Below are 63,753 nucleotides of genomic sequence, written 5' to 3' on the forward strand. Positions count from 1 at the left end.
TTTTCTGTACAGACAGTAATATGTTTGGAGTCTGTCTTCAAAGAGGATGGAATTAGAATTTGGATCATTAGGAAGATAATGAGAATTGGGAGAGTTCCTGAACCAGGATTTGATCAAAGAACACTAGATTACTGTTCTGAGATAGAGAGCGAGTGAGCTGGCTTCTCCTGTCTGTCATTTGTGGATACATGAGAAGCACTTATATCTAGGCCATAGAGCTTGACTAGTTCCCACACCAAGTCATTGGGTACCTTGAAGTAGGTCTGTGTATGAAATACATGCAGATTAGGTCTGTATCTGAAGTAAATGGAATGTTTGAGATACTAGCTGGCAAAAACAGCAATTAGAGCCGGATGCCTGTGGCTCACACTTGTAATTCTAGGTACTCAGGAGGCTGCGATCTCGGGATCACGGTTCAAACTCAGCTGGAGCAGAAAAGCCCATGAGACTCTAATGTCCACTAAACCACTAGAGAACCAGAAGTGGTGCTATGGGTCAAGTGGTAAAGTACTTGCCTTGAGCTGAAGAGCACAGGGACAGTGCCCAGGACCAGAGTTTAAGCCCCACTACTGACAACAATAATAATAATAGTAATAATAATAATAATAACAATAACAATTATTATTATTATTATTATATCATCATCATTATCATCATCACCAATAAGGACATTATCTGAGGAAAAAGACAGTCTCCTGGAACAGAAAGTCTGTCCTGGTGCGCCGGGATCCTGGGGATGAATGGTCATCCTGATGCCAGTGGAAAACTTCATCCATAAGAGGGATGGTGTCAGATCCTAAAGGGAGTCACTTTGTCCTTGTCCTTTCAAAACTAAGCACAGGTGGGAGGTCAAAAGAAAATAGTTGAAAAGTATGTCTGTTTGATGCCCATATCTGCTTTCCTTCTAACTGGGTAGGAATTTATATGTATTACCTATTAATTTTATGTAAGTTAAGTTTTTGTTTTTAAGGTTATGGTTGTGAAATTGGGGATAGCTTAAAATTATACAGAAGGGCAGACTCTACTCTTTACTCAAGGCTATGTTTGTAGTAAATTTTTGATATGGAAGCAGATTCATATATTCAGCCAGTCTGATAAAGAGGGTAAGGCTGGAGTGTTAGTAAATCAAAAGCCTCTACTCACAAGCCCAAAATAGGATATCTGGTCATTTGGCTCTAATAGAGCTCAAACACAGACGTAAAGCAGTGTTCATATACATTCTAAATATTCTTTCTTGGTATTGTAAACCCCCAATTAATCGGTGCGGGTGTATTGATCTACTGCACCTTATATAGCTTCTGAGGGTTATTATGCTTCAGAATTTTTTGTTTGACTTCCTTTCCATTTTTGGTTAAAGAATGCTCCTAATGTTGTCCCAAACTGACAATTCGACGACAGAACTTCCCATGTCACTCATTGATAAGATAGGACAAGACTTGAACTGTCAATGTCCCTGCTCAGCCTAATGCAGTGACAGAAACAGATCTTCACCAATTAATGTCCTTTAAGATTAAGGGACCAAAGTCATTTGATGGGAGTGAGGCAGATAACCTCGGAAAACTGTGGCAGGGAAAATAATTGACAGTAATTTAAAAAGCTAGTAGCTAATACAGAAGATTTTTACCCATCTACATCTTTTATGATTCAGGGAACAAAGTCATTTCAGAGGAAAATGAAAGATAATCCAGGGAAAATGAGGCATGGGAAATGGTTACCAGACATGATCAAAAAACCCTCAAGCTTAAAAGTAATCCATCCACTTCCCTTAATAATAAGGTTAAAAAGTTATTTTAGGGGAAAATGAAGCAGGAGAAATTGAGGAAACATAGTACATAGAAATACAGAAGCACTATCTTTGCTTCTGTACGTCTGTGTTTGAGCTCTATTAGAGCCAAATCACCAGATATCCTATTTTGGGCTTGTGAGAAGAGGCTTTTGATTTACTAACACTCCAGCCTTACCCTCTTTATCAGACTGGCTGAATATATGAATCTGTTTCCATATCAAAAATTTACTACAAACATAGCCTTGAGTAAAGAGTAGAGTCTGCCCTTCTGTATACTTTTAAGCTATCCCCAATTTCACAACCATAACCGTAAAAACAAAAACTTACTTTACATAAAAATAATAGGTAATACATAATGCATTATTTCCTGTGAGGTGCATATCTTACCCCAAGAATTAATATTTGTCTGGCAGAAAATATATCTTCCTGAGAAAATGCTCCCCCCAAACTTAAGCAACATGACTCCTTTCTTTCTTTTTTTTTCATTTTAATGGCTTCCTTTCTTTTTCTTTTCTTTCTTTTTGGTGAAAATACCACACAGAGGGCTTACAATTACAGAGGTAAGATAATGAGTACATTTTGTATCAAGAATTGTAGCCTCCTGCATTGCTTCCCCTACCCATACCTTCCCATGTCCCACCTCTCCCACGTCCCCACCCCTCCCCTGGCAAAGTTGTAAATTTCATTTTTCTTTTCTTTTTTTTGTGAAATAATGTACAGAGGGTTTACAATTACCTGGGTAAGATAATGAGTACATTTCTTTTCATGCATTGTAGCCTCCTCCTTTGTTTCCCCTCCCCATCCCTTGCCATCTTCCCCCAATCCCCAACCCAACCGTCCTCCTTAGCCATTAAAGTTGTAAAGTTACTTTTTGACATAGCGACATGTGCATCTCATTGTTGCAATGGGTCCACCTGTATCCCTATTTAAATGATTTGTTTTTTCTCTTCCCCTCCACAAATTATACCAACATGAAATACAGTGAAAGCAGGGGTTATACTGTGGGGGAGGGACATACAAAGCTACAAAGAAATAATCTTATAAATATATAAGAAACAATTGCATGAAAGCAAAAACATTTGAATACTTATCTTGGGGTTCATTTCACCTAACATAAAGTTATCTGCCCTTAGTGCTTGTCTCAGACATATACTTTTATTGCACATAAGGGAAACCATGGGACCTATGTTTCTTTGGGCCTGGCTTACTTCACTTAATATAATTTTTACCAAGTCTTTCCATTTCCTAACAAATGGGGCAATATTATTCTTTCTGATGGAGGCATAGAATTCCATTGTGTATGTATACCACATTTTCTTGATCCATTCTTCAACTGAGGGGCATATAGGTTGGTTCCATGTCTTTGCTATGGTAAATAATGCTGCATTAAACATTGGTGTACTGGTAACTTTAGTATGGTAATGTTTGTGGTCATTTAGGTAAATGCCCCAAAGTGTGATTGCTGAGTCATAAGGGAGCTCTTTGTGGAATCTATTGAGGAACCTCCATATTACTTTCCAAGGTGGTTGAACAAGATTACACTCCCACCAACAATGCAGTAATGTTCCCTTCTGTTCACATCCCCTCCAGCATCTGTTGTTATTTGAGTTCTTGATTTTTGCCATTCTAACTGGGGTAAGGTGCTATCTTAATGTTGTTTTGATTTGCATTTCTTTTATGACTAGGGAGGTTGAGCATTTCTTCATGTGTCTATTGGCCATTCTTCTTTCCTCTGCAGAGAAGTTTCTCTTTAAGTCTTTAGCCCACTTATTTATTGGGCAGTTGTTTCTTTGAGGATTTGTTGTTGGGGGATTTAATTTTTTGAGTTCCAGTTATACTTTTTATAGGAGACCTTTGTCGGTTGTGTGGCTAGAGAAGATCCTCTCCCAATCGGTGTGCTTTCTATTGATCATGGGAGCTTTGCCATCCTTTGCCATGCAGAAGCTCTACAATTTCATGCAATCCCATTTGTCCAACCTTTCTTTGATTTGTTGTGTTTCTGGGTCTCTATTAAGAAAATTTCGGTCTGTGCCAAGGAGACCTAGGGTTTCTCCTATTCCATCCTGTAATATTTTCAGAGTGTCTGCTTTGACTCCGAGGTCTTTGATCCATTTGGAGTTGATTTTGGTGCAGTTTGACATATAAGGCTTTGCATTTAGTATTCTTCGAGTAATTTACCTATTTTGCCATCACCATTTACTGAAGAGGCTGTCTTTCTTCCCTTCTATTTTTTTTTTTAGCTCCCTTGTTGAAGAATAGATCGCTATATGTCTATAGGTTCATTTCTTGGTTTTCAATTCTATTCCATTGGTCCTGAGGTCTGTTCTTGTGAACATACCAAGCTGTTTTGATTACTATGGCTTTGTAGTAGAGTTTGAAATTTGGTATTAATATTCCTCCAGCACAGTTTTTTCTGTTAAGGATCGTGTTTGCTATTTGGGGTCTTTTATTGTTCTATATGAATGTTTGGATTGCCTCTTCTATTTCCTTGAAGAATGAGGTTGGGATATTTATAGGTATCACATAATTTGTAGATAGCCTTGGGAAGTATTGATATTTTCTTTTTTGGGGGGAGAAAGGTCCGGTTTTGGGAACTGCACTCTGGGCCTAGGCGCTGTCTCTCAGCTCTTCAGCTCAAGGCTAGTGCTCTACTGCTTGAGCCACAGCGCCACTTCCGGCATTTTTCTTTTTGCTTATGTGATGCTGAGGTATCGAACCCAGGGCCTCATGGATGCAAGGCAAGCGTGCTACGACTGAGCCACCTTCCCAGCCCCAGTATTGCCATTTTCAGATGTTGATCCTTCTAATCCAGGAACACGGGAGGTGTTTCCACTTTCTAAGTTCTGTTTTGATTTCCTTTTTCAGATTTTTAAAGTTTTCATCATAGAGATCCTTCATTTCTTTGGTGAATTCTTAGTTATTTTATTTTTTGTGGGGCTGTTACAAATATATTGCTTTCCTGATTTCAGCCATGCTTTTCTGACTGTTGGCATACAGAAAAACCATTGATTTTTGAGGGTTAATTTTATACCCTGCTACTATCCAATGTTTAAAGTCAGCTCAAATAAATTGGGATTGGAGTCGTTAGATTCTTTTTTTTGTGACAATACTGTACAGATGGGCAAGATAATGAGTACATTTCTTATCTAGCATTGTAGCCTCCTCCTTTGTTTCCCCTTCCCATCCCTTCACCTACCCACTTGCCCATCTAAAAAAATCTCTCCCCCCCCTCGTGGGATTCTTTAAGTAGAAGATAATTTCATCTCCAAAGAGGGAGAGTTTTACTTCATCTTTCCCTATTTGGATCCCTTGTATGTTTGCATCTTGTCTTATTGCTGTAACTAGGCATTCTAATATTCAATTGAAGAGCAGTGGAGAGTGGATATCTTTGTCTCATTCCTGAATTAAGAGAAAATGGCTTTAGTTTTTCACCATTAATTATAATGCTGGCTGTAGGTTTGTCATATATAGCCTTTATTGTAATGAGGAATGTTCCCTGGATTCCTAGATTTTCCAGAGCCTTCATCATAAATGGGTGTTGGGTCTTATCAAATGCTTGTTCTGCATCTATTGAGATAACCATGTGGATCTTATCCTTGCTCTTGTTGAGATTCCCAATGCTCTTCCTCTGTTTTTTCCCTACAGTATAGACTTTCCTGTTTTTCTTGTGCTTTTTAATTTTATTTTTGAGCTGTTCTGGGGCTTGAACTGGGGGCTTGGGGTCTGTCCCTGAATTTTTCTGCTCAATACATTCTAACACTTGAACCACAGCTCTACTTTCTTTCCTGTGTATATTGATTCTTCACATTCGTGGGGACAAAAGTGTTGGTGCAGTTGGGCACCATTGCTCACACCTGTAATCCCAGCTACTGAGGAGGCTGAGCTCTGAGTCTTGCAGTTCAAAGCCAGCCAGGGAAGGAAAGTTTGTGAGACTTTTATCTCCAATAAACCGCTAGAAAACCACATTTGGCTTTGTGGTTCAAATGGTAGAGCCCTTGCCTTGAGCTGAAGAGCGCAGGGACTGTGCCAAAGCCCAGTGTTTGAAACCCACGACTGATTCCCCCCACCTCCCCCAAAAAGTGTTGGTGCTTCGAATCTGCCCTGTTCTCCTGACTCCTCCTTTAAAATATGCTGAGGATTCAGAGGAAGATGGCAGAGGGGAAGCTAGAGGCTAAACCAGCTCTCACATAGAAAGCAGTTTTAGTGTTCCAGTGACAGTCCTTGGCTAGAGAATCACACCAAGTGTGCCATTACAGTACAGAGTTTGGCTAGAGTCGGAAAATCCAGGCCAGGAGACATATCTGAGCACTTGCTTGTAACTGTGGCTGGGGCTGCAGCAGTGGCAAGGGTGGCATTGGCAGTAGCTAACATACCAACAGAAAGTTTGGCCAGAGTGGGAAAATCCAGGCCAGGAGACATGTCTGAGCACTTGCTTGTAACTTTGGCTGGCTCTGCAGCAGAGGCAAGGGTGGCATTGGCAGTAGCTTACATACCAACAGAGAGATTTTGGGACAAAGGCTCCAGATGTGGTGGGTGAGCAGATTCTCTTCACCACCAGTAAGAAGTGACAAGGAACAGATATCTTCATCCTGCAGATCACAGACCAGAGACCGCCCAAGAACCAAGACTCTGGCGTGAGTAGAAGCCTGACATCCTCACTCCTCAGAGAACAGAGGAGGGAAGGCCACCCCTCCCCCACCACCGGAGATCTCCATCTTTGATACTGACAAAGGCCTGGCTGAGCAGCTAGCTTCAACAAAGGCTTTAGAAGGAAACAATTGGAGCCATTAGCAGGTCCCAGGACACTGACCTGACCTGCCAGACTCAGCTCCACCTAAGGGAAAGTCATGCTGCCCAAACAGAGAGAGCTCTGCCCCAGGAAGAGTGATTTTCTTCACTGGGTAAACAGAGCCAGAAGCTGTCCCTCCCTACTGCAGCCTAGACAAACAATTGAAACTCAGTACAAATAAACTCTGAGAATGGCTCCAGGCTGGGCTCTGTGAGTGTCTCAGGAGCTAGCCCATCAGGGAAAAGTGACTGTTGGCTGAAAGGCCTCAACCCTACCCAGAACGTAGCCTCATCACAGCATCTCCAAACTAGAGGAAACAGCCATTTCCCTCTTTTGTGATACTCAAAGTAGATCTCCTTCCCTCTGAACTAGCCTGGGAGGATGATCACAAAATCCTTGGTAAAGCAGAGCATTTTTATGCCTGCTCAAACAAACTGACTTATGAAACCAATCAAGCCACAGGAAAACCGAACACCACAAGCAGACCAGAGACTTCTACATATTTTTTAATTTTAATTTTTATAATTTTTTCTATTAATCTTTTTTCTCATAATTTTTATTTTGTGTGTGTGTGTGTGTGTGTGTGTGTGTGTGTGTGTGTGTGTGTGTGTGTGTGTGCTTTCTTAAAATCTCCTTTAACCTTTTGGTCCTTTTCATGATTCTTTTCATATTTTAACTCTCTTTATTTTTTCTGAGACTTAATTGCTGTTCTGCTCACCCCCAGATATTTACCTGTCATCAATTACTAGACCTTATTCCACATTGTGTACATACTTAATCCAGGAATTTATTGCTCATTTTACAACCTCTTAGGCTTAACTCCTTTAACAGCAGTATTATCTCTTTAACCTATATAATTTTCAAGTAACCAATTTTAAGCATTTTATTTTTTAGTTTTCATGTTTCCTTTCTATCCCTCCCTTCCTTTCATTCTATCATTTTCTTCTCAAATATCATTTCTTTAAACTTAAATAATTTTAAGTGTTTCACTTTTTAAGTTTAAATTTTGTTTTCCCATTTTTTCTTCCTTTTTAAAAATCTCTCTTCTATGATCTGTCCAATCCATTTCTCTATCTGAGATTATGATTTGGTTAAATTCACTCTCTTTTTACCTCTCCACATCCCTCTAATCCTATTTTTCCCCATATTTCTCCCTTAAGCTAATAAATTTCTAGTTTGCTAAATCTTCTGTGCTATTCTTAGCTCATTTACCCATAGTTGTTTGATGGTGAATTGATTGTATCTGTTGATCTAGATTGTATCTGTAGCTTTTTGACTATGCAACTACAGGACTCTGGTTGATGCTTGCCTTAAAATAGTGTTCTAGCACAAAATTGGATTTACTTTCATACCAAATAGGTAGAACAAGCCAGAGAAACACAAGAAGAATGGCAAGTCCGGGTATCTCAACTCCCACACAAGATAATGTGGTGACAGAACAGTTAATATGTAATCCAGAAGAGATTTTCCAAAAAGCTCTACAAACACTACTGGTAAACATGGTGAATGAAAAGACTGAAAACATGCAATGGAATCAGTGTGAGCATGATAGGGAGCAAGAGGAGGCAAACCAAAGATTAACAGGAATCTCGTGAGCATGAGGAAGCTACTCAAAGATTAGTACAGGAATTGCATTAGCAGATTGAGAACAGTCAAACAGAAATACAAGAATTGCCTGAGCAGGCTGAGAACAGTCAAAGAGAAAGTCAGGAATTGCCTGAGTAGGCTGAGAACAGTCAAAGAAAAACACAAGATTTGTGTGAACAAGCTGAGAACAGTCAGGGAATTACAGGAATTGTGTGAATGTGAGGAAGCTATTCAAAGAGTAATACAGAAAGATCTTCACTAGCCATACAATGGACAAGGGTCTCAAACCTAAAATATACCTGAACTTAAAACATTAAAGGCCCCAACAACAAATCCTCAAAGAAACAAGGGCCCAATAAATAAGTGGGCTAGAGTCTTACAGAGAAACTTCTCTGAAGAGGAAAGAAGGATGGCTAATAGACACATGAAGAAATGCTCAACCTCCCTAGCCATAAAATGCAAATCAAAACAACATTAAGTTTCCACCGCACCCTAGTTAGAATGGCTATAATCAAGAACACTAATAACAACAGATACTGGAGGAGATGTGGAGAGAAGGGGACCGTACTGCATTTTTGGTGGGAGTGTAAACTTGTTCAACCACTTTGGAAAGTAGTATGGAGGTTCCTCAAAAGACTCCACATAGAGCTCCCCTATGACCCAGAAATCCCACTTTTGGGTATTTACCCGAATGATCACAAACAAACCCATACTAAAGCTACTGGCACAACAATGTTTATTGCAGCATTATTGACCATAGCTAAGGTATGCTTCCAACCCAGATGCCCCTCAGTAGATGAATGGATCAAGAAAATGTAATATATATATGTATATTATATAGACATATATATATAGACATATATACATATACATATATATGTATGTCTATATTTGTATATATATACATATAGAATTCCATTAGAATGAATGACATTGCCCTGTTTGTTAGGAAATGGAAAAACTTGTAAAAATTATATTAATTGAAGTAAGGGAGGCCCAAAGAAACATAGATCCCATGGTTTCCCTTATTTGCAATGTCTAGTAAATGTCTGAGACAAGCAGAAAAGGTCAGATAAGTTGATGTTAGGTGAAATGAACCCAATCCTCTGCTCCCCCAAGTCCCCTTCTAGAAGTAAATCCCCTTACTTTGGGACATTTCAAAAACCTCCTCCCCATTCTCTCCCACAGTTACCAAATTCTTATTACCCTTAAAGCTTCTCAAATCCCCTTTTTAACCCCAAATGAATATCTCCTCTTTCCTGCTACCTGCTGAGGGCTAAAACACATTATCCTTCAGCTTCTTTCTGCCTCTCTCCTGATTCCCATTCACTCTCCCACAAACCCCCATTTTAGGAATACAAAAACCGTAATGGCTCCTACCGCTTGCTTCAGGACACTGAAAAAATAATCAGAGTCATCCCATCTGTTCTCATTTATCCAAGTTTTTGTCCCACATCTTCTCCAACTCCCCAGTCTTTTCAGTTTTTTGATTTAAACTATACTTTCTTTATTATCCCCTTACACATCACCTCAAGGCCCATCTTTGCCTTCACCTAGGAAAGACCCAAATACTCTCGAGGCTCAGCAAATAACCCAGACAATATGCCTCAAGGATTTAGAGAACTCCACAATTATTTTGACCAAAACCTACAATAGGACTTGTCCAATAACAACCTCTCCCCGAGTTTTCTTCTTCAATATGACCTCCTTCTCTTCAGCCTTTCAGTTGAGACAAATATCAAACAACCTGATCAGTAGTTGTTCAAAAGGTCTATATCCTCAAAGTCCTCCCCTAAGTGCACCATTTTTAGTTAATTATTTGTATGTTTATAGTTTAGACTTAAATTCCCAAAACTAGCAAAATCTTCCATACTGTTACATATATAACACATATTGTTTGTAATAAATATGCAAAGATACAGAATTTGTACTTCAATTTAATTATTCTTCAGTTTGTTCTCATTTCATTCTCCCCTTCAGCATTACAGTGTTAAATCAATCTTTCTAAAGGATTGCTTTGATTTTTGTTATCACCTGATTTTAAAAAGGTAATGATTTTCTACCACCTGAACTTTTCTTTCTTCAGATCTACAGCTTTTCCTCCAGCTTTTTCCTTGCTGTGGTTTGAATGTGTCTTCTCCAATATGACAGTATTAAGAGGTGAGGCCTTTCCAATTTGATTAGGAAATGGAGGGACAAAATGAACAAATGCAGCAGTTGTGGCAAAGGAACTATATAACTTGTGTGTGGGAAAAGAGGGAGAATCTGGGAAAGAGCAAGGAAAGAGGTGACATTGTCCAAAAAGAAATGTATTTTTACCTGACTTATGTAACTGTAACCCCCCCACCGTATATCCCCTTTATAATAACCATACACATTTTTTTTTGGTCGGTCATGGGGCTTGAACTCTGGGCCTGGGCGCTGTCCCTCAGCTCTTCAACTCAAGGCTAGCGCTCTACCACTTGAGCTACAGTGCCACTTCCGGTTTTCTGGTGGTTTATTGGAGATAAGAGTCTCACGGTCTCTCCTGCCGGGGCAGGATTTGAACTGCAATCCTCAGATCTCAGCCTCCTGAGTAGCTAGGATTACAGGCGTGAGCCACCAGTGCCCGGCTTTACCATACACATTTTTTAAGTTGACAAAAAGTAATAAATACCTTTCAAGAATTATTAAAAATGTAAATACCAAACATTCCACTCACCTTCTTAACCCTCTTGCTTCTTGGGGCTACAGAGCCTTGAAAGACTCGGCTCAGTTGTGCCAGATGTTAGTTACACCTAGGGGTCATTATTTCTCATCAGGAATGAGCTATACCTCGCTGCAGAATTCAGGAACTCCTCAATTACCACCTGTCTCTGTCCAACTAAGAGCATCTGGCCCTTCTTGGCCTTCTTTAACTTCTTTTGCCTCTGGATTCCCATTTTTTCCCTTATAGACTTTCCCTTGCACTCTGTCACTAAACGGGTCCTTTTCATTCGGCATGACTGCCAGTAGTGTTCCTAGAGCATTTTGAGAACTATCCTCTAGGTTTTTCATTGACTGCTCTGCTGCCAATTCCAAGTGTGATAGAAGAAGCCATAGTTACACAAGAGAAATGACAAGTGAAGGAGCCTCAACTCCAAACAAGCAGGCAACAGATTCTGATTTCTTCAAGGAGTCTTCTGAATGGTTGAACTGTTCCTTCTCTTGTACTATTTAAAGAACATGATCATATATTGAGTCTGAGCATGATCTAATGTATTTCCTCCTCTTTTGGGATCCTTTCTTTTTGCTATCTATTAATATTGATGCTCTTTAGAGACTGAGGTGACAAGGCTCAGCTCAGACCATCATGCACTAGGTACCTTCATCTTCCCGTGAGGAATAATGACTAATTATCAAGCTATTCTTCCAGTGGTTCATCTTAAGTCACGTTGATGCTCTGGCTCTTTTTGCCAGAAAAAAGTACTCATAGAGATTCTCATGGGAAACTAGTGCTGCTTAATATCCTGTTCTAAATTTCTGAAGTAGGTGAAAGAGAGTGAGAGTGAGAGTGAGAGAGAGACAGAGACAGAGACAGAGACAGAGGTATGGAGGAGGAGAGCAGGGGAGAGAAAGGTATGGAGGGGATGAGGGAGAGAGGGAGAGGTATTTCCTAGGAAAATACACTTAGTAATATTTCAGAACAGTAAATATTTGAACAGAAATACACAACTAGCTCAGAAAATATACTCAAGTAACTGTAATCAAAGCATGGAAACTTTCACCAAAATGAATATTCATATATCAGTGAACCTTGCAATATAATGATATTCAAGCAGTGGTATAGCCTGCATATAGGGCAAAGAAGAATCACAGTAGATTTGTAATCAAAAGGACCATTGATAGCATAAAAGGAAGATTACATTGGAGGAAGCAAAGGATATCCAGGAGGAAATACAAATTTAGATAGTCTAGTTGGAATCTTGCTCTAACTCTAACACAACCCGCAAAAATGAATGAGTTAAAATGGTTATTAACTGCCCAAATTGTATAGGTTTGTCTCAGAACCTCCAAGCATTCTAGACAAAATTTATGTCCATCTTAAGATTTATTTCTTTCAGTTGGTCTCTCCCTAAACCTGTGCAGTGAATTTCTCTCAGGTCTTATCAAGATGATGTAACACTTGGGGGCAAAGATGCAGCTCAGGAGGCCTCCACTGGAGGCCAAGATGGAGAAGACCTCCACGGCCACCATGACCTTCCCCTTGGTGCTGTGGTAGACAGGAAGGAAGGTGAGCCACACACTGCAGACATCAGCATGCTGAAGGTCAGGAACTTGGCCTCATTGAAGGTGTCAGGCAGATTCCTGACCAGAAAAGCCACAGTGAAGCTGCCCAGGGCCAGGGCACCCAGGTAACCCAGGACACAGTAGAAAGCGGTGAGGGAGCCCATGTTGCACAGGATGATGATGTGGCCATGTACAGAGTGTGCATCTATGTCCACAAAAGGAGGAGAGATTCCCAGCCAGAGACCACAGAGAGTCACTTGGATGAGGGTACAGATGGGGATGATGAGGTTAGGAGCCTCGGACAACAGCCACGGTCTCACGTTTCTCCCTGGATCAGTGAGTGTGAAGGCCAGAACCACAGTGATGGTCTTAGCCAGGACCATGGAGACAGCCACGGTGACGACCACCTGGAATGTGGTGTGCTGCAGGATGCAGGTGGCTTTGTTGGGACGGCCAAGGAAGAGCAAGGAGCAGAGGAAGCAGAAGGTGAGGGAGATGAGCAGGATGTAGCTGAGGGCCTGGTTATTGGCCTTGACAACAGGGGTGTCTTGGTGCTTGATAAACACCCCAAGAACAGCAGCTGTTAGTGCAGAGCAGCAGAGAGCCATGCAGATCAGAGCCAGGCCCAAGCGGTCTTCATAAGCAAGGAAGCTCTCAGTTTTCCTGAGGCAGTGGTTTCTCTGGGTGTTGGCAAATTTATGATATGCACACCTGACACACTGCATCATGTATGGTGAGGAGTGAGAATCACTGTTAGTCTGGGTCCCATATTTCTCTTTCCTCACATCCTCCTCTGCTCAAGCTGCTCATTTTCCCTTATTTACCAGTTGACCTGTATTGCTCTCAATACCAACTAGTATAACTCTCTGTATCAAAATATGTTCACCTGAATTCTCTTTCTTTCACATAGTTCTTCTTCTTTCCTTCTTCCCTTTCTCTTTTTTCTGTTTATCTCCCTTCCTTCCTTCCCTCCCTCACTCCCTCAAATCCCCCCTCGTCTCTCTCTCTCTTTCTTGCTTCCTTCCTTCCTTCCTTACTTTCTTCCTTTCTTTCTTTTTTTCTTTCTTTCTTCATTCCTTTCTTGTAGGGAGCCGAGGCGAGACTCCGCCCACTCCCTTGCAGCTTTGAGGTAACCACCCCAGACGGTGCTTGGCAGGACGCCTGGGCTTTGCGCGTGCGTGAGCCAGGTAGAGTCCCCAGCCAATCCCATGACACCTGGTGACGGTGAAAGGCAGGCGACCAACAGTAGAAAGACCCGTGTTCCTATTCCCTATATAAGTGGCCATGTTTCGGGTGCACGCTCTTTCGCGCCCAAGCTCTCCTACAACTAAAAGGCTCTCCAATAAAGCGTGATCTGAGAAGACTCCTGGTGTGGTGGTCGTTTTTTCTCGCTGGTCGAGTAGACGGTCGCTACAAGTGGTACCGAGACCCGGGAACGAACCAGGGACGGGACCCGTGCGAGAGGCCGAACCGGAGCCAGAACTCAACACGCGGAGAGGGGACGTCAGTAAATATCTCCCGGTATGCTGTTCACTGTAGATTTAGATATTTATTGGTTGCTTGCATTGCTTCTTCCTTTGTGGCTTGTCTTTTTGATGGTGTGCACTTGCCTCGAGGAGGGAGGGTTTGATTTAATCCAGGAAGGATGCAAAGTACTAACACGGCATCAGGATAGTCTATCAGAGTCAGCATACAGTAAGGGTGAGGAAAATAGGCCTAAAAGAAAAAGGGAAAAAAGACAAAAGGATCCTAAAGAATTAAAGCAAGAGTGACTGCAGCCCTCACAAAAGGAGAAGGGTCTTAGGGAGGAGTGGGTCTCAAGGAGACCCCCATGCCCTTCTTTAAAAGCAAACCGGGGGAGGGGGGACCAAGATGGCGACGGGGCAGTAGGGAAACGCCACAGCTCTCTCCAACCAAAAAGAGAGTTCGAGTTCCAACGCTTAATCTCCCCAAGAGACCGACAACAACAAAAAGACGAACACTCAGAGAAAAACCAGAGGCGGAGAATAACAAAAAAAGAAAGAGAGGAAAAGAATTTCAAAACAGAGAAAAGCGAAGACCCCTCCCCCAACCTTTACTGGCCGCGCGGCAGTGCGCCAAGCCGCCGGCCAGCCGGCCCGGCGGGGGCTGTGGGAGACCCAGAGAAACAGCAGAGACACAGGGGGCCACTTTCAGAACATCAGGTACTGGTTTGCAGAACAGCAGATCGCCAGGAACAGAGAAACCTACCAGCCGGTAGTCTCCACGAGGATCCCACCCCCACCCCTCACTATCCACCCGAGCAGAGAGGCTCCATCCCGCCAAAGCCGCTCGGCATCAGCAGAGTGACAAAAGGACCTGCGGCAGACCACCCGGCCCGCCTGATCGCGATCGCAACGATCCAGCACTCTCTACCTGAGCAGAGAGGTTCCATCCCACCAAAGCCGCTCGGCGCGACAAAGGGTCCTGTCTGCAGACCACCCGCCCGCCCGATCACGATCGCAACAACCTGGCGGGGTCACTTGGGCCCCAGAGGTACCGAGAAGAAGCTGCCTGAGCGTGGACACTCTTGACCCAACAGCTTCGACAGAGGCAGAGACAGAAAAGAATCACACAGAGCCACCACCGCCCAACCCAGTGCGGATTGCAACAACAACTGACCTACACCACACAGAAACAACCAGCTCCAGGGTGAGTACCCCACAGGGGAAGTGTATCCCTCAAGGGAGACCAGAGCTGGAGGGAATCCCCAGACCCTGACCTAGACTCCCTACCCCAGCACCCGGACCACAGGACCCACTAAAACTGGGAACTGTTTGAAAGCTCCACCAGCCCGTGGAGCACACTCAGCTGGCCAGGCTAGAGCAAGAGCACCCCTGGAAGGGAGCTTAAATGCCCAAGCCAGGAACAGCGCCCCTGGGTCAAGACTACCAACAGTAGAAGAAATTTGAACTGTGTCCCCCAGGCTGTATAACCTAGGTGGTATACACATCAGCACAGGCCTAACAAGTGCGCTCCAGGCTGCATAACCTAGGTGGTATACACATCAGCACAGGCCTAACAAGCGCGCTCCAGGCTGGGGCCGGAACCAGGCCCGGGGATCCGGCGCCTGAACAACACAACCAACTCCTCCCAATTGAAGTAAAAAGCTGAGCATACGCCTCAACAGAGGGGAGAAAACCAGGAAACAACACTCCCCCGGGAAGCACGCCTGTGACAACAAAAGACCTGGAGGCCCAGGACAAGAGAAGCCCAAACCCCACCAAAACTCCACCCATATACCCTAGACTGGGAATTGGGCAACACAGGCTGCCAGCACCTGATAGTAAGCAGGAGCTCAGACTGTTAAGGCGGCTCAGCAATAGAGTGATAGTCTTGGATGTATGAGGCCCTGCATCTGATTCCTCAGCATCACAAAAGCAAAAAGGGTCAGAAGTGGTGCTGTGGCTCAAACGGTAGGGTGCCAGCCTTGAGCTGAAAAGCTGAGGGACAGCACCCAAACCTAGAGTTCAAGCCCACAACCAGCCCAAAACAAATAAACAAAAACACATCAGGAGCCCATAGCAGACTCCAGCATTTGGGAGAGTGCATCCAGAGCATCTGTTCTTCACAAGAGCACCCGTAGGAGCAAACACAAGCAGTCTAGGCTGCTCAACCCTTCCAAAGGCGGGAACTGCCAGCAATCTACAGCAGAGAGCTGAGAATCCTAAGTCAGAATAGCAGCTGGAAATAGGCTCCCAACAGAACCCAGATCAGGCACAGACTCTCTCTACCAATACAGAATCAGCAACCAAGCAAAGACAGACACACCAAAACAAAATTGAAGAGCAGTCTCCTGAACCTCCATGCGAAAATCACAGAGAAAAATCACAAGGTTTACTACCACCCAGGACAGCAAGCTCACCTCAAAAGCCAGCAGCCACACAGGGGAGAGCCCCAGTGGGAGCAAAGCAGGAATGGAAGACAAAGGCTACTTCCAAGGGTTGCTGGAGGCAATGACTCAAGAAATACAGTGAGAAATTGATCAGAAATTGAAAGAGCACAAGGATGAACTATCCAAAGAGATACAGGGTATCAAACAAGAGATGCATGCAAAAATAGAAGCTGCACAAACCTCAGTAAGAAGTGAGATAAACGCCAAATTAGAGGTAATGCATACCTCATTGAGAGGTGAGATCAGTACTCTGAGAACCAACATTGAATCCATAAAGGGATCCATTTCCTCCATGCAAACCACAATAGAAGCCACTGTCAACAGAGTGAATGAAATGGAAGGTCGAGTGTCAGATACAGAAGACAGAATACACCAACTGGACCAAAAAGTGACAGATATGGAAAAATTACTCAAATTAAACCAAAGGGATATTCAAGAGCAAGCAGATAATGCTAAAAAATTTAACCTTCGCATAATTGGAGTGGACGAAGGTGAGGAATTCCAGAGCAAGGGAATGCAACACCTATTTAACAATATAATCAATGAAAATTTTCCCCACCTCAAAAACGACCATCTTAACCACATCACAAAAGCTTATCGAACACCCAACAAGCAAGACCCCAGGAGAAACACTTCTAGACACATTATAGTAAAAATGATAGATCTGAATAATAAGGAAACAATCCTGCATGCAGCAAAAATGAAGAAGGAGCTATACTACAATGGGAAAAAAATAAGAATTACTGCAGATCTCTCCACACAAACAATGAATGCAAGAAAAGCCTGGGAAAGCACCATAGGAGCCCTGAGAGCCAATAACTGCCAACCCAGACTGATCTACCCGGCAAAGCTAGCATTCACATTTGATGGAGAACTGAAAACTTTTAATAGCAAAGAAAAACTAAATGAATACATAAACATTAAGCCAGCATTACAAAGAATTCTAAGAGGGGGGACACAACCTGAAGAAAGCAGCCAGGAACTGGGGCCTGCCCCAAACAGGCGTTACTCAAAGTCTAACTGAGCAAGCACAGGAGGAAAGGAAAAAAGAAAAACTTAGGAAAACGGAATGGCAGGGACAACAATGCATCTCTCTATACTTTCTCTTAATATAAATGGGCTGAATTCGCCAATTAAAAGAAAACGAACTGAGGACTGGATAAGAAAACAAGACCCATCCATCTGTTGCCTTCAGGAAACCCACTTCTCAGCCAAACATACAAACAAACTCAGAGTGAAGGGGTGGAAAAGGATCTACCAATCAAACGCCCCCAGTAAGAAAGCAGGTGTAGCTATCCTGATATCTGACAAAATAAACTTTTCATTAAAATCAGTACAGAAAGACAAGGACGGACACTACATATTAATAAAGGGAACAATCCAAGAGGAGGATATAACCATCATCAACTTATATGCCCCAAATATTGGTGCACCCAGATATGTCAAACAAATGCTCTCAAACTTACAGAATAAAATAGATCCCAATACGATAATACTAAGAGACTTTAACACACCACTCTCACCAAAGGACAGGTCTACCAACCAGAGGATTGGCAAAGAAGCTACCGAATTAAGAGAGGCCATACTGCAAGCGGAATTAACTGACATCTACCGAGTATTACACCCTAAAACAACACAGTACACATTCTTCTCAGCAGCTCACGGAACTTTCTCCAAAATAGACCATATCATAGTTCATGCAAGGAACTTAAGCAAATACAAAGGGATCGACATAATCCCCTGTATCCTATCTGACCACAGTGGAATCAAGCTAGCTCTCAATAACAAAGCATACCGCAGAAATTTCTCCAATACATGGAAATTGAACAGCACACTCCTTAACAATGCCTGGATAACAGAAGAGATCAGAGAAGAAATAAAGCATTTCCTACAACTCAATGAAAATGAAAACACCTCACAAAGAAACTTGTGGGACACAGCAAAAGCAGTCCTGAGGGGCAAATTTATTGCCCTCAGTGCCCACATCAAGAGAATGGAGACAGACCAAGTAAATAATCTCATGTTGCAATTAAAACAGCTAGAAAAACAGGAAAAAATGGGACCTAAAGCTACTAGAAGAAGCCAGATAACCAAATTAAAAGCAGAGATTAACCAATTAGAAAATCAGAAAACCATAACCAAAATAAACCAAACAAAAAGCTGGTACTTTGAAAAAATAAACAAAATTGATGGCCCATTGGCTAGATTAATTAAAAAAAGAAGAGAGGAAACCCATATTAATAGGATTAGGGATGCCACGGGAAACATCACCACACGTACCCAAGATATCCAAACAATTCTAACAGACTACTTTCAAAAGCTATACTCTCTAAAGGAAGAAAATCGGGCAGAAATGGATGCATTTTTAGAGAAATACAAGTTGCCCAAACTGAGCAAAGAAGAAGTTAACCAATTAAATAAGCCAATATCCTATAATGAGATACAGGAAGCTATCAAAAGTCTTCCAACAAAAAAAAGCCCAGGACCAGATGGATTCACAGCAGAATTCTATAAGACCTTTAAACAAGAACTAATACCCATACTCCTCAAGCTCTTCAGAGAAACAGAGAAGGAAGGAGCTATCCCAAACTCATTCTACGAAGCCAATATCACACTCATCCCCAAACCAGGCAAAGACCCAACCAAAAAGGAGAATTACAGGCCAATCTCCTTGATGAACACAGATGCAAAGATCCTTAACAAGATTCTAGCTAACAGAATCCAGAAACACATAAAAAAAATAATTCACTATGACCAGGTAGGCTTCATCCCAGAGACACAGGGATGGTTTAACATACGTAAGTCAATAAATGTAATCCAATATATCAACAGAGCCAAGGTCAAGAATCACATGATTATCGCTACAGATGCAGAAAAGGCCTTTGACAAAATTCAACATTCATTCATGCTAAAAGCTCTGGAGAAAATAGGAATAGAAGGAACATTTCTAAAAACAATAAAAGCCATTTATGACAGACCAATAGCCAATATTATACTTAATGGGGAAAAGCTACAACCAATTCTCCTAAAATCAGGAACAAGGCAAGGATGCCCACTGTCTCCACTCCTCTTCAATATAGTCCTAGAACCCTTAGCCAGGGCAATAAGGCAAGAAAAAGACATTAAAGGGATCCGCATAGGAAAAGAAGAAGTTAAACTATCCCTTTTTGCAGACGACATGATACTATACCTCCACGATCCCAAAAACTCCATCCCCAAACTCTTAGAAATCACAAATCACTTTGGCAAAATAGCAGGATACAAAATAAACCCACAAAAATCAGTTGCCTTCCTATACACTGATAATGTACAGGAAGAGAGGGAAATAAAGGGAGCAACCCCATTCACAATAACCTCCCGAAAAATAAAATATTTAGGAATTAACCTAACCAAAGATGTAAAAGAACTATTTAATGAGAACTATAAAAAGTTAAAGAAAGAAATTGCAGAAGACACTAGGAAATGGAAAGACCTCCCATGCTCCTGGATAGGCCGACTTAATATAGTAAAGATGGTAATACTTCCAAAACTAATATACAAATTCAACGCAATTCCTATTAAAATCCCAATGACGTACATCACTGAAATACAGAAAACAGTCCAAAAATTCATATGGAACAACAAAAGACCTAGAATAGCCAAAACAATTCTAGGGGATAAAGACAATATGGGAGGGCTATCCATGCTGAACTTCAAACTCTACTACAGAGCTATAATAACAAAGACAGCATGGTACTGGCACAAAAACAGACCCGAAGACCAATGGAACAGAATAGAAGATCCAGAAATAAATCCACAGGCCTACAGCCAGCTGATATTCGACAAAGGAGCCAAAGACATACAATGGAAGAAACACAGCCTCTTCAACCGCTGGTGCTGGGAAAACTGGGCAGCCACATGCAGAAAACTAAAAGTGGACCCCAGCCTATCACCATGCACCAACATCAACTCAAAATGGATTAAAGACCTTAACATTAAACCTGAATCTCTGAAACTACTGCAGGACAGAGTAGGAGAGACACTTGAACTAATAGGCACAGGAAGGAACTTCCTGAACAGAGTCCCAGGGTCACAACAAATTGGAGAGAGACTCGACAAATGGGACTACCTTAAAATAAAAAGCTTCTGCACAGATAAAGCTATCGCAACCAAGCTAGAAAGACAACCAACTAATTGGGAAAAAATATTTACCAGCAATATATCAGACAAGGGGTTAACATCCTGTATATACAGGGAACTCAAGAAACTAATCCCTCCCAAACCCAACAAACCAATTACTAAATGGGCAAGGGAACTAAAGAGGGACTTCTCAAATGAAGAAATAAAAATGGCAAAGAAACACATGAGGAAATGTTCATCATCCCTGGTGGTGAAGGAAATGCAAATAAAGACAACCCTGAGATACCACCTTACCCCAGTCAGAATGTCCCACATCCACAAATCAGCCAACGACAAATGCTGGAGGGGATGTGGAGAACGAGGAACGCTATTACACTGCTGGTGGGAATGTACACTCATACAACCACTTTGGAAAGCAGTCTGGAGGGTCCTTAGAAAGCTAAAGATTGACCTCCCTTACGACCCAGTCATACCACTTCTAGGCATCTACCCTGAACAACAGGAACCAATATACAAGGACACATGCACCTCCATGTTTATTGCAGCACTGTTCGCAATAGCTAGGATATGGAAACAACCTAGATGGCCCACCACAGATGAATGGATCCAAAAATTGTGGTATCTATACACAATGGAATATTATGCAGCCATTAGAAATGACAAAATAATGTCATTTGCAGGGAAATGGATGGAGCTAGAAGGAATCATGTTGAGCGAGGTAAGCCAAGAACGAAGAGACAAACAGTACATGGTCTCCCTGATAAGTGGATGATGAATCCAAAATGTTAGGTGATATGACAAAACTAACAGGACTTAAGAAACAAAGAACTCCCACTCATCTGGTTGAACCACTACTAAATATCCCCATGCTGCTGATCACATATATGGTATATAACATATGAGCACCGTTATATATTACAGACTGTGATAGACAATTTGCTCCAGGAAAGTTAGAATGAACTTGTGACTTTAAATGAGCATCATTATTCCACAATACTGTGAATTTCCGGAAATTAAGTAATCACTTAATCACGATCAAAAAAAAAAAAAAAAAGAACCTTGGGGAAGGGAGGGAGGGAGGGGATGGTAGGGGGAAAACAATGGAGGGGGTAACAATGTTCAAGAGGAAGTGGAAGTGTACTCATTACCTCACTCATGTAACTGTAACCCTCTGTATAGTATCTCTACAATAAAAAAAATTTAAAAAAAAAAAAGCAAACCGGTTCTCAGCCCTACATGTGGAAGGGCGGGACCAAGAATATAGTAATCTTGTGAGTGACTCAGAGGAAGAAATGTTAGAGGAGGAGGGAGAGCAGCTCGATCCAGCTGATAGTGAAGAGTTAGAAGAGGCTGCGGCGGAGCACGAGGCAGACAGATATGGGGGGTGGCGCCCCCTAGGGGTGGGAGTACCGCAGCAGCCAGGAAGAGGAAATGGAGCTGCCCCTCACCCGTCGGCCCCCCCGCCGTGCCCGCCAGCAGGGAAGAGTCACTTTATAAAAGAAAACACCTGGTCACGATTAGCAGCCGCTTTCCCAGTCTTTGAGAATCCCATTACTAATGAAAGAAATTTTGAGCCGGTTTCCTACTCCCAGTTAAAAGATTTAGCTGAGGCAGTCAGGACTTATGGGGTGACAGCTAATTATACCACTGCCTTGCTTCGAAGGCTAACTATTAATGCTATGATTCTGTGGGAGCAAAAACTGTTCAATATTTTCCTGAATTAGTGGCTAAACAGGCAATTTTGGTCTGAAAGAAAAAAAAAAAAGAGAAAAAAAAGAGGCAATTTTGGGTATAAAGTATTGCTTGATGCACTTTGCAAAAATTCCAGATAAATTAATTATTCCATACACCCGTGAGCAAGTTGAAATTTTAGCAGCCACAGTGGATATGTGGGCAATTCTTGTTTGCTCATTTCCAAATGTAATTGATAATCATTATCCTAAGCATCCTCTGCTTGCCATAGTTAACAAAAATTTAGTGTATTTTCCTGTTGTCACTTCAAAGGAGCCCTTGGCTGATGCTCTGATCATCTTTACGGATGGATCAAAATCTGGACAAGGTGCCTTTTTTGTTCAAGGACACAAACAGCCGGTAGTCTTTAATTTTCGGCCTAATGCCCCACAGGCTGTTGAATGTTTAATTGTGCTTGAAGTTTTTAAAAGATTTGATCAACCTTTTAACTTATTTTCCGATTCATTATATGTTGTAAATGCTGTTGCTTCTCTTGAAGTTGCTGCTTCAGTTAAGCAGGCCAGTACAATTTCTAATGTTTTCTTACAGATTCAATCCCTTATCTTAAACAGAAAACACTCTTTTTATATTGGACATATTCGTGCCCACTCTATGTTGCCGGGCCCGATGGCAAAGAGTAATGATTTGGTGGACCAGGCAACTCGGGCTATGGCTCTGGTTGCTGCTGATCCTGTAGAATTGGCAAAAGACTTTCATAGATTGTATCATATACCTGCTAATACCCTTAGGAAAAGATATAATTTGTCCAGGCATGTGGCAAGAGATATTGTTAAAGCCTGTAAATCTTGTGTTACCTTTCTTCATCCTCCCCATGTGGGGGTAAACCCCAGGGGGTTGAGACCAAACGCCCTATGGCAAATGGATGTTACTCATCTGACGGAATTTGGTAAGTTGAAATATTTACATGTGTCTGTGGACACCTTTTCTGGTGTCATTCATGCCACACCTCTGGCAGGAGAAAAGGTGTCTCATGTCAGAATACACTGCTTAGAAGCTTGGGCAGCTTGGGGAAAGCCCCTTAGACTTAAGACGGATAATGGCCCTGCTTATACTTCCCATTGTTTTCGCGCCTTTTGCGCACAAATGCAGGTTGCCCACACCACCAGATTGCCCTACAATCCTCAAGGACAAGGTATAGTGGAAAGAGCTAATTGAAGCATAAAAGAAATACTTCAAAAGCAAAAAGGGGGAATTGCTGAGTCCGCGTCCCCCAGGGAAAGACTTTCTCTTGCGCTCTTTACCCTTAATTTTTTAATTCTAAATGACAACGATCAGTCTGCTGCAGATCAGCATATGACAAGAGACTCCATGGATACTAAAGACATGGTTATGTGGAAGGATGTTATTAATAATAAATGGTATGGACCGGATCCGGTAATAACGAGATCCAGGGGAGCTGTTTGTGTTTTTCCACAGAGTCAAGAAGTACCTCACTGGGTGCCAACGAGACTGACCAGGCCGGTGGAGACTGCAGAAGAACCCCATCTTGAAGATGCCATCCACTCATCTCCTGATACAGCTGATCTTCCTGTTGTTAGCAACAGTGCTAATAGCAATCCCTGTGATAGCTAAACCAATGATGCTGTGAGCTGTTACAATTTACTGACTGGATTGCCTCTGCGGTGTCCTTTTCCAAAGAGCGGGTGGGAGTCGGAATGTTTTTAGCCTGCTGCTTGGGAGGATGCGTGGTCTGCCTATGGTTGGTCTGTCGCCTTCGAGCCCAAACCAGAAGGGACAAGGTTGTTATCTTGCAAGCATTAGCCGCTTTGGAGAGTGGATCCTCACCCCAGATTTGGCTGTCGGCCCTAAGAGGCAGTTAAGCCTTACCATTCTGCATAGCCTTAGCACCCCGAGGGATCAGGGGATCCCATTGCACCGGGACAGGTATGCAATTTGCAATTTGGAACAGGGTGCAAGGCAAGTGCACTGCACTTGAGGAGATGGTTCTCATCTCCTCAAGAAGAGCATGCTGGGTTGCAAGTGGGTTGATGCCCAAGATCCCACCTGTGCAAAAAAGGCATCGGACAGGCCTGGTCATCACTGGGGAAGGCGCGCCCCTCAGGCGAAGGCCAGTGCAAGGTCCTAATGTTTTAGACAGAGGCCCAACCTCTACTCTTACCTGTTGCCATAAAACAAAGAAGGGGGAACTGTAGGGAGCCGAGGCGAGACTCCGCCCACTCCCTTGCAGCTTTGAGGTAACCACCCCAGACAGTGCTTGGCGGGACGCCTGGGCTGTGCGCGTGCGCGAGCCAGGTAGAGTCCCCAGCCAATCCCATGACACCTGGTGACGGTGAAAGGCAGGCGACCAACAATAGAAAGATCCGTGTTCCTATTCCCTATATAAGTGGCCATGTTTCGGGTGCACGCTCTCTCGTGCCCAAGCTCTCCTACAACTAAAAGGCTCTCCAATAAAGCGTGATCTGAGAAGACTCCTGGTGTGGTGGTCGTTTTTTCTCGCTGGTCGAGTAGACGGTCGCTACACTTTCTTTCTTTCTTTCTTTCTTTCTTTCTTTCTTTCTTTCTTTCTTTCTTTCTTTCTTTCTTTCTTTCTTTCTTTTTTTCTTTTTCTTTCTTTCTTTCTTTCTTTCTTGCTTGCTTGTTTGCTTGCTTGCTTGCTTGCTTTCTCTGTCTGTCTGTCTGTCATTAATCCAGTGCTTGAACTCTGCCCCTAGGAATTTTTCCTGAGTATTCATTCTCAAAACTACCACTCTACCACTTGAGTCACAGCTCAAATTCCAGATCTTATGGTGCTTAATTGTGGAAAAGATTTTAACTGAGTTTCCTGCTCATCATTGCATCGAAGCTCCATTCTCAAATCTCAATTGCCTGAGTCACTTGGATTATGGGTGTAATATATAATTACCTAGCCATCCTGCTATATTTTGACAGGTCATACCACTCTGGCTCTCTGCTACTCATTCAAGAAATAATGGAAAATATAGAATCAGCCTAAGCACATCAATTTAAAAAGAAGTTTTAATCCTAAACTCAACCTACTACTTACCCCAAACATATACTTCCTGAGCATTTGATCTATGGGAGGAGGAGTTGGGGAGGTTGGAAGGAAGGAATGGTAAGAGAAAAACAAAGGAAGAGGCAACAATACTCAATAAGAAATGTACTCATTTCCTTACCTATGTAAATGTAACCACTCTGTACAGGATTTTAACACTAAAAATATATTAAAAAACAGAACAATGCTCCTCCACTGATATGAGAGGATCTCAGAAAGCTCAGCTTCAGGAGGGAGATGAGACACGAAATGGAGATGGTTAACTACTTCTGAATCAATGATATTTAGTAATTGCTAGTCAACCTAGTGCCAGTGTCAGATATCCAGTGATCGTAACGAAAAAAACACACCAAAAAAGCCCCAAAGCCCATAGTATTATTAGGTGTGCTAAATAGAAAATAACATTTAATTACGAAAGAGTGGCAATGAGCATTCACAAATGAAAGTCTGTGTTACATCCACAATTCCATTTAGATTTGCATGTCAATTCAAATGTCAACAACTAATCCTTGATATTTTCTTTTTATATACTTTCTTTAAATAAAAAAACATGTGACTGAGGAGAGGGGAACAGGGTATTGTAATGGAGGGGCAGTGGGTTGTTTCTTCTAAGGAGAAGTATGGTTAACGGTAGTCATAGAACTTTGGGTGAAGGTGCAGGTTTGTTCCTGCTGTTTTATTGTCTATCACTCCACTGGTTTGGATGGACTGAAAGTTAAGCAGGAGAGATGGGGAATTTCTCTATAAGTCACAGACTCACCTGTCGCATTAGAAACCTCATTCTCTGGGCAAAGAATGCAGTCAAAACAACAGGTAGCATTTCCCTCCAGAGAGACCTTCCTGAATCCAGGACCACAGTTCTCAGTGCAGAGAGACTGAGGAGTCTGGGAACATGCAGATGAAGGGTACTGACTATTCATCCTTTTACCTGACATCCCAGACATTCCAGTACTTTAAGGGAATAGATCATCAAAGCACAAAATCTTTAAATACATACAACCAATGAATTGATTGAGTCTTCTGACAGTTTCATGTAACATGACCTGAAGAATATATGGGGCCTCAACATCCAGCCCCTCATGCTATCAGGAAGTCATGGAGCCTTAAAGAGGTGGATGTTAATTCTAGGAAATTAGGAAATGGGAGTTAATCCTACATCCCATTCTTGTATCAGGTGATGATGTGTTTTCTCTCATGAGAAGAACATCACTTTAAAGAAACTTTAAATCCACACTCTGAAGCACGGCTAAGTGCTTTGAAGGTGCTGCTGTACCCAGGGTTATTCACATCTCTCTTTCTTGACTTCCCAGCTGCCATGAGGTGGGTGAACTTCACTGGCAGATGCTCCTTTCATTACAACCTGTGCCAACACAGATCCAAAAGCAACAATCTACCCAACCATGGTCTGAAATCTCCAGGCAGAAGCAAAGCAAGCCTTTCGGCCTTCTCATTTGATTCCCTCAGGTATTTGGTCACAGTGTTGGAAAGATGATTCACAGGTGGCATTTAGCTTTTATGATATTCAATATGCAAACACAGAACAACATATTGATAATGAAATGTTCCCCTATTCCCTCCATGAATCTCTTAGTAAGAAACTTCCAGAAACAGGAAGTGGTGAAATGTACAAGACTGAACCATAGTTTTATTGAACAAGTTTTTAAAAAAAGGGTAAGCTTATTGCTTATTTATACATAGATTATGACATTATGCTTAGAAACAACCAACTCTGGGGGAGAAATAGGATGTGGTGACACTGTCTACAAGCATTGTGATTGTAACCTGAGTAAGGAAATTGTAAACTCTTTCTACAACTACTTCCTAATAACAATACTTTTTTTTTTTAAAGCAGAGAGTATAAAAAGTAGAAATGACCCACCTTGGTAATTCCTATTGGCCACTCTATCAGATTTTCAAACAAAATCAGTTGTTGACCATATGGCTTAGATGGAGAAAACTCGCCAACTTTCACCTTTTGTCCCAGACCTTCTGGAAAATTCCAAAAGCTCTTAATGTCATACTCTGCCTCCGATTTCCTTTCCTCATTCAAAACCACTTGTTCTCCAACAGGATTGGTAAATTGGATCTTGTTCAAAAAGGGATGCAGCTAAAAGGGACACGTTATAGTATGGTGAAGTGCTTCCCAGTGTTATCACAGAACCCCAGAACAATGGATTACTCTTCATTCCCATCCCCTGATTCACACTCGTCACAGGAATCCAACCAATTATATCAAATGCAGGCCCACAGCAGACTAAAGTGTTACCAAGTTCTAAAACCTGGGTATCCAGGATGGGATGCAGAAACTCAATTTCAAGGGAATGCAACTCCAGCTACATCTAACAAAATAATGAATTATCATATGACAGACCTCAAAGATTCTCAATTACATTCCAATCATTTATTTTATGATTGTGATCAGAGAGTCAGTCTGAAATAAGGGGAATAATAAACTAGGTAGGATAGTAAAATATTTATGACAATTATGAAAGACTACTTTAAGCAAGACTTAGTTCATTGTGGGGTGTGTGTGTGTGTGTGTGTGTGTGTGTGTGTGTGTGTGTGTGTGTTTGTTCGTGTGTCTATCCTGTGACTCAAACTCAGGGCTTAGGCACTCAAATTGAGGTGGTTTTATTTTCTTTTCAAAGTATGTATTCTAACCATTGAGCCACAGCTCCACTTCTGGCTTTTTGATAGTTAATGTAGTCAGGAGTAAACCACAGGTGTGAGCCACTTGTGTCCAGAAAATTTTAGGTTTTCAAGAATTTTCAAATTGATCTGTTATTTTAAAAAGTTACAAGGATTGCAGCCTCCTCCTTTGTTTATCTTTCACATCCCTTCCCAGCCTTCCCCCCCCCCCCAGTCCCAATGCTTGGTAACAAATGTACGCATTTCTTGGTAAGAAATGTACACATGGTAAGAAATGCTTGGTAAGAAATGTACACATTATCCTGCCCATGTAATTGTAACCCCTCTGTACAGTATATTCACAAATAAAATACAATAAATTAAAAAGAAAGGTTACAAGGACAGTTTGGATATATTGAAAAGGGGACGGCTTTTTCCACACATAGTGAGGATGGGGACAGAAGACACAGCACTTCCTTTTCATGGATGCAGCATTCTTCAAGAACATTGACGTCACAGCTCTAAATTCACTCATGTAGAGCATGACAGGCACAATGTTTCTTACATTTTCCAAAATGGAGCCAGATGATCTAGTTCCATCTGCTATGAAAGCTTCTATAGAAAGTCTATATGCCTACAGTAGGTCACCCAAAAGCAAAGCCATTACCTGTGAAGAGAGAAATGCCCTGGGTTGACCATTGTGCCCTGGTGGCTCTTCCATGTGATGAAGAAACATCTGGTGGAGGGCGTGGGCCAAGGCAAACACAGCATTATAGATGTTGTAACTCTCTTCTGACATGGTCATGTCAAAAATGTGCCTCAGCAACCAATGGAGTGTGGCATTGTATGAACAGTGCCCCAAGTCTCTGCAGTCAGACTTAATCAGTAGGCTATAACAGACTGAATCCATGACCTAGGAAGGGAACTATTTCCTAAGACATTTGACAAGGTATCTCTCAGAATAAAATTGGTGAACAGAGAAGTGTTTCTGTGATGATGAGAGAAGATGAGAGATGCATGGAAGGAGTGGATCAGAAAATATCTTTTACCAATGGTGACATCATAATAGGGTGAGTTCATGACCCAGACTTTCCTTGTAATTAAAATGTGCCCAAATTTAACGATAAAGCTTAATAGAAATTTACTGTCCCCATAAATGATAATCACATTGGTTCATGAGTCCATTAGGTGGCGATACTTCCATAGATCATCTGAGTAATCTGTAAAGGCATTGTAAGGGATCATGTTCTGAAAGGCAAAACAGACTCTACTCTTGCCCATCTCTTCTCTCAATTCTGAGAGGAACCACACACCATAGTTGTCTTCAGTGATGAACAGTCCCACCCAAGTCCAGCTGAAATGAAGCATCAAAGAGACCATGGCCAGGGCTAGATATGAGTCTTTAGCTGCCATCTGATAGACAGTCCCAAACTTTCCATGGTCACTCAGGAGAGGATCAAAAGACCCAAAAGTGAACTACAGGGAAAAAATGAACACAACCCCAGGAAGAGGATGGTAATAGGCAAGTCTCAGTCCCGATGTAATCTAAACAACAACTGGCAAGGGGAGGAGCAAAAGTTTGCTTATCCCATTTGCAAAGTCATCTTCCATGTTCCAAGCACTTTGTATACATGTATGGATAAGGCTCAGAGCTTTGGGTCATCCTTTCCTCTCTTAAAACCTCTCCTTTTATTTAGAGCAAAGAAAATGTGTATGTTCCATCCACTTATGGAGTCTATTCCCTGTGAGATTATGCATTTGGAAGGGATCGTGATAACACCTCTTCAGCCTGTCCAGGACAGAGTCCATGTGGACATAGCTTCACATCTGCCCACCTTTCCCAGCCTCACCTGTGGAAGTTTGTAGAGGTCCAGCAGTGTCCCAATTGGAACACATGTGCTTGAGGTTCCTGTGAGTACTGCTAAAACTTTGCTGTCTCTTCTGCAGGTATAATTGGGGCTGTTTTTATTTATCCCAGACAGACAGATGAGAGACTCCTCTAACAGATCAGTACCTGAGTAATGTGCACTATAGATCTCAAACCCCAGAGTCATGTTGGGTAGCAGATGGGGATTCTTGTTGATTTCCTCCACAGCCAGCAGCAGGGTGAGAAGCAATTGGTATTTCTTTAAGTTGATCCTGCACAAAGGTCACAAATTTTGGGTAGTTATATGCTTATCACAAATGATTAACTGCAAATCTCATGACTTTTTTGAATCAAATGCTTATCTCTACCCACAGTAGTATGTGTAGATACTTTCTTCCAACAGGATGGAATTCTAATTTGGAGTCTAAGAATTGAGAGAGCTCCTAAACCGGACTAGATCAGCATACATGAGGTGACTGTTCTTTTGAGATTGTAGAGAGGAAGGGGGGATGAGCAAAGTGGTTTTTCCTCTCTTGCACATATGGCTATGTGAAGAATATTGCTGTCCGTTGCAACACAGGGGCATGCCCAGCTCACATCCCAAGTCATTAAGTACCTTGAATTAGCTGTACACATATGAAAAAACCCTTAGAAATACAATTCAAATTGGGAGCAGAATTGTCCAACTGAGTTTGACCAATATGAGCAGAGAGGGAGTGCTGCTGTCTCAGCAGTAAATAGCAAACAGGCTGCCTTGTCTCTGTGCTTTCTTGCCAGACTTTGCCGATGGTGCACCCGTTTGCAAAGAAGTGAATCTTACCTTGTAAGAAAATTAAAGAAAACAAAGAAATTGAATTCATGTCATGTGGTAGAGGCACACTAAGCTGACTTAGAGAATGCCATCATTCAAGGGAATTCCTCAGAGGCAGTGCAAGATGGCAACTGAGGGAGAGAGAGCCTGAGGATTGCCTCACCCAACAAAGAAGAGAGAAGAGTCATGGGGTTTGGACTGGAGAGTTCTTCTCTAGGGGAACAAAACAACAGAAAAAGATGTGTGAGAAAAGGAAGAAAGAAGCTGCCTCCATGTGTCTCCCATACAACAGCATTAGTAGCTCATTAAGTACAGAAACTCTCCAACATTGCTGGGAGGGAGAGAATTAAAGTTCAATGTTAGCACCATCCCTGTATCCTGCACCAGTGCTTGGGAAGTGGTTATAGTGTCTACTTTTGTGTCCAGACATTTAGATTGTGCCTCTGGAACTCGTTTAGGACAGAGAAGGAAGACACTGCCACACCCTCCCTCCTCCAATCTTGTGAATTACAGCAGTTACAGAATACAACCCCCTAGTGAAGAAGGCATAAGAGTGGGTCAAGGTTTTTCTTAGAACCCTATGTCAGGCATGTCATGGTTGGACCAATAATCCAGAATATACTAGAGGAACTCTTTGGTCATGGCAACCCAGCTTCCATTGGAATCTTTCAGGACGTGTTGGAAGGTCCCTGAGGCAGAACCAAATGCCATTCCATCAGTTTCCATCATGGTTGAAGTAGGGTGACACCTGTCTTCCTGCTTAGCCTTGTGAAGCCACTGTTGCTATGTGACTGTGTTGATATCTGGCTCAGTCCTAGTCTTGTTGCACATTGAAGAATCTCAAGGACCATTGCCCTAGAAAGATAGTGCTCAACATGGGACCAGGCAGAAACTTAGGTTGCTCTAGGAAACTAATGTGCACTGGTCTATAGCACCATAAGCTGGAGTGTGGGCCACATGACAGTTTGGCTTTCTGGATGGGAGATTGAGCCTGAGTGTATGACGGTGTTCACCAAGATGGCCCTGTGGCTTCCTTTGTTTTGTTTTGTTTTGTTTTGTTTTTTGTTTTATTTTGCCAGTTGTAGTGCTTGAACTCTAGGCCATGGATCTGTCCCTGAATTCTTCAGTTCAAGGCTAGCGCTCTACCACTGTGCCACTTCTGGTTTTTCTGATGTTTTATTTGGAAATAAAAGTCTCATGGAATTTCCTGCCTGGGATGGCTTTGAACCCTGGTACTCAAATCTCAGCTTCCTAAGTAGCTATGATTACAGGCATCAGCCACCCGTACTAAGCTGTCTTCTTTACAAACTTTACCAAGCTGCTGTGACACAGCATGGTTCTCCATTCTAATTCCCAGGGGTTGGACAGGGAATTAAGATTGTGATCTTGTCCCAGAGCTTAGTGTGGGACATGTGATAGCACTAGAATTTTGCCATGACCCCATAGCCAGGGCAGCCTCTGGCAGAACTCTATAATCATCTCAGTACTGGGGAGTCATCTCCCACCAGACAGTATGAATTCTAGTCTAGCTACCACTAATTGTGTATGGTTGTGGCCATCTTGGCCCATGAATTCACCTCAACCACATTCAACCTGAGTCAATCTTAGTGCTCACCTAGCACTGTATTGGTCTTGATTGTAGTGGACTTAGGATGTTGTACTCAGGCAGGATAGGCTATGGAAAATGAGGCCTGGTTAATGCATGACAGAAATTCAAAAACTCAAGCTTAAAGCTTGTCCATCTACTTCCCTTAATGTTAAGGGAATGAAGTCATTTAGGAGAAAATGGAGTAGAATAGATAGTAGAAAATGAGGTTTGCTAAGCTCACTGTAAATAGAGAGGTATTCATCCATCTTCATATTTTAAGATGAAGGGATGAAAGTCATTGAGCACAAAAAGAAGCTGGATAAATTATGGGAAAAAATGAGTCCTAGTGAAGACAACTCAGAAACATGTGATTTAGAAACACAGGGCTACTATGTTTACTTCAAACAGAGACGACAGGTTGCATTCCTTCCTGAGAGATGCATTTCTCATCATATGAATTTGCAGTTGTCTTGTTGTGTGTACACCTTCCTCGAAGATGCTCCCCCAAACTTTAGCAATGTCCTACCCCAAATGTAGACAAGAACACACCTTCCTTCCCTCAAGGATAATCATTTGGAAAGAATGGCCAAAACATACAGGAACTTAGAAAGTGTAACACCAGGAGTGATTAGTGCAAAGATGACAAACCTATGTTTGGTTTGTGTAATTTTTCATTCAGACCTTCTGCCTTTACTGTCTGGGTACCCCTTACAGCCCAAGAGCTGTGTGCCTCTCCTCAGTTAGAGTGTGTCTTTGCCTTTCTGTTTCCTGTTTGTCTACCTGCTTGTTTGTTTGCTTCCTTACTCAGTAAAACTCTGCCACATTTTCTTACGGTTGTTATTTGTGTAAATTTTCCTCTTCTGCCATCAAAGTCCAGGATAAAAGTGAAGAGTCCCTACTTTTAGAGGGAAACTTCATTAACCTTCATCTGTTTTGGTGACCCTGCTGGTTTGTCTTCCAGGTATAATAGATTTCTGGTGTCCACCGCTGTGACTAAGGCCTGGTCTAGCACACAAATCTTGCCACTGCTAGGCAGAATCCACTCACAAGGCCATTCCCTGTGGATGAGGCATATGTTCCCCCTGTGCACACAGGAGGAGGCATACTTGGACCCACGACTCATTAGAGTTCTCTCGAAGTTTTTAGAACCACAGAGTATTTGTCACCAAAATTGCCTTTGGTTTTCTCTGGTACTGAAGTGGTTTATCACCTCACAGCTGACTTCCCTCAAGGCTTGTGCTCCTTCTAGTGGTGCAATTGTGGAAGTCACTACAGACTCAGGAACACTGAAGCCTGCCTGGAATTTCTGGAAAGACAGGCAAAAAGCCAGACCACTGGTGTAAATCCGATACATTTCAAAGGCCTGATTGTATCACATGCCAATATGAATGAAGAATTTTCCAGAACAATGAGTTCTCCTAGCATTCATTGTAATCATTTTGGGGAATTTGTCATAGAATCTCAACTCTCATGGATGTTTGCTGAAGTACTTGTGTACAATTTAACTCTCAAGCTTCACAGCTAGAATGTGAGTAATATTAAATATGAATAGGAACTGGTGGCTAAGGCCTGTAATTATAACTACTAAGGAGGCTGATATAGGAGAATTATGTTTTGTAGTCAGTTTGGGCAGGAATGTCTGTGACAGTCTTATGTGCAAGCAACTCAACATAACTGGTGCAGAGCAGTAGGTCAAGCGGTCGAGTGCCAGCCATGAGAGAAAAAATGCTAAGGGACAGCCATCAGTACTTGAGATGACGCCTGAGTATCAGAGTATGTGTGAACATACACACACACACACACACACACACACACACACACACACACACACACACACACACACACACAGTCCAATTAGAGAATGGACAGAGAAGAGGATAGCTCTGACATCTCCCACCTCCCATGAGGTATGTTTCTAATGCTAGGTTTACACATGAGCCCCATCTTTCTCACTCACATCCTCACTAGATTCAGTTGGCTTCAATATCCTACACATACCTCTCATTCAATAAAGTATTCCTCTCCTAAACCAATCCCAAACAGGGTGTTTCCACATAACTTGTCTGAGAAGATTCATCCATGACTTCCCTAGTTTACAGAGAATTCTATAGATCTGAAAGTAGTGAGCTCACCTGGGTCAAATGCATGAATGAAAGTGTGTACAAAACATATGAAAAAGCCAGGCACCTTTGCTCAGGCCTGTCATTCTATTTACTCACGAGGGTGAGATCTGAGAATCAGGGTTCAGAGCCAGCCAAGGCAGGAGAGTACATGAGACTACTATCTCTAATAAACCACCAATAAATTGGAAGTGGCACTGTGGCGCGAGCAGTAGACCACTTGCCTTAAGCTGAATAGCACAGGGGCAGCATTGAAGTCCAGAGTTCAAGACCCATTACTGACAATATATATGAAAAAAACATTCAAATCAAATTTAGGAAGTTATGAGCAGGGAAAAATAAATAAGCCTAGAAAGATGTTGGAGGACGAGGAATGGAAGCAGAGCTTCTGGGAAAGACATTGGACACAGGCCAAGACATGGACATCAGGGCAGACGTTTGCTTACATTAGTTAAGGGGAAAAATCAAACATGTCTTGAATCTCTTATTACTGATCTGACCAGCAGCTCCCCATTCCCAGAGCTTTGCTGACATGAAATAGCCCCAGAAGCAAACACTGCATGTCTATCTTAACAAAGGTTGCTATGAAGGAGGTCCAAACATTGGTCCTGTTTTGAAAAGTGTAAAGTACAGAATTGATTGAAGATTCCCTGGTCTTTGCACTATGGATGGGGACATTGCTCTATAGTGTCTTTGTATGGACTCTTGGTCACCCCAGTGACCCTGATTAACAGTGATGAGTAGAGGAGTCACAGTGATAGTGGGGTGGTCGGACATCTCTGGAAAGGGGAGTGGAATGGAAGACAGACAGAAAACTCTGTACCAGTGGATGAAAGAAAAATATTCATCAGGAAAATCTGAAATGAAGTAGAGCTGTTGTAGTGAGGGCAGTGTAGAAGATGCAGAGCACATCAGTGTTCGTGTCCAAACTTCCTCCACCTCTGACCAACTCAAAGAGAAAATTCACAATTTAAGGAAACCCAAGAAATTACTTACTGAATATTCTGTTGCTTTAGGGTAGGGTCATTCAAGCTTTGAACGAAAAATTCCCAGGAATAGAGGGGGTAAAATCCAGCAATGACCACATCTCCCCTGCTGTGTACCACAGATTTCTCTCTGCAAATCCGTCAGCCGTCTTCAGAGGAGCTGAACAGGTGTGGACACTGGAGGAGAAGCAGTGTCAGAGCCACAGGGAACATTGTTGCTGCTTTGACCTGGAGCTGTGATTCTGGATGCAGACTGTGATTTCTGTGTCAGGTAGGTGTCTAAATGGATCTTCAGTTTTTGTGGCTTCTTGTTACCTGGAAGGCATCCACAATCCTAGAGGAATACACAGCCCATTCTGCCCTCTGGCTCTGCATCTGGGGTCCAGCTTCAAGGTCAAAACAAAAGTTAGAAAACATGTGTACAATCTTCCTCTCCACTTCCTCAGGACCGTGATTTCCTCCAAGACTGTAGATAATGAAACTCCAGTGAAGAAATCCTTTCTCGTTGAGTTGTTCACAAATTTGTTTAAAAGCAAAAAGTTGAACAGAAAACAGCTCACAAAATCTAGTGTCACTAGGGATGATCAGAATGGATGACACCAGAAGATGCCATGTGAAGGTCAAATGGTCATAGAGTGCCATGGCCAGAAAAGGCCCAATGAGAGTTATTGGAGCACTGTCAAACATAAGGATGGACAGCCTCACAATCCATGGCCAAGTGAGCCACAGAACTTTGCTGAAATGAACCATTCAGGTTTCCATATCATTTGCACATGCATAAGTATCCAGAAGTGGTTAATGCATTTATTTACTGCTGGTGGTGTTGCCAACAGTCTCCCTGAATTCAACTATTACAGATCAATACTTCAAGGTCAATGCACATATCGAATTGGATATTTGCACTCTGAACCTTGAACTTCTTCAGTGCTTGCATGTCCTTGACCATCAGACTGTACCTATCAATATATTGTGGTGTTCCACTGTTAGACAGAGATGTTCTACGATCTGTGACTTTCTGGGAACATAACAGGCTTCCCCATTGAGGATCCTGGTAGCTGTGTGTGTATGAATGGGTCTTGCTCTGCTGTGTCCCCATCATGTCAGAGTGCTCTGGGAATTCTTGTTACCACTTGTACAACTGTGTGGTGCCAGCTCTGTCCACCTCTCCCTATCTGTCTTCTCTATTAGTTCCTCATAATAGTGAAACCAAGGTCACCACATAGGGTTCTGTCTGCACAGAGTACACCATGGTGTCTGGTTCGGTGAACTGGCTGCATACATTTATAAGGAAGGGCTTGGCAAATGTAAGTTGTAAAAGTAAGGATGCAAACACTATTTGGTGTTGGTAGCCAGCAAGATCTTACAAGAGCATCAGTGCTGCGGCCCAGCCTGACTTAGGTTCTGAAGTAAAAATCTTTATTGCTTCTATACCCAAGATGACCAGTATGAGCCACCTGTGGCTGGCTCAGAACAGAAACATTTATCCTGTTCTCTTCATCTATTACTCTATTTCTGTTAAATCTGTCCAAGAGAACACGCCCTCCCCACTTCCTCTTCACCTTCCTGAAACCAGTCATCAACTGTCAGTCACCTGACTGATTCAATAAAGGACCCCACACTCCTTGGTGACTTCTTCATCCACCCTGGTCACACCTCCATAGGACAGTGAGAAGTTCCCCAGACTCTGTGGTCATTTCCACATCCGCTGTTGTCCTGGCTCAGCACAAATCTCCTTGTTTCTCTTTCTCTTTTACTCTTTTTCCTTTTCCTCTGTCTTTTCCATGCTTCTCCATCTCCTGCATGTGGGCAGTTTGCCTTTGTTGCCTTAACCATTTGTCAGGTTTCCTTGCTGGTGAAGCTAACAATTTCTACTTCATTTTCATGATATCTACTCTAGTACTCTAAGCCTTCTTCTCCCAACATTTCAAAAAATGAGAGAAAACTTCGGGATCTGTGTTGGGTGTTATTGCATCTCTGTCTGTCTGTCTGTCTGTCTGTCTGTCTGTCTGTCTGTCTGTGTCTGTCTGTCCGTCTGTGTGTATTTTAAATATGTTGTACAGAGGAGTTTCCATTATGTAAGTCAGGTAATGAGTACATTTATGTTTTTATAATGTTACCCAGTTTTTCCATGTCTTCCCCATCCACAAGTTGTATGCTTCATTTTTCACATGGTGTCCAGTATATACCACTGCTGCATTTGTCAGTGTGATTAACTGAACACGATGATCTCCACTTTTTCCCGTATTTCTGACTCAAACATATAATTGCATGCTCAAGACACCATTATGTCTGTATTACTCAATTCACTTTTTCCATTCATGTGTTAATTGGAATGGAGCCTGGTTCTGAAACTAGGCTTCTAAGTACTGTCATGTTAAACACTCATCATATGTAAATATAAACATAACAAACACCAATATTTGTAATGTGTGTAATGGGCATATAATATTATATCTTTTCTCATATTATGTTACCAACGGTGTTATAACATTCCTATTGGCAACATCTTCAATAGCGCCTGCTATTATTAAATTTCTTTTCTTTTCTATATTTTCTCACATTTTTTCTATTTTTTTATTTTAAAACTTTTTTTATTGTGAAAATACCATACAGAGGGGTTACAATTACATGGGTAAGCTACTACATATCTACCTTTCTTTCTTCCTTCCTTCCTTCCTTCCTTCCTTCCTTCCTTCCTTCCTTCCTTCCTTCCTTCCTTCTTTCTTTCCGTCCTTCCTTCCTTCTTTCCTTCTTTCTTTCTATTTTTTTTATTATGAAAATATCATACAGAGGGGTTACAATTACATGGGCAAGATCATGAGTACATTTCTTATCAAGCATTGTTGCCTCCTCCTTTGTTTCCCCTTCCCATCCCTTCCCCTTTCCACCCCACACTTCACTGCCAAAGTTGCAAAGTTCATTTTTCCACATAACCTCTTGTACATCTCATTGTTGCAATGCGTCCACCTGTAACTCTATTTAAGCAAATTGGTTTTTCCTTTAACCTCCACAAATTATACCGACATCAAATACAGTGAAAGCAGGGTTATACCATGGGGGAGGTATATACAAAGTAACGGAGGAATCATCTTATAAATATGTTGGAAACAATCACAAGAAAGAAAAAAAACATTGAATTATTAAATTAAACATTATCTTGGGGTTAATTTCGCCTAACATAAACTTGTCTGACAGTTTCTGTTTGTCTCAGACATGTACTAGTTATTGCAAAGAAGGGAAACCTTGGGACCTATGTCTCTTTGGGCCTGCCTTACTTCACTTAATATAATTTTTCCAAGTCTTTCCATTTTGTAACAAAAGAGGCAATGCCATTCTTTCTGTTGGAGGAATAGAATTCCATTGTGTATGTATACCACAGTTTCTTGATCCATTCATCTACTGAGGGGCATCTGGGTTGTTTCCATATCTTAGCTATGGTACATAATGCTGCAATAATCATAGTTGTGTTGGTAGCTTTAGTATGGTAATGTTTGTGAACATTTGGGTAAATGCTCAAAAGTGGGATTGCTGAGTCATAGAGGACTTCTATATGGAGTCTTATGAGGAACCTCCATACTACTTTCCAAAGTGGTTGAACAAGTTTACACTCTCACCAACAATGCAGTAAACTGCCCTTCTGTCCACATCCCCTCCAGCATCTGTTGTTATTAGAGTTCTTGATTATAGCCATTCTAACTGGGGTGAGGTGGTATCTCAATTTTGTTTTGATTTGCATTTCTTTTATGGCTAGGGAGGTTGAACATGTCTTCATGTGTCTATTGGCCATACTTCTTTTCTGTTCAGAGAAGTTTCTCTTTAAGTTCTTAGCCCACTTATTTATTGGGCAGTTGTTTCTTTGAGGATTTGTTGTTGGGGAATTTAAGTTTTTGAGTTCCAGGTATATTTTAGATATGAGACCTTTGTCCGTTTTATGGCTAGTTATGATCTTCTCCCAATCCTTGTGCTTTCTATTGATCTTTCTAGCTATGTCCTTTGCCATGCAGAAGCTCTGCAATTTCATGCAATCCCATTTGTCCAACCTTTCTTTGATTTGTTGTGTTTCTGGGTCTCCATTAAGCAAATTATGGCCTGTGCCAAGGAAACTTAAGGATTATCTTATTCCATCCTGTTATGTTTTCAGAGTGTCTGCTTTGACTCCGAGGTCTTTGATCCATTTGGAGTTGATTCTGGTGCAGGGTGATATATGAGGATCTAGCTTTAGTTGTCTACAAGGAGTTAACCAATTTTGCCAGCGCCATTTACTGAAGAGACTGTCTTTCTTCCCTTATATTTTTAGCTCCCTTATTGAAGATTAGATGGCTATGTGTCTGTTGGTTCATTTTTGGGTTTTCAGTTCTATTCCATTGGTCCTGAGGTCTGTTCTTGTGCCAGTTGCCAGTACCAAGTTGTTGGAGTAGAGTTTGAAATTTGATATTGATATTCCTCCAGCACTATTCTTTCTGTTGAGGATCGTTTTTGCTATTCACGGTATTTATAGTTCCATATGAAGGTTTGGATTGCCTCTTCTATTTCCTTGAAGAATGAGGTTGGAAAATTGATAGATATCACATTGAATTTGTAGATAGCCTTAGGAAGTATTGCCATTTAACTATGTTGATCCTTCCAATCCAGGAGCGTGAGGGGTTTTTCCACTTTCTAAGTTCTGTTTTGATTTCCTTTTTCAGGTTTTTCACATTTTTCATCATAAAAGTCCTTCACTTTTTTGGTTAAGTTAATTCCTAGGTTTTTAATTTTTTGTGTGGCTATTTAACTAATGGAGTTGCTTTCCTGATTTCAGCTATGCTTTTCTCATTATTCGAATTCAGAGAAGCTATTGCTTTTTTGAGGGCTAATTTTATACTCTTCTACTTTGCCAAAGTTTTGAATCAGCTTGAGTACTTTGGGAGTGGAGTCCGGGGGTTCTTTCAATACAAAATCATGTCATCTGCAAAGAGGGAGAGTTTTACTTCATCTTTCCCTATTTGGATTTCATTTATGTTTGCATCTTGTCTTATTGCTGTAGCTAGGCATTCTAATACTAAATTGAAGAGAAGTGGAGATAGTAGACATCCTTATCTCATTCCTGAGCTAAGAGGAAATGGTTTTAGTTTTCCACCATTAAGTATAATGCTGTCTGTAGGTTTGTCATATACAGACTTTATAGTATTGTGAATTCCCAGGATTCCTAATTTTTCCAGATTCTTCATCATAAAGGGTGTTGGATCTTCTCAAATGCCTTTTCTGCACCTATTGAGAGAACCATGTGGTTCTTATCCTTGCTCTTGTTGATGTGATGAATTATATTAACCAGCTTTGTATCCCTGAATGAATCCTGTTTGTTCATGGTGTATGATTTTTTTGGATGAATTGTTCAAGGAGATTGAGATGTTTTATTAAATTGTCGTTCTCTCCAATTTGTTGATGTAGGAACTCAGAGATATAAACTTGCTTCTGAGTACTGCCTTTGTTGTGTCCCAGAGGAGCTGGTAATTTGTGTATTCACTTTGTTGAATATCATGAACATATTAATTTCCTTTCTAATCACTTCCATGACCCACTCGTGATTCAACGTTGTGTTGTTCAGCTTCCATGTGTTACAGGACTTTCTTTAGTGGCTTTTGTTGTTGAGTTCTTATTTTATTCCCTTGTGGTCTGAGAGAATGCAAGGTATAACTTCAATGTTTCTGAATTTGGACAAGTTTGCTTTGTGGCCTAAACCTAAAATGTGGTCTATTTTGGAAAATGTTCTGTGTGCTGCTCAGAAAAATGTGTATTCTGATGTTGCTGGGTGAAATATTCGGTAGATGTCTGTTAAATCTAGTTGATCTATGCAGTTGTTTAAATCGGTGGTTTTTCTGTTGAGTTTTTGCAGATTTGATCTTTCTAGTGGGGATAGTGTTATGTTAAAATCTCCAACAATTAAGTTTTTGTATCTATGTGACATTTGAGGGAAAGTAGTGTTTCTTGGATAATTTAGGTTGCTCTGTTGTTTGGTGAATAGATATTTAGAATTGTAATATCCTCCTGAAGGAGAGATCTCTTTTTCTTTATCTTTTCTCACTAATTTTAATTTGAAGTATTTCTGATATTAGGATTGCAACTCCTGCCTGTTTATGGGGGCCATTTGCTTGGTAGATTTTGTTCCAGCCTTTCACCTTTAAAATGTGTCTGTTTTTTGGGCAAGGTGTGACTCCTGAAGGCAGCAGATAGAAGGATTTTGCTTTTAATCCAGCTAGACAGTCTATGTTGCTGAATTGGAGAGTTAAGTCCGTTAATGTTGAGAGATAGAACTGAGATGTTTGGGGGTTCCTGCCATGTTACCTATTTTCTTGGGTGCTGTGGCAACTGGGTTCTTCCTATAGTTCTTGGATTCTCCATTTGGGTGCAGTTTCTTGGTCTTTATTGTGGTCTTGTTGGTTTTCTATGTGTAGGACATCTTTAAGTATCTTTTGTAGGGCTGGTTTGGTGGAGATATATTGTTTCAGTTTTTCTTTGCTATGGAAGGTTTATATTTGATCTTTGGTTATGAAGGAGGGTTTAGCTGGGTACAGTATTCTTGCCTGATAGTTGTCTGTATTTATGGATTGGTATACGACATTCTAGGCTCTTTTTGCTTTAATTATCTCTGCTGAGAAATCGGAGGTAATTCTAATTGTTTTCACTTTATAAGTGATTGATCTTTTCTCCTTGACTGCTTTAAGGACCTTTTCCTTGGTCTCTATTGATCCTGTGCAGATTATAATGTGACAGTGGTATGTCCTGTTCTGGTGTGGTCTATTTGGGGTTCTAAAAGCTTCTTGTATCTGAATAGGCCTATCTTTTTGCATGTTTGGGAAATTTTATACTAGGATCCTGTTAACCAAATTTCCTAGTCTATGTGCCTCTAGGTGCTCCTCTGCATCCATTATGCTTAGATTAGGCCTTCTGATGGTGTCTTCCAAATGTTGAGTAGATCTGTCATATTTCTTGGATTTGACTTGGATAGGTGTATGTTCTTTCTCTATAATATGTAGGCTGTCTTCAATCCCTGAGATTCAATCTTCTGCATGGTCTTACCAACTGTCAAGGCTTCCTACTTTGTTTTTTATTTCTTTTCGTTCTAATTGATTGGCTTTGATGGCTTCAAATTCTTAGTTGTATCTTTGTTTTAGATCTTGTATGAACTTTTCTTCCTTAATTTGTTGTTCAGTGTTTAGTCTCAAATCTCTTAGTTGAATGGTTATGGTTTCCTTGGACTCCCATTTCTTCTGTTGGGCTCAATTCAGCATTCCCTTTGTAGTCTCTCTGACTTCTTACAGCTATCTGTTTATGGATTCCATGAATGTCTCTATTGATCTTTGTCTATTCTCATCCCACTCTTGCAATTTCTGTATTACTTTTTGATTAGCTTCCTTGCATTCACCCATTTCCTGTAGTTTCCTTTGACTGTTCTCAGCCTGCTCACACAATTCGTTTATTTTTCTTTGAGTGTTCTCAACCTTCTCATGAAATTCCTGTATTAATCTTTGAGTAGCTTCTTCACACTCATCAGATTTTTCTATTGATCTTTGGTTTGCCTCCTCTTGCTCCCTATCATGCTCACACTGAGTCCTTTGCAGGTTTTCAATCTTTTCATTCATCATGTTACCAATAGTGTTTGTAGAGCTTTTCAGGAACTCTCCTCTGGATTATTGATTATCTGTTATGTCACCTGATTATTATGTGTGGGATTTGAGATACCCAGACTTGCTATTTTCCTTGTGTTTGTCTGGCTTGTTCTGCCCATTTGGTATGAAAGTAACACCAATTTGTGCTAGAACACTATTTTAAGTCAAGCCCCAACAAAGTCCTGTACTTGCACAGTCAAAAGGTTGCAGATACAATCTAGTTGAACAGATATAATCTTTTCATCTTCAAACAACTATGAATAAATGAGCTAAGAATAGCAAAGAAGAATTTGGCTAACCAGAAATTATTAGCTTTAGGGAGGGATGTGGAGAGGTAAAGGGAGAGTGAAATTAACCAAGTCCTAATCTCAACGAGGGAAATGGGCTGGACAGAGTAATAGAAGAGAGAGAGAGAAAAAAAGAGAGACAAGAGAAACTGGAAAAACAAAAAGGTCAATTTAAAAAGTGAAACTTAAAAATTATCTAAGTGAAATTGTGAGAAGAAAGGGATAGAATGAAAGGAGTGGATGGATAGAAAGGAGACATGAAAAAGTAAACAATAAAAATTCTTATAGAATTATATAGGTTAAAAGATATAATACTGCTATTAAAGAATTTAAAGCAAAGAAGTATTGAATTGAGTAAGAAATTTCTGGATTAAATATCACAATGGGAGATAAAGTCTAATAATCGATGATGGGTATATATCTGAGGATGAACAGAGCAGCACTTAAGTCAAGCAAAAAAGAAAGAAAAAAAGTAAATATGAAGAAAAAAAGGACCAAAATGTCAAAAGAGATTAAAAAAAGCACACACACATATATACCTAAAATAAAAATTATAAGAGGAAAAAAGGTATTAAAAATATTATTTATTTTTTAAAAATTAAAAATTTATAAAAGGTCCAAGAAAGAGTTTCTGATTTTGGGGGGTAGGGAGGGAGGTAATGGGAAGATCCTGTGCATGGTTTGGTGCCTCTGGGGGAAGATGAGGCACTGGGTCCTACTCTGGAAATGGAAGGATACTCCCAGCATGCCCTGGGGCATGGGGCAGTGACCATCATAGGATAGAAACCTTGGCCTTGAGCATGTGGGACTGCATGTGGTTCTGGAATACCTCAGGGCCTTGCCCGTGTCTGGGTGCAGATTCAGCAACAACAACACGGGGTAGATCCTGAGCAGCAGGCCAGGGTGCATGGTTGGGATCCATAGTCTATTGCTGCTATTCTGCTCCCTGTCTGGGTTGAGGTGTCTCACCAACCACGTGTGGGTTTCCCTTTTCTTCTGGTCTCAGAGTTTGGGATGATTTTCATTTAATGATTGTGTGGCTTTGATATATTGGATATTCTGTCTGTCTGTCTTCACATTTTTTTCCTCAGTGTTTCTGTTGAGCCTTTGCCATCATTGGCACTGCTCACTGTGGCATCCACAGACCCTCATGAGAAATGAAACCACTTGCTTTTTCTTTAAAAATTTAAATACAGGATTGACGTTTATTGGAGTTGGGAGCCAAAAGTAAAGGGAATTAAATATGAATTTATGTTTTCAATATGAAAAATGTCTGTGTGTGTGTGTGTGTGTGTGTATGTGTGCGTGTGTATCAGCCCTGGAAGTCAGGGCCCCAAGTTCCCTCTCTTGGCTTTGTAATACACAGGTGTCATTTTAGATATGACAAATACCTCCTGTCCCATATTTTTCTTTTAAGTTAGAGATGAAGTCTCATAGACTTTTCTGTCTAGGCTAATTTTGAACTGTAATCTTCAGATCCAAGCCTTCTAAGAGAGCCACTGGTGTCTGGCTTGCAAAAAATTACATATCTAATATAGAAATTCAGAATGAATTTAACAATAGATTTCCACAAGAATGTGAAAATTTAATACACATTACCTAAGGTTTTAGTCCAAATTTTAAGAATAACACTTTTTCTTTATTGAGAATATGTAATTACATAAATTTCACACTGTTGTGGCAAAATGATACTTAGCTAAAGTCACTAACACATTTAAATCTTCACAATGCATCTTGTCATCGTCTTGATCTACAGAACTTATGAACTCTACAGACTTTAACAATAAAACTGTTTCCTCCAAATTGTGCTAATTGTGAGATCTGGAGATTGATTTTCCTAAGGTCAATGATTAGTCCATCTTTTCCCACCTTCACCTGAGCATCTCCTGGAAAGCTGTGGTCCTCTGGAACAGAGGCTGGCACTAGCCCACTCCTGGTCTGTAAGTGCTGATGATGGAGGCTGAGCTTTCCCTATGCACCAGGCTTGAAGAGATCCTTGGTTCTTTACCCCTTGGTTGTGTCTAAAGACAGAAGCATCTCTACCCAGTAAGTACTGGTGTATTAGTTACATGAAGAGTCTTGGAAATACCACCACTTAATCATAAATATCAACATAATGGTTTTGGGTAGACAGATAGTAGGACATCGCAGTAAAAATTATTTCACCACTTGTGTGAATGCTCCAGTTCCCTATGTTTTATACATTCTTATAGTTTTGTTTTGTTACCAGAATGGGTAACCAAATATTTTTTTCTTTCTACCTATACAGTACTGGCTCTGATCCTGTTAATGTCTTCCCCAAACAACAATATCCGTATTATTCTAAACTCTTTCTGAGTACTGCAGAGGAACTATCACAATCATAATGAAGGTCTGGACCTCAGTTATCAAAACAGCATCAATGACAGGGTGCTGGTGCCTCATGACTGGGATCCTAACTACTCAGGATGCTGAGATCTGAGGATTGCAGTTCAAAGCCATCCCAGGCAGGGAATTCCAAGAAACTCTTTTCTCAAATGGACCACTGAAAAGCAGAAGTAGCAATCATTAAATGAGCACCCATACAGAACAGTGAGCACTCTCTTCTTTGACTCATTGTAAGTGGGATAAGCTGTTTGGCTTCCAGACATTTCTGTCTCTGTGCAGATGCTTTTCTGTTTTCCATCCATGGCCCAGCAGAATTAGAGACAACACTATGTGTATCTTTGTCATGCATGTGTGGGTGACATCACTCCACTGGGCGACAGCTACAGCACTGAATGACATCAAGATCGCTGGACTCAGAGACATGACATGTGCTTGTTTGTCCATTGGACTACTCCTGGCTTTACAATGTGGTTGTGGCCTGACAATATTCCTACTACAAGCTCCTCAACACTTTGATTTCCTAGGGACTCTTCTGAATCATTCTTGTTCCCATAGAATTGTAAAGATCATTGAGAGTTTTGAAGTCTGAGCCTATCTGATATTTTTGTCCTCTCTTGGGGAGCTTTTTCTCTTCTAATAAATGATTCTATTTCTCCATCCCTTAAGATTGAGGATTCTTAGGGACTGGGATGACAAGGCTCTGCTTGGCCAATTGTGTACTCTGTATTTTTGGATTTCAATAAGAACTAATGACCAATAAGCAAACTATTTCTGTAGCTGCTCATTTGGACTACTGTAGCTATTTTGGTGCACTTGCATTTCTTCCCTAAAAAAATACATTCATAGATTCCTGTTGGAACTGCAACAGATTAACATCGTGCTCTAAAATTCTAAAAGAAAGAAGAGAAAGAATGAGAGATTTTCCAGTAAAATACCTCAGTAATAGAAAATATGATAACAGAAATATACAGCAAGGTCAGAGAATGGAGTTGATTTACCATAATGAAAACATGGAAATGCTCAACAACGTAAATTTCTATACTAGTAGCTTAGCAATATACTGATATTAAAGCAGTGTGATAGGATAGGTAGGAAGAATAATTGAGACAGGAAAGAGCAAGGAAAAAGCACAGTAGATAATGTACTCATTAGGAAGTATGATAGTATAAAGGACAGATTACACTGGAGGAATCATTAAATATCCAAGTTAGAATGCAAATTTAGGAGGTCTTGTTGGGAATGTGCTATGTCTCTAACATAACCAGAGGAATGAATTAGAGTAACTTCTTTGTTCAAAGAAGTCCTCACATTAACCTAAGATGTGATACCGATTGCTCTCTGAGACTCTAAACATTCTAGGCAACAACTATGTTTATCTTAATGTTTGTTTCTTCCAGAACCTGATCTCTCCCTGAACCTGGAGAAAGAATTTCTCTCAGGTCTTATCAGGATGATGTAGCACTTGGGGGCAAAGATGCAGCCTAGGAGACCTGCACTGGAGGCCAAAATGGAGAAGATCTCCACCGCCACCATGGCCTTTCCCTTGGTGCTGTGGTAGACAGGCAGGAAGGTGAGCCACACACTGCAGAACACCAGCATGCTGAAGGTCAGGAACTTGGCCTCATTGAAGGTGTCAGGCAGGTTTCTGGCCAGAAAAGCCACAGTGAAGCTGGCCAGGGCCAGAGAGCCAAGGTATCCCAGGACACAGTAGAAGGCAGTGAGAGAGCTTATGTTGCACAGGATGATGATGTAGCCATGTTCAGATTGTGCATCTGTGTACACAAAGGGAGGAGAGATTCGCAGCCAGAGGCCACAGAGGGTCACCTGGATGAGAGTGCTGATGGGGATGAGGAGGTTAGGAACCCAGAAGAGCAGCCACTGCCTCGTGCTTCTCCCTGGAGCAGTGAGCGTGAAGGCCAGAACCACAGTGATGGTCTTGGCCAGGACCGTGGAGACAGCCACAGTGAAGACCACTGCAAATGTGGTGTGCTGTAGGATGCAGGAGGCTGTGTGGGGACGGCCAAGGAAGAGCAAGGAGCAGAGGAAGCAGCAGATGAGGGAGATGAGCAGGATGTAACTTAGGGCCCAGTTATTGGCCTTGACAATGGGGGTGTCTTGGTGCTTGATAAACACCCCAAGAACAGCAGCTGTGAGTGCAGAGCAGCAAAGAGCTGTGCAAGCCAGAGCCATACCCAAGGGGTCTTCATAAGCCAGGAAGCCTTCAGTTTTCCTCAGGTAGTGATTTCTCTGTATGTTGGCAAACTGATGATCTGCACACCTGACACACTGCTCCATGTCTGGTGAGGTGTGAGAATCACTATTAGTTTTTATTCAGTATTTGTCTTTCCTCTCAACCCTGTTCATTTAAGTAGCTATCTCATTTCCCCTGATTCACCATTTGACCTGTATTGAGTTCAATACCAATAGAGTAACTCTATATCAAAATGCTTTCACATCAAAACTCTTTATCACATTTATTCTTCTTTCCCTCCTCCCTTTCCGTTTTTATGTTTATCTTTTCTTTCTTTTTTCCTTTCTTCCTTCCTTCCTTCCTTCCTTCCTTCCTTCCTTCCTTCCTTCCTTCCTTCCTTCTTTCTTTCCTTCTTTTCTTCCTTCCTTCCTTTCCTCCCTCCTTCCTTCTGTAGCTCCTTCCTTCTTTAGATCTGTCTCTCTTTCCTCCAGTGCTAGAACTGTGGCCATGGGACGATTTCCAGAGTATTCATGCTCAAAACTACCACTCTACCACTTGACCACACCTCCAATTACAGCTTTTTGGGTGCTTAATGGTGAGAAAGAATCTTACTGAGTTTCCTGTACATCATTACATCAAGCTCCATCCTCAAATCTCAACTGCCTAAATTACTTGGATTACAGTTGTAATATATGATTACCAGCATTATGTGCTGCATTCTTGACAGGTCATACCACTCTGGCTCTCTGCTACTCATTCAAGACATAATGGATAATAGAGAATCAGCCCAATGACTTCACTTTGTACAAGAGGGTCTAATCCAAACCTCAATCTCCTCATTACACCAAACACAAACTTCTTGAGCATTTGATCTGTATCAAGAACAGTGGTCCTCCACTGATAAGATAAGGTCTGGGAAAGATGAGCTGGAGGAGGGAGAAGAGAAATGAAATGGAGATGATAAACTACTTCTGAATCTTTTATATTTGAAGAATTGCTAGTCAGCCTAGTGCCAGTGTCAGACATGGAGTGATCATAACAAAGCCACTTGAATTATTACTGCATGCTAAATTCAAAATAAAACTTAATTGGAAATGAGCAGCAATAGGCACTCAGGAATGAAAGGCTGTGTTAGATCAGCAATTCCATGATGATTTGCCTATCATTTCAAAGATCAACAACGGGTCCTTGATATTTTCGTTTTTTCAGTCTTTAGCTCTTATTTTCTCCATTTCTCCCTTGTTTATTAAATATATGTTTTATTGTTAACTTTACAAAGTAGTGATAGTTACATGATTAAGGTAATGAGTACATTTCCTATCGATCATTGTTCCACATTTTTGTTTTTTTTAATGTATTTTATTGTAAAAATACTGTACAGAGTAGTTACAGTTGCACGAGTAAGGTAAAATGTACATTTCCCATCTAGGATTATTGCCTCCTGCTTTGTTTTTGCCTAACCATCCCTTCCTTGTCCACATCCCCAAGTACTCCCCCAACAATGCTAAAGTTGTACAGTTTTTTTTCAATATAGTGTCTTGTACATCTCCTGGTTAAAATGGGGCAACCTGTATCCCTATTTAAGCAGTTTGTTTTTTCCTTGCCCTCCCCAAATTAGGAAAATGTATATACAAGATGTAGGGCACCAGAATCCAATACATTGAAAACAGGGGTTATACCATGGGGGTGGAACATACCTAAGAAACAAAAAAATCACATGGTCATTATAAATACATTAAAAAAGAAAGAAAAAACCACTTGTGTTCCTATCTTGGCATTCATTTCGCTTAACATCAACTTATATGGTCATAAGTACATAGCTTTTGACCTTTTCTGCTTGTCCTAGACATATAGTAGTTATTACAAATAATGGAAACCATGGGTAAACATTTTCTTTAAATACAAAAACTGCGATTGAGGAGAGGGGAACATGGGTATTCTCAAGATGAAGCCTGTAATAGATTAGAAAATACAATCAGAGACTTAATGGAGGGGCTTAATGGGTGTTTCTTCTAAGGAGAAGTATGGTTAATGTTGCCATGGAAATCTGCATGAAGGTGCATATGTGTTCCTGCCATGTTACTGCAGATCACTCCACTGGCTTGCATGGAAGGAAGGGTAGGAAGGAGAGTTGGGGAATTTCTCTAACAGACTCACCTGTCACATTAGAAATCTCATTCTCTGGGCAAGGAGTGCAATCAAAGCAACAGGTAGCATTTCCCTCCAGAGAGGCCTTCCTGAATCCAGGACCACAGCTCTCACTGCACACAGACCGAGGAGTCTGAGAATATTCAGATGAAAGTTAGTGACCATTTATCCTTTCACCTGACATCTGAGACACTCCAGTGATTTAGGGGAAATGATAATCAAAACACATAATCTTTATATTCACACAGCAAATGAATTTACTGAACCTTCTTACAGTTTCATCTGACATGAGCTGAAGAAAATGTGGGGCCTCAACACCCAGCACTCATACTATCCGGAAATCATGGAGCTTCGAAGTGTTGGATGTTAATTCTATGAAATTAGGAAATGGGAGTTAATCCTGCATCCTATTCTTGAATTCAAGTGATCTGTTTACAGATGAATAAGAACATGAGAGGAAAATCACTCAGGTAAAATTCAAACCCACTCTATAAAGCATGGCTAATTGCTGTGGAGGTGCTGCTGTACCAGGGCCATTCACATCTCTCTTGGCTTCCTAGCTGTCATGAAGTGGGTGAATTTTACTGGCAGATGCTCCTTTCATTACATCCTGTCTCACTAGACTAACAAGCAACAATCTATCCAACCATGATCTGAAATCTCCAGGCAGAAGCAAAGCAATCCCTTCTGCCTTCTCATTTGATTCCCTCAGATATTTTGTCACAGTGCTGGAATGATGATTCACAGTTGTCATTTAATTTTATGATATTCACTATGCAAACATAGAACAACATATTGGTCATGATATGTTCCCCTGTTCTCTCCATGAATCTGTTAGTAAGAAACTTCCAGAAACTGAAAGTTTTGAAATGTACACCACTGAGCCATAGTTTCAATGAACTAACTTTAAAACAAGATAAGCTTATTGCTCATTTATACATAGATAATTCCATTATGGTTAGAAACGACTGACTCCGGGGGAGAAATAAGGATGTGGTGACATTGCCTACAAGCAGTGTGATCATAACCTGACTTAGGGAATTGTAAGGTCTGTCTACAACTACTTCCTAATAACAATACATTTTTTTAAAACGAGAGAGTAAGTAGAAATGACTCACCTTGGTAATTCCTATGGGCCACTCTATCAGATTTTCAAACAAAACCAGTTGTTGACTCTGTGGCCTAGATGGAGAAAACTTGCCAACTTTCACCTTTTGTCCCAGACCTTCTGGAAAATTCCAAAAGCTCTTAATGTCATACTCTGCTTCCAAATTCTTTTCCTCATTCAAAACCACTTGGTCTCCAACAGGATTGGTAAATTGGATCTTCTTCAAAAAGGGATGCAGCTGAAAGGGACATATTACAGTATGGTGAAGTGCTTCCCAGTGTTATCACAAATCCCCAGAACAATGGATTACTCTTCATTCCCATCCCCTGATTCAGACATACCATAGGAATCCAAACAACTGTATCAAATGCAGGCCCACAGCAGACTAAAGTGTTACCAAGTTCTAAAACCTGGGTATCTAGGATGGGTTGCAGAAACTCAATTTCAATGAATGAAACTCCAGCCACATCCAATAAAATAATGAATTATCATATGATAGTACTCAACGGACTCTCTAAAGTGTATTCCAATCACTTGTTTTGTGATTCTGATAAGAGAATCAGTCTGAAATATAGGTAAATAATAAACTAAGTAGAATCATAGAATATATTTGACAACTATGAAATATTACCTTAAGCAAGACTTTGTTCACTGCGTGTGTGTGTGTGTGTGTGTGTGTGTGTGTGTGTGTGTGTGTGTGTGTGTGTTTATGCCTGCCCTGTGGTGTGACCTCACAGCTTAGGCACTCAACTTTTTTTTTTGTTCTTTTAAAAGTAATCATTCTGTCCATTGAGCCACAACTCCCCCTCTGTCTTTTTGGTGGTTAATTGTAGTCATAAGTGAGCCACAGGTGTGAGCCACTTGTGTCTAGGCAATATTAGGTTTTCAAGAACTAGGCTCCCTTAGAGAAGATCTTCACTAGCCATAAAACAGACAAGGGTCTCATATATAAAATATACTGGGAACTCAAAAAATTAAATGCCCCAACAACAAATCCTCAAAGAAACAACTGCCCAATAAATAAGTGGGCTAAAGACTTAAAGAGAAACTTCTCTGAAGAGGAAAGAAGGATGACCAATATACACATGAAGAAATGCTCTAATAGAAATGCCCTAAAAGAAATGGAAATCAAAACAACATTAAGATACCACCTCAGTCCAGTTAGAATGGCTAAAATCAAGATCTCTAATAACAACTGATGCTGGAGGGGATGTGGACAGAAGGGAACCTTACTGCATTGTTGGTGGGAGTGTAAACATGCTCAACCACTTTAGAAAGTAGTATGGAGTTTCCTCAAAAGGCTGCACGTAGAGCTCCCTTTTGACCGAGCAATTCCACTTTTGGGCATTAACCCAAATATTTACAAACAAGACCACACTAAACCTAATAGCATGACTCTGTTTATTGCAGCATTATTTACTATAGCTAAGATGTGGAACCACCCCATATGCCCGCAGTAGATGAATGGATCAAGAATAATTGTTATATATACAAAATGGAGCTCTATGCCACCATCAGAAAGAATGACATTGCCCACTTTGTTAGGTAATGGAAAGGCTTGGAAAAACTTATATTAAGTGAAGTAAGCCAGGCCCAAAGAAACATAGGTCCCATGGATTCCCTTATTTGCTATATCTAGTATATGTCTGAGTCAAGCAGAAAACGTCAGATAAGGTGATGTTAGGGAAATGAACCATAAGATATGTATTCAAAAGTTTTTTTTTCTTTCATGTGATTGTTTCTATCACATTTATATGTTTATTTCTTTGTTGCTTTGTATGTCCCTCTCCCACAGTATAACCACTCTATTTGATGTCGGTATAATTTGTGGAGGGTCTGGGAATAACTAATCGTTTATATAGGGATACAGGTGGACCAATTGTGACAATGGGATATAGAAGTCGTTACGTTGAAAACGAACTTCACAGCTTTGGTTCGGGGTGTGGAGGGGGGAGGTTTTGGTAGGGACTGTCGAAAATGAACTTCACAGCTTTGTTTCGGGGTGGGGAGGAGGATTGGGTAGGGAGTGAGTGGGGGGAGGATGGGAAGGGATGGGAAGGGGAAACAAAGGATGAGGCTATAATGCTTGGTAAGAAATGTACTCATTATCGTGCCCATGTAATTGTAACCCCTCTGTACAGTATTTTCACAATAAAAAAACTAGTCACCCTTAATCAGTTATTTTAAAAAGGTACAAGGAAAATTTGAATATATCCTATTGAAAAGGGGATGGCTTTTCCCAAACATAGTGAGGATGGGGACAGAAGACACAGCACTTCCTTGTCACGGATGCAGCGTTCTTCAAGAACATTGTCTTCACAGCTCTACCAACACTTCATGGAGAGCACAACAGAATCTCTTGTATTTGCCAAAATGGTGCCAGACAACCCGGTTGCATCTGCTATGAAAGCTAATATAGAAGTTGTGCATGCCTAGAGTAGGTCACCCAAAAGCAAAGCCATTACCTGTGAAGAGAGAAATGCCTTGGGTTGCCCATTGTGCACTATTGGCCCTTCCATGTAATGAAGAAACCTCTGGTGGAGGGCATGGGCCACAGCATACACAGCATTGTAGATGTTGTGACTCTCATCTGACATGGTCATGTCAAAAATGTGCCTCAGCAACCAATGCAGTGTGGCATTGTATGAACAGTGCCCCAAGTCTCTGCAGTCAGACTTAATCAGTAGGCTATAAACAGACTGAATCCATGACCTGGGAAGGGAGTTATTAGCTGAGTTCTTGGAGAAGGTCTCTGTCAGAATAAAATTGGTGAACCCAGCAGTGTTTCTATGATGGTGAGAGAAGATAAGAGGTGCATGGAAAGAGTCAATCAGAAAATGTCTTTTAGCAATAGTCACATCATCATAGGGTGAGTTCATGACCCAGACTTTGCCTGTAATTAAAAAGTGCCTAAATTTAAGAATAAAACTAAGTAGAAATTTACTGTCCCCATAAATGATAATCACATTGGTTGATAAGTCCATTAGCTGGCGCTGCATCGATAGATCATTTGAGAAATCTGAAAGGACACTGTAAGGTACCATATTCTCAAAGGCAAAGCAAACTCTACTCTTGCCCATCTCTTCCCTCAATTCTGAGAGGAACCACATTCCATAGTTTTCTTCAGTGATGAATAGTCCCACCCAGTTCCAACTGAAATGAAGCATCAAGGAGACCATGGCCAGGGCTAGACCTGAGTCCTTGGCAGCCATCTGATAGACAGTACCAAACTTTCCATGGTCACTCAGGAGAGAATCAAAAGCCCCAAAGATGAACTACAGGGAACAAATGGAAATAACATCAGGAAGAGGATAGTCATTGGCAAATCTCAGTCCTAATGTTAACGACACAACAACTGATAGTACAGTAGTGGGAACAAAAGTTTGCTTTTCCCATTTGCAAATTCATCTCCTATGGTCTGAACACTTTGTAGACATGTACAGATAAGGCTCAGAGCTTTGGGTCATCCTTTCCTCTCAATACCGCTCCTTTTATTTGCAGCAATGAAAATGTGTATGTCCCACCCACTTTTGGAGGCTTCTCCCTATGAGATTATGCATTTGGAAGGGTTTGTGATACCACCTCCTCTTCAGCCTGTTGAGGGCAGAGTCACTGTGGATATGGCTTCACATCTGCCCACCCCTCCCAGCCTCACCTGTAGAAGTTTGTAGAGGTCCAGCAGTGTCCCTATTGGGACAAATTTGCTTGAGGTTCCTGTGAGTGCCGCTATAGCTTGGCTGTCTCTTCTGCAGGTGTAATTAGGGATGTTTTTATTCTTCCCAGACAGCCAGGTGAGTGGATCCTCTAACAGATCAGTACCTGAGTAATGTGCAGTATAGATCTCAAACCCCAGAGTCATGTTGGGTAGCAGATGGGGATTCTTGTTGATCTCCTCCACAGCCAGCACCAGGGTGAGAAGCAATTGATATTTCTTTAAGTTCATCCTGCACAGAAATCACAAAATTTGGGTAGGTATACAAGTATTACAAATGATTAACTGCAAATTTCATGACTTTGTTGAAGCAAATGTTGATTTCTACCCACAGTAATATGTATAGATGCAATGGGGTGGTATTCTAATTTGGAGTCTAAGGAAAGTTCTTAGAATTGGGAGAGTTCCGAACAGGTCTTGATCAGCATACATGAGATGACTATTCTTCTGATATTGCAGAGAGAGAGAGAGGGGCGGGGAAATGAGCAAGCTGGCTTTTCCTCTCTGCCCCATATGGATAAGTGAAAAACACTGCTGTCTGCTGTGACATAGGAGCAGGCTCAGCTTACATCCCAAATCATTTAGTACCTTAACTTAGCTGTGCATATGGAAAAAATCTTAAGATATACGATTCCAATTGGGAGCAGATGGTCAACCTGAGTTCAACCAGTATGAACAGAGAGGCAGCGACTGCTGTGTTAGGAGTAAATAGGAAAGCAGGCTGCTTTGTGTCTGTGCTTGCTTGCCACACATTTGCCAATGGTGCATCCTTCTACAAAGAAGTGAATCCTGCCTTGTGAGGAAAGTAAAGAAATCACAGAAGTACAAAATTCATTTGATGTGGTAGAGGCACACTAAGCTGACTCAGAGAATGTCATCATTCAAGGGGATTCCCCAGAAGCAGAGCCAGATGGCAGCCCAGGAAGTTAGAACATGAAGATTGCCTCACCCAACAAAGAACAGATGAGAATCAGGGAGTGTGGAGTGGAGGATACTTCTCTAGAAAAACAAACAACAGAAAAGGATGTGTGAGAAAAGGGGGGAGAAGCCATCTCCATGTTTCTCCCCATTACCAGCACTAGTAGCTCATTATGGACAGAAACCCTCTGACATTGCATGGAGGAAGAGAATTAAAGTTAAATCTCAGCACCATCCCCATACATTGAGACCAGTGCTGGGGATGTGCTTATAGTTTCTACTCTTGAGTCCAGACCTTTAGATTGTGCCTCTAGAACTGGTTTAGGATTGAGAAGGACGACACTGCCACAATCTCCCTCCTCTAATCTTGTGAATGACAGCAGGTATGGGATACAACCTCCCAGTGAGCAGGGCAGAAGATTGGGTCAGAGTTTTTCTTAGAACCCTTTGTTAGGCATTTCATAGTTGGACCAATAATCCAGAATAAACTAGAGGCAATGTTTGATGCTATTACCACAGCTTAAATTAGAATATTTCAGGAGGTTTTGGAAGGTCGATGAGGTAGAAGCAAATGCAATTTGCATCAGTTTCCACCATGGGTGGAGTAGGCTGACACCTGTATTCTTGCTTAGCCTTGTGAAGCCACTGTGGCTATGTGACTCTCTTGTCATCTGGCTCAGTCTAGTCTCATTGCACAGTGAATAATTTCAGGGACCACTGCCCTAGAATCACAGTGCTCAAGATGGCGCCAGGCAGAAACTGAAGTCGTTCTAGGAATCCAGTGTGCATTGGTCTACATCAGCATAAGCTAGAGTGTGGCTTATGTGTATCCACATGACAGTTTGGGCTTTGGGGATGCTAGATAGCCTGAGTAGATGGTGATGTTCACCAAGATGGTCCTGTGGATTGCTTTTTTTGTTGTTGTTGGTTGTGGGGCTTGAACTCTAGGCCTGGGTTCTGACCCTAAAATCTTCAGCTTAAGACTAGCTCCCGAGCACTTGAGGCACAGCACCACTTCTGGCGTTCTTTTGTTTTACTAGAGATAAACGTCTCACAGACTTTTCTGCCTGGGGTGGCATTGAACCCCGGTCCTCAGATCTCAGCTTCCTAAGTAGCTAGAATTCTAGGCGTCAGCTACCCATGCCCAGCTTGTGGCTTCCTTTACAAAACTTACCATGCTGCTGTAGCATTGCACGGTTTTCCATCCCAATTATAATAGGTAAGACAGGGAAATAAGATGGTGATATGGTCCCACAGCTTAGTGTGGGCTAGGTAATAGCACCAGAACTGTGCCATGACCATATAGCCAGGACAGCCTCTGGCTTACTCTGTAATCAATACCTGAGAAAGTCATCTACCACCCGACAATCTGAATTCTATATTAGCTATCACTAATTGTGTATGGTTGTGGGCATCTGGGCTCATGAGCACACCTCTACCACATTCCACCTGAGTTGAACTCCCCCAGCACTGTGTTGGTCTTGATCGCAGTGGACTGAGGATGCTGTACTCAGGCAGGATAGACTAAGGAATATGAGGCCTGGTTAATGCAAGCTCAATGCTTGTCCATCTACTTCCCTTAATATTAAGGGAATGAAGTCATGTAGGGGAAAATGGAGAAGAATAAATTAGTAAAAAAATGATGTATGGGAAGCTCACAGCAAACAGAGAGCTATTCACCCATCTACATAACTTAATATTAAGGGACCAAAGTCACTGAGCACAAAAAGAATGTGGATAAGTTAAGGAAAAAAATGAGTCCTAGAGAAGGCAACTCAGAAACATGTGATTTAGAAACACAGGGCTACCATCTTTACTTCAAAGAGAGGCAACAGGTTGCATTGCCTCCTGAGAGATGCATTTCTCATCATATGAATTAGCAGTTGTCTTGTAGGGCAAATGCCTTCCCCCCAAAGTGCTCCCCCAAAATTTAAGCAACCTCCTACCCCAAATACAGACAACAACACACCTTCCTTCCCTCAATGATAATCATCTGGAAAGAATGGTCAAAACATACAGAAACTCAGAAAGTTTAACACCAGGAGTGATTAGAGCAAAGATGACAATCCTATGTTTGTGTAACTTTGAAGTCAGACTCCTGCCTTTACCATGTGAATACCCCTGGCAGCCCAAGAGCTGTGTGTCTCTCTTCAGTTAGAGTGTGTCTTTGCCTTTCTGTTTCCTTTTTGTCTACCTGTTTGTTTGCTTCCTTACTCAGAAAAGCTCTGCCACATTTTCTTACTGTTGTGACTTGTCTAGAATTTCTTCTTCTGCTATCAAAGTCCAGGATCCCAAGTCCCTACTTTTAACCTTCATCTGTTTTGGTGACCCTGCTGTTTGGTATTCCAGGTATTATAGAGTTCTGGTGACCACAGCTGTGTCTAACGCCTGTTCCAGCACACAAATCTTGCTATTGCAAGGCAGAATCCATGCACAAGGCCATTCCCTGTGGATGAGGCAAATGGTCCCCCTGTGCACCCAGGAGAAGGCATATTTGGACCCATGATTCATTGGAGTTCTCGTGAGGTTTTTAGAACCACAGAGTATTTTGTCACCAAAATAGCCTTTGGTTTTCTCTGGTACTGAAGTGGTTTATCACCTCACAGCTGACTTCTCACAGTCCCTCGGCTCCCTCTAGTGGTAACATTGTGGAAGTCACTTACAAACTCACGAACACTGATGCCTTCCTGTAATTTCTCGAAAGACAGGCACAAAGCCAGACCAGTCAGACTGGTATAATTTGGAGACATTTCAAAAACCAGATGGTATCACATGCCAATATGAATCAAGAATGTTCCAGAATGATGAGTTCTCCTAGTATTCAATATAATCATTTTAGGGAAATTCTCATAGAGAGAATCTCTACTCTCATGGAAGTTTGCTGATGTTATTTTGTGCAATGTAACTGAGGCTTGACATCAGAATGTCAGTAATACTAAATATGAATTGGGAACTGGTGGCTCAGGCCTGCAGTTATAACTACTAAGGAGGGTCATATAGGAGAATTATGTTTTGTAGTCACTTTGTGCAGGAATACCTGTGACACATTTTATGTGCAAGCACCTCCACAGAAACTGGTGCAGAGCAGTAGGTCAAGTGGTAAAGTGCCAGCCATGATAAAAAAAAGCCATCAGGACTTGGGATGATGCCTGAGTACCAGAGTCTATCTGAACATGCACACACACACACACACACACACACACACACACACACACACACACATATACAGCTCAATTAGAGAATGGACAGAGAAGAGGATAGCTCTGACATCTCACCCTTCCCATGGGGTATGTTTGTAATGCTGGATTTACACATGAGCCCATCTTTTTCACTCACTTCCTCACCATATTAATTTGGCTTCAATATCTCTCATAAACCTCTCATGGAATAAAGTATTCCTTTCCTGAACAAACCCCATACAGGGTGTTTCCACACAACTTGTCTGAGAAGATTCATCCATGACTTCCTTAGTTTACAGAGAATTCTATAGATCTGAAAGTAGTGAGCCCACCTGGGACAAATGCATGAATTAAAGTGTGTATAAAATATATGAAAAAGCCAGGCACCTTTGCTCATGCCTGTCATCCTATCTACTCAGGAGAGTGAGATCTGAGGATCAGGGCTCAAAGCCAGCCAGGGCAGAAGAGTCCATGAGACTCTTATCTCCAATAAACCACTAGAAAATTGGAAATGGCACTGTGGTGCCAGCAATCGAGCACTTGTCTTAAGGTGAATAGCAGAGGGACAGCATCCAAGCCTAGAGTTCAAGACCCATTACTGACAATATATATAAAAAAAACATTCAAATCTAGTTTACGAAGTTATGAACAGGGAAAAATAAATAAGCCTGGAAACATGTTGGAGAACAAGGAATGGAAACAGAATTTCTGGGAATAACATAGGAGAGAGGTCAAGATATGGATAGCAGGACAGAAGCTTACTTACATTAGTTAAGGGGAAAAAATCAAGTATGTCATGCATCTCTTATTAATGATCTGACCAGCAGCTCCCCATTCCCAGAGCTTTGCTGACATGAAATAATCTCAGAAGCCGAAACTGCATGTCTATAATAAGAAACATTTCCCTGAAGGAGGTCCAAACATTGGTCCTGTTTTGAAAAGTATAAAGAACAGAATGGATTGAAGATTCCTTGGCCTTTGCCCTATGGATGGGGACATTGCACTTCAGTGTCTTTGTATGGACTCTTGGTCACCCCAGTGATCCTGAGTAACAGTGATGAGTGGAGGAGTCACAGTGATGGTGGGGTGGTCGGGACATCTCTGGAAAGGGGAGTGTAGTGGAAGACAGACAGAAAACTCTTTAATATTGGAAGAAAAAAATATTCATTGGGAACACCTGAAATGAAATAGAGCTGTTGTAGTGAAGGCAGTGTAGAAGATGCAGAGCACATCAGTGGTTGTGTCCAAACTTCCCCCACCTCTGACTGTAACCCAAAGAGAAAATTAAAAATTTAAGAAAATCCAAGAAATCACTTACTGAATGTTCTGTTGCTGCAGGGTAGGGTCATTCCAGCCTTGAACGACCAATTCCCAAGAATAGAGGGAGTAAAATCCAGCAATGACCACATCTCCCCTGCTGCATGCTACAGATTTCTCTGTGCAAATGCGTCTGCCATCTTCAGAGAAAGTGATCAGGAGAGGATGCTGGAGGAGAAGCAGTGTCAGAGCCACAGGGAACATTGCTGCTGATTCTTCATGGAGCTGTGATTCTGGATGCAGACTGTGTCAGGTGGGTGTCTAAAAGGATCTTCAGTTTTTGTGGCTTCTTGGTACCTGGATGTCCTCCACTGTCCTAGAGGAATACAGAGCCCGTTCTGCCCTCTGGCTCTGCATCTGGGGCCCAGCTTCTAGGTAAAAACAGAAGTTAGAAAACATGTGTACCATCTTCCTCTCCATACTGTCAGAACATGATTTCATCCAAGACTGTAGATAATGAAACTCCAGGGATGGATTTCTCTCTTGTTGAGTTGTTCACAAACTTGTGTGAAAGCAAAAAGTTGAAAACAAAAAAAATCACAACCAATCAAGGGTCACTAGGGATGATGGGAATGGATGACACCAGAGGATGCCATGTGAAGGTCAAATGATCATAGAGCACCATGTTCAGCAAAGGCCCAGTCAGAGTTATTGAAGCACCATCAAAGATGAGGATGGGCAGGCTCACAAACTGGGGAAAAGCAATGACCCATTCAGGTTTTTATACCAACTGCACATGCACAAGAATCCAGAAGAGCTCAATGTATTTATTTACTGCTGCAGGCGTTACCAACAGTGTCCTGGAATTCTCCCATTACAAATCAATATTCAAGGTCAATTCACTTATCCAATTAGATATTTGCATTCTGAATCTTGAACTTCTTCAGTGCTTGCATGTTGTTGACCATCATACTGCACCTATCAATATATTAGCAGTCCATTGTTAGACAGAGATGTTCTATGATCTATGACTTTCTGGGAACATAGCGGGCCTGCACATTGAGGATCCTGGTAGTTGTGGGTGTATGGATGGGTCTTGCTCTGCTGTGTCCCCATCATGTCCTGAGTCCTCCGGAAATTCTTGTTCCCACTTGGACAGCCACGTGGTGCCAGCTCTGTCCATGTCTCCCTACCTGTCTTCTCCATTAATTCCTCATACTAGAAGTGAAACCAAGGTCACAGCATAGTGTCCTGCTCTGCACAGACTTCACCAGGGTGGCTGGTTCTGTGAACTGGCTGCATATATTTATGAGGAAGGTCTTGGCAAATGTAAATTGGAAAAGTAAGGATGCAAATGCTATTTGGTATAGGTAGTCAGCAAGAAATTGCAAGATCATCAGTGCTGGGGACTAGCCTGACTTGGTTTTTGAGGTAGAAATCTTTGTTGCTTCTATACCCAGGATTATCAGTTTGAGCCACCTGTGGCTGGCTCAGAGTACAAACTTTTATCCCATTCTCCTCATCTATTACTCTAACTATTTCTGTTCAGTCTGCCTAAGAGAACATGCCCTCCCCACTTCCTCTTCACTTGCCTGAAACCAGTAGTCAGTCACCTGTCAATCACCTGAATGGGAGTCAGCAAAGGACCCCACAATCTGAGGTCACTTCCTCATTCACAGAAGTCCCTTCCTGGACCATCCTGGTCAAACCTCCCTAGGACACTGAGAAGTTCCCCAGACTCTGTGCTCACTTCCATATCCGCTGTAGTCCCCTTCTCTTTCTTTTTCTTTTCTTCTTTTTCCTTTTCCTTTGTCTTCTCCATGGGTCTCCATCTCCTGACGGTGGCCAGTTTGCCTTATCTGCCTGAACCGTGTATCAGGTTTCCTTGCTGGAGGAGCTAACAATTTCTACTTCATTATAATTGATATCTACTCTAGTACTCTATGCCTTCTTCTCCCTACATTTCAAAAATAAGAGAAAACTTGGGGATCTGTGTTGCCTCTATCTATCTGCATGTTTTCTTTCTGTATGTCTGTTTGTTTTTCTGTTTGTATTGTAAATCTGTTGTAGAGAGGAGTTACCATTATGTAAATCAGGTATTGAGTACATTTCTGTTTTTACAATGTTACCCAGTTTTTCCCTCCCTGCCCCACCTACAGGTTGTATGCTTCATTTTTCACATGGGGTCCTGTATATACCACTGCTGCATTTGCCAGGGTGACTAACTGAACACGATGTTTTCCACTTCCTCCCATATTCCTGACTCAGACATATAATTGGATGCTCAAGACTCCTTGTGTCTGTGTGACTCAATTTACTTTTTCCATTCATGTGTTGATTGGAACAGAGCCTGGTTCTGCAACTCATCTTCTAAGCAGTGTCATGAGAAACACTCACCATATGTAAACATAGACATAACAAATACCCATACTAGTGTGTGTGTAATATGTATGTAATATTATATCTTTTGTCATATTATGTTACCAATGGTGTTATAATATTTCTTTTGGCCATATCCCCATTAGTGTCTGTTATTATTAATTTTCTTGATAATTAATCAACTTATTTATTGCCAATTATTTTTATAATAAGCTCTATTTTATGAATCTCAAGATGTACTCATCTGCTACTTACTTGAACATTTTGTGGGTATAAAAATTGAAGACGTGAAGTGGTGCTGTGACTGAAGTGGTAGAGTGCTAGCCTTGAGCTGAAGAGCTGAGGGACAATGCCCAGGCCCAGAGTTCAAGCCCCACCACCCACCCAAAAAAAAAAATTGAAGACCGTTTTTGCTTCTGAAATCATTTTTTATCCAAATGAGACCAATTTGTTTCATCAATTCCCTTTCTCAACACTTTCATTTATTAACTTCCCTTGGTCATGGGACTTGAACTCTGGATCTAGGTGCTGTTCCTCAATTTTCAGCTCAAGGAGAATGCTCTACTGCTTCAGCCACAGCACTGCTTTTGGTTTTCTGGTGGTTAATTGGAGATAAGAGTCCTACGGAGTTTCTTGTCTGGGCTGGCTTTGAACCCTGATCCTCAGATCTCAATCTCCTGAGTAGCTAGGATTACAGGTGTGAATCACTGGCACCTGGATTCCTTACTGAGTTTTTAACAATTACATGTTTAATTAACTCTTTGAAAACATTTGATCTCAAAATGACATTTTTAAAGATGTAAAGTAGTAATCCTTAGACAAACTGGTTGTAAATTGATATTTCTCATTTGGTTTTAAAGCAGAGACAATAGGAGAATCACATGTAGACTGACATTGCATGAAGAGTCCAAACTTAACAAACTTGAGGGATCTCAGACCATCTCTTGGTGTTTTCAAAATGCAGCTGATTGCATCACTTTACATATCACTCTTGTTACTTTCTTCAGGTAATATTTGAAGGAAAGCAACTTTTAGTTAAAAACACTCATATATTAGCCTTTTGGTATATAAAAAATTGAGCAATAATAATAATAATAACAATAATAATAATAATAATAATAATAAATAATAAAAAAAGAATTGAGCAATACCTGAGAGCTGGAGGCTGAAACCCATAATCCTAGCTACTCAGGAGGCTGAGATTTGAGGATCCTGGTTCAAAGCCAGCCTGGGCAAAAAACCTCATGGGACGCTTATCTCCAATAAATCACTCAGAAAACTAGGAGTGGTGCTATGACGCAAGTAGTAGATTGCTTGCCTTGAGCTGAAAAATTGAGGGACAGAGCCTAGGCTC

The 63,753-nt window shown here is 41.4% G+C and overlaps 2 protein-coding genes across 2 annotated transcripts; both read right to left on the reverse strand.

Moving 5' to 3' along the window:
- Positions 1-12,224: 12,224 nt before the first annotated feature.
- LOC138813630 (vomeronasal type-2 receptor 116-like) lies at positions 12,225-28,745 on the reverse strand. The gene is given in 5 exon segments (XM_070002029.1): positions 12,225-12,433; positions 12,436-13,129; positions 25,960-26,091; positions 27,087-27,314; positions 28,503-28,745. Coding segments are annotated over 5 exon segments (1,506 nt in total).
- Positions 28,746-46,884: 18,139 nt separating this feature from the next.
- On the reverse strand, positions 46,885-60,500 carry LOC138813631 (vomeronasal type-2 receptor 116-like). The gene is made up of 7 exons (XM_070002031.1): positions 60,378-60,500; positions 60,082-60,248; positions 54,610-54,898; positions 53,420-54,229; positions 50,965-51,192; positions 49,856-49,979; positions 46,885-47,804 (listed from the first exon to the last, which is right to left on the reverse strand). Exons 1-7 carry the CDS (start codon positions 60,498-60,500, stop codon positions 46,885-46,887), a joined length of 2,661 nt encoding a protein of 886 aa, XP_069858132.1.
- Positions 60,501-63,753: the final 3,253 nt, after the last annotated feature.

Source organism: Dipodomys merriami, unplaced genomic scaffold (genome assembly GCF_024711535.1).
Source record: "Dipodomys merriami isolate MVZ:Mamm:240054 unplaced genomic scaffold, mDipMer1.0.p SCAF_6, whole genome shotgun sequence".
Taxonomy (NCBI): domain Eukaryota; kingdom Metazoa; phylum Chordata; class Mammalia; order Rodentia; family Heteromyidae; genus Dipodomys; species Dipodomys merriami.

Bases quoted from the DNA above. Each gene is read 5' to 3' on its own strand.
- LOC138813631 (XM_070002031.1), bottom strand. From the start codon at position 60,500: ATGGAGAGGAAGATGGTACACATGTTTTCTAACTTCTGTTTTTACCTA. The intron at 54,230-54,609 runs GTGAGGCTGGGA...TGTTCCCTGTAG, and splicing joins ACCTCTACAAACTTCTACAG to TTCATCTTTGGGGCTTTTGA. The intron at 49,980-50,964 runs GTGAGTCATTTC...GAATATTCTCAG, and splicing joins GGCCCATAGGAATTACCAAG to ACTCCTCGGTCTGTGTGCAG.